General features: G+C 34.7%; 3 protein-coding genes and 1 pseudogene across 3 annotated transcripts; 2 read left to right on the forward strand and 2 right to left on the reverse strand.

Annotated features, from left to right (window-relative positions):
- Positions 1-5615: 5615 nt before the first annotated feature.
- LOC143531987 (secreted RxLR effector protein 161 pseudogene) lies at positions 5616-6445 on the forward strand (annotated as a pseudogene).
- Positions 6446-7853: 1408 nt separating this feature from the next.
- On the reverse strand, positions 7854-14602 carry LOC143532027 (uncharacterized). Its single transcript, XM_077027184.1, has 17 exons — positions 14345-14602; positions 13822-14175; positions 13603-13743; positions 12796-12928; positions 12608-12721; positions 12360-12433; positions 11991-12065; positions 11739-11831; positions 11587-11647; positions 11100-11432; positions 10896-11022; positions 10696-10795; positions 10177-10246; positions 9921-10073; positions 9747-9842; positions 8927-9246; positions 7854-8160 (listed from the first exon to the last, which is right to left on the reverse strand). The coding sequence occupies exons 1-17, from the start codon at positions 14423-14425 to the stop codon at positions 7990-7992; spliced, it is 2496 nt and encodes an 831-aa protein (XP_076883299.1). The 5' UTR covers positions 14426-14602; the 3' UTR covers positions 7854-7989.
- A 5659-nt stretch (positions 14603-20261) lies between these two features.
- On the forward strand, positions 20262-20827 carry LOC143531988 (uncharacterized). The gene is made up of 2 exons (XM_077027154.1): positions 20262-20363; positions 20450-20827. Exons 1-2 carry the CDS (start codon positions 20262-20264, stop codon positions 20825-20827), a joined length of 480 nt encoding a protein of 159 aa, XP_076883269.1.
- A 9888-nt stretch (positions 20828-30715) lies between these two features.
- LOC143532016 (calcium uniporter protein 5, mitochondrial-like) lies at positions 30716-32514 on the reverse strand. Its single transcript, XM_077027176.1, has 2 exons — positions 31745-32514; positions 30716-31433 (listed from the first exon to the last, which is right to left on the reverse strand). The coding sequence occupies exons 1-2, from the start codon at positions 32297-32299 to the stop codon at positions 30945-30947; spliced, it is 1044 nt and encodes a 347-aa protein (XP_076883291.1). The 5' UTR covers positions 32300-32514; the 3' UTR covers positions 30716-30944.
- Positions 32515-72089: the final 39575 nt, after the last annotated feature.

The raw sequence follows: 72089 nt of genomic DNA on the forward strand, positions 1-72089 counted from the left end.
TTTGTCTTAAATTGAACGATATTATGATATTATATGACGCAATTGCTTATTAAAATAATTTATTGTTTCTTGTTAAGAAAAGAAATTATCCACCGTCTAGTATATTTTTTATCGATTATAGATTTATTGATTTTTGTGTGTAATAGCAAACAACCCGTTTAATAAATAAACTCGCACAATTGGGTAACTGGACATGAATTGGGTTGGTATCGTTTACCTATACCAGGACATAGCGAATGTTTTTTAATTTTCACTCGGTCCTTACTTTTTGATAAATGGAAAAAGAGACATAACTCACGCATTCGAACAATAGCCATTGCCTTTCTTCGCGCCCAGCGCGATAGGTCGCCTTTTAATTCAGTAGATAGAAGCAACTTATAATTAAAGTGACACAAATTTGGCTATCATCAGTTTGGTTTGTGCTAGTAATGGATTAAATCCAAAGATAAATTAGTAGACACCCAAAATAATAATGAAACTCGTATAGCCGATGATAAAAAAAAAATAACATATTTAAAGCGATGTTTATTCTGTTGGTAAAACACAGACGTTGCAGTGGCGAGTCAACTCGAATTCGGACGGTATCGACTACGTTTGTTACAGTACCAAAACTAAACCGAAAAATAATTTTGTAAAGTTAGCATATTTAAAGCAAAAACATATTTAAAGCCAAAAAAATATAAAAACACGGGCATTGCGGGTACGAGTTTATGCAGAATTGGTCAATATCAGCTTACGGGAACTAAACCTAAATAATGATTTTGTTAAATTATTGTATTAAAAAAACATACTTTAAAAAAAATAATCAAACAACACACAGAGAAGAATAACTAAATAAACCGGTTGTCAAGGGACTCGATTAAAGAAAACACTAATATATTATGATTTAGATATTTTCTTCAAAAACGATTATAAAGAAGTGACAGGTAAACGAACAATTAATTGTTGCCAACGGTTTTGAACTTGGGCAGATATGTACTACAAGAGCTAGCAAAGAGACCTCCAGGAGCTCCTGCCATTAGTATGTTTAATGAGTTTGTCCCTTAGTAACTATGAACTATTTCAAAGGTGTAGTATCTGAAGTGTGATATTTTTATTTGTAGTTTTTCCGTCACTATCAATTACCAGAAGTGAAATTAATTTTATTTATTGTGCTTCTCACCAACTTTTCATTTTCAGCGACTATATTCATTACTTCAACTACTTAATTCTTCAATAGTTTTCATCTATTAAAAAAAAGATATTGGTTTTTAATACTCTTAACTTTCACCAATTGGTTGATATCACTCCCAACTTCCGATTTGTTGCCCACCACTCCCAACTTTCACTCTATTTGTTTCTAACACTCCCGAACTTAACGAACCCTAACTCCGTTAGTTTTTTTGCTGACATGGTATTGTTCTTAGTGACATGGCACTTTTCTTGCTGATGTGGCAAATTATAATAAAATAATAATAAAAACTAACAATAATAATAATAAGAATAATAATCTCATCTTCACCTTCATTTTCTCTTTCTCCCCATCGTCTCCCTCGCCCCAACCACCACCCTCAATACACACTGTGTGCCACCACCGTCTGGCCGACAAGTTACCCCACATACCGCCACTGTCGTATAACTCCTCACTGACACCGCACCACCGTACACCTCACGTTTTTGCTTGTTGAATCAGTGCTCAATCGATGTTCAAGGAGACAAGATTTGAAACTTGAAGGCCGATTATGCAGTCCCCATCTCCCATCGGACTTCAAAACTCAAACAGAAGCTTAATACTTGTTCAACCAGTGCTTCGTGCCTAATTGTCTCCTGGTTGAACTCCAGCTTCAATAACTGCTTGATTAGGCTTTTGTTGTATAATTCTGGTGGGGTTTATTTGGATACTGATGTTATGGTGCTGAGAAGCTTCTCAAAGTTGAAGAATTCAATTGGAACATTAACATTAGATTTGGATACCAAGAATTTGATGAAGAATGATTCAAGTATGTTATAAGGAACTCATCATGCAACGTGGGTCTTCATGCAACATGGGTTGTTGGTCACATGCACGTGGTTATTGACCATGTGGGTGCTTAGTCAATTTCTGTTTCTTATTCAAATAAATGTAAACGGCTAGATTGTTAGCTTTACCTAGTCTTTAGCTTTGTTTCCTGTTTTATCGTACCTGCTCTTATTATTTAAATAAGTTGCATCTGACGTTGTAATCATCACAAAAAAAACAATTTCTTCAATCAAAGAAGAGTTCCTTTTTTCTTATTCAGTTCATTTGCTTGATTTAGTTGCTTTGATCTTTCTCTAATACTAACATTTGTGGTATCAGAGCTAGGTTAAGCTCCTTCTCTCCCATTCATAATCAATTTCTTAGCCTCTTGCCATAACACTACTTTCACCATGACTGAAAACAACATTGCTGTTAACCAGTCTGCTCCGATCATTCAAGCGTTCAAAGGAGAAGGCTACGAACACTGGAGCTTTCGTATGAAGACCATCCTCCGAGCACGAGAACTATGGGATGTTGTGTACCTAGGAATCACCGCTGTTTGAGATGGTGCCGAAAACAACCGTGAAGCCATAAAAAGGGATGCACAGGCAATGACTATCATTCAACAAGGTGTTCATGATAGTCTTTTCTCTCGCATTGTTGTGGCTGCTTCAGCCAAGCAAACTTGGGAAATTCTACAAGTTGAATTCCAAGGGGATTCTCAAGTGCAATCCGTCAAACTCCAGGGGCTTCGTCGTGCCTTCGAGAACCTAACCATGAAGGATGAAGAGTCAGTCGGTGACTACTTTTCACGAGTAATGAATAATGTCGGGCAGGAAAGGTCGTATGGAGAAGAACTGAGTGACCAGAAGATCGTCAAAAAAAATACTTATGAGTCTATCTCCTAAGTTCGATTATGTCATACCTTCAATCGAAGTGGTGTACGATCTATCTGAGGTTACTCCGGTAAAATTGATGGGGTTGCTTCAGTCCCAGGAAGAAAGAATCGACAGCAGGTCCAAGCCAGAAAAACCAGACAAGACAATTGAACGTTTAGATGAACAAGCCTTGCAAGTAATGCAAGAAATGACCAAACCCTTTTTGGTATCACCACGTGGGGGAGGTCGTGGTCGTGGTGGATTTCGAGGTAGAGTCCGAGGAAGGAACATGGTTGATAGAAGCAAAGTCCCCCAGTGCCATGTGTGTAAAAAAACTGGTCACTTTAAAAAAGATTGCTGGTACAACAACGAGCCACAAGTAAATGTTGTTGAACATGGAGGCGAGATGATCAACATCTGCTGGTTGTCAATATCGGTGAATTGGGTAACACCAATAATGTATGGTTTATAGATTCCGGATGCTCTAACCATATGATAGGTTCTAAAGAAAACTTCATTGAATTGAACGAAGCATTCAAGCTAAGCGTCCGGTTGGGTGATAATAAACCTCTCGCGGTTGAAGGAAAAGGGACCTTGAAGTGGGATATTAGTGATGATGAGTTTAAAATCCTGGAAAATGTGTACTATGCACCAAAGCTTGAGTACAACTTACTTAGCGTTGGTCAACTTATGAAGTCCGGCTACTCCTTATCTTTTGACAACGACATGTGCACCATTCGAAGTAAAACAACCAAAAGAAAACTTATTGAAGCTCCTGTTGCCCCCAACAACATGTTTGCAGTAGATACAAGATGCATGCTTACTGTTCAAAGCACACCTCGTAACCAAAATGATGAAGAAGTATACAAATGGCACTGCAGGCTGGGCCATCTTCATTTTGGTGGACTTAAGCAGTTGCATACTCATAGTATGGTTCGCGGTTTGCCCAAGATTAACAATCCAGTGACGTGTGAAGCATGGATAGCTAGCAAACAAACGAGGTACTCATTTAGGTCAACAGGAACTCGTGCCAAAGGAAAGCTTGACCTCATCCATACCGATCTATGCGGTCCCATGCAGGTTCCAAGTCTTGGTAAAAGTCTCTACTACTTGTTATTTATTGATGACCTAACACGTATGTGTTGGGTTACTTTGTGACTAACAAAAATGAAGCCTTTGTGAAGTTCAAATTGTTTGAAGCAATGGTTGAGAAAGAAAGTAACAGGACCATCAAGGCTTTACGATCTGACAGGGGGGGGGGCGAGTTTTGTTCATAAGAATTTAATTCATTTTGTGAACAAGCTGGAATCAAGAGAGAACTTACTGTTGCATACACCCCTCAACACAATGGCGTGGTCGAACGTAAAAATCGAACGGTTATGAACCTGGCTCGAAGTATGTTGAAAGACATAAGCTTGCCCAATTTTCTGTGGGCCGAGGCAGTAGCTACAGCAGTTTACACGTTGAATCGGTCTCCTACAAAGGCTCTTTTAAATCAAACTCCATATAAAGCTTGGTATGGTAAGATTCGTGATGTATCTAATATGAAAATTTTTGGTTGTATTGTGTATGGGCTGGTGCCTGCCCAACTAAGAAGAAAGTTGGATAGTAAATCAGAGAAGGCAATTTTTATTGAGTACTCTAGTCAAACTAGGGGGTACCGGATGTATAATCCTGAAACAAAAAGATTTTGTGTAAAAAAGGATGTAGTGTTTCTTGAAAACACTAGTTGGTCATGGGAAAATGACAAAAAGCATGCAAGTACCACTACTATTGACCTATTTCCTATAAATGATCCTTCACCATTACCCACTGAACATAATACTTCTCATAACACTACACCTACAACTGTTAACCATAGTACCTTACCTGCCACCACTTCTCCCTTGTCACCTAGTGAAAATGACAATACTTTAAACACACCAACCTCACCACACCTAAACACTCGACCTACAGAATTTGAACCTGGCCCATCTAAAAGAAGATCTAAAGCTCCATCATGGCTCAAAGATTATACCAGTGGTGAAGGTTTATCAGATGGAGAAGGAGATTTTTCCTTATGCCAATTTGCCTTAAATGTCACTGACCCAATCACGTTCAAAGAAGCCGCAAAATCTGATGATTGGCTTGAGGCAATGCAAACAGAGTTGGAGGCTATTGAACGGAATCACACTTGGGAACTCATGCATCTACCCCTGGCAAAAACTTAGTCGGTGTAAAGTGGCTTTTCAAAACAAAGCTAGGGGCTGATGGTAAAGTCGCGAAGTATAAGGCACGACTGGTGGCAAAGGGATACTCTCAACAACATGGTGTCGATTACCAAGAGACCTTTACCCCGGTTGCTCGTTTTGAGACCATCAGAATGATACTTGTAGTTGCAGCTCATATGGGTTGGAACATTCATCAAATGGATGTTAAATCGGCGTTTCTTAATGGTGATTTATCTGAAGAAATATACGTCCAACAGCCCGAAGGATTTGAAATTCCCGGGGAGGAAGATAAGGTGTATAAACTTAGCCAAAGCATTGTATGGTTTGAAGCAGGACCCAAGAGCCTGATATGCTAAGATTGATGGGTATTTCTTCGAACATGGGTATATTCGAAGCCTCAATGAGCCTACACTTTATGTTAAAAAACATAACACAGGTGATGTTATTTATGTATGTCTCAGCGTTGATGACATCATTTGTACATCCTCCTGTGATAACCTCATTGAAGTATTTAAGCAAGGTATGAAGATAGCCTTTGAGATGACAGACATGGGATTGCTTAAATACTTCCTGGGTCTTGAGATTGAACAAACCAAGGAAGGGATTTTTTTAGCTCAAACAAGGTATGCCTCTACCTTGTTAGCTCAGTTTGGGTTGACTAAATGCAAGGATGAAAATACTCCTATGAATGTAAGTGAGAAGTTGATGCTTGATGATGGAGCTGCTAAAGTCAATGAGGAACTATATAGAAGCTTGGTTGGAGGGCTCATATACTTGACACATTCAAGGCCCGATTTATCATACCCGGTGAGCTTAGTTTCAAGATTCATGCAAAGTCCTTCAAAAATACATCTTGGAGCTGCAAGAAGAATTTTAAGGTATGTAGCTTCAACCTTAAACTATGGGATCTGGTACAACGGGGGAGGAGAAATCAAACTGGTGGACCACAGTGATAGTGACTGGGCAGGATGTGTTGATGATCGAAAAAGTGTGTCTGCATACACTTTTAGCTTGAGTAGTGGGGTCATTGCTTGGAGTTCAAAGAAACAAAGTACTGTAGCCTTGTCTAGTACTGAAGCAGAATACATTGCAGCCACTGGTGCTACTTGTCAAGCCATTTGGCTAAGGAGGATCCCTGAAGACCTAAGTTTTCCTCAAAAAGAACCTACCGTAATCCTGTGCGACAACAAATCAGCTATCAATCTGTCAAAAAAATCCTGTTCTTCACAGCCGATCCAAGCATATTGAGTTAAAATATCATTTCATTAGGGAGATGGTTTTGCAGAAACAAGTTAGTTTGGACTACTGTAGCACTCAGTCTTCATGCAACATGGGTTGTTGGTCACATGCACGTGGTTATTGACCATGTGGGTGCTTAGTCAATTTCTGTTTCTTATTCAAATAAATGTAAACGGCTAGGTTGTTAGCTTTACCTAATCTTTAGCTTTGTTTCCTGTTTTATCGTACCTGCTCTTATTATTTAAATAAGTTGCATCTGACGTTGTAATCATCACAAAAAAACAATTTCTTCAATCAAAGAAGAGTTCCTTTTTTCTTATTCAGTTCATTTGCTTGATTTAATTACTTTGATCTTTCTCTAACACCAACAGAATTGGAATATCTTGAATAATGCAGCCATGGTGTTTGATAAAATACATCCTTTCGTTTACAAGTTTCAAACAGGAAAAGAACGTTCTTTGTTTTGCTAATAATCTCACATTCTGTTTCTCAGGTGAATAAGTTTCAAATCTTGTCTTCTTGAACATCAATTAAGCATCGATTGAACAAACAAAAACGTGAGGAGTTGTACGGTGGTGCCGGAGTCGGTGAGGAGTTATACGACGGTGGCGGTATGTGGGGTAGGTAGTGGCAGAGGGTGGTGGTTGGGGTGAGGGAGACGAATGAGAGAAAGTGAGGGAGGAGATGAGATTATTATTATTATTATTATTATTATTATTATTATTATTATTATTATTATTATAAACTGCCACATCAGCAAGAAAAATGCCATGTCACTAAGAACAATGCCATGTCAGCAAAAAAAACTAACGGAGTTAGGGTTCGTTAAGTTCGGGAGTGCCAGAAACAAATAGAGTGAAAGTTGGGACAGAAACAAATAGAGTGAAAGTTGGGACTGGTGGGTAACAAATCGGAAGTTCGGAGTGATATCAACCAACGGGTGAAAGTTGAGAGTATTAAAAACCAATATCCCTTAAAAAATATATATATACAAACTTGTTCGATTCCTCTAGTCTCAACTCTCAGGCAAAACATATAAACTCAAACATGTTAATTTAAAATGAGAGACAAAGAAACGACAACATTAAAAATGACACCAAGTTTAGAAAACAATAATAAGTTGGTAAATATTATTACTTATATGGGGTCACAAATGAATATTAAACAGGTACACAATACAATTTTTTTAAAAGACAAACTAACTTGCTCCTATAAACCATCTATATTTTGCATTCTATAGGATTTAAACCTCTAACTTTCTATAGGATTTAAACCTATAACTTTAAAATAGAGGGGATACATCTTACCACCATACCAGGTCCCTTAACGAAACAACACCTCATGTCCCTGACAAGAATAATATTCATCTTTAACAAATTTTAACAAAGTTAATTTTTGTCTTTAGCTTTATCATTGATTTTGAATCAAATATTTAGCAAATTGCGCTAGCCCTATACTATTAAGTTTTTCAAGACCAAACATAAAGAGACTACAACACAATCTTGACATCATTACTTGTGTACAACTAAGCAAACCCCACTAACTTTCTTTCTTTCCTTTTTGGGTTATTTTCATTAAAATCTTCTCTACATCCTTGAAAATTTCTTGGTTTATCCTTTACAATAAACCTTAGCCATGACAAACTCAACTGTGGGCTGTTCTATAATTTACAAATGTTAAACCTTCAAAACCAAGACTCCATCTCACCCGAACCCGTGCATGGATCCTTGTCACTGAAAAGCGTTTGGTCCGAGCAATCTAGTGATGCACCGCAAGCAATATTATACGCCTGGCATGCTAACTTACATACTCTTAATCTGTTGTTACCGTCTTTCTCACACTTTTGTATTGATATCTGTTTCATTCCACAATATTAACACGAGTTACAAATTGCAAAAATGAAAAATGTCCCATTTGTACTTTAAGATCAAACAATGACCATCTTACCCTTAGCTTGTGTATCCATATCATGTGTGGTCATTCTAACCCTAGATCCTAAGGGTAAAATGGTCATTGAATATAAATTTTAGTTTTCAAAACAATTTCTAAGTTCATAAGCAGGAAAAGGTTCTGACCACCAAGAAATTAGATTACAAACGGCCAATGCTGCCGTAAACATACCCAAAAATGATGATCTTAACCTTTGTGCTAAAAAATCCATGTCTAGCCGTTGATATTTGCAAGGGATAAATTGGTCATTTTTTGTTTTCCCCGAGACACCCGAATGGAAATAACTCATCTTACCCAGCAAAAATGACCATCTTACCCTTTGTGTTCGATAATCCACTTCTTACTGTTAATATTTCTAAGGGGTAAAATGCTCATCTTTTATTTTGCCCGAGACACCCAAATGGAAGATGTCATCTTAACCAGCAAAGATGACCATTTTACCCTTTTGGGATAAAAACCCATGCCTTACTGTTAATATATGCAAGGTGTAAAATAGTCAGTTTTGAGTTTTCCAGTGACACCCGAATGGAAATAACGCATCTCACCCAGCAAAAAATGACCATTTTACCCTTTGTGTTCGATAATCCACTTCTTACCGCTGAAATAAATCAAGGGGTAAAATGACCATTTTTTGTTTTCCATGACACCCAAATGGAAATAAAGCATCTTACCCAACATGCAAGTCGTTTGGCAGCTTTATCACAGTTTCTGCCTACGAACATGTTGAAAATCTTTCTAGCACCACTCGGGTACAAGCGGTTATAATTAGGCATCACCACAACATCCTCCAACTGCCTCAAGATGCTTGACTCACTAGGTGCACAATGCTGACCACCAACATCACTTCCTAAAACGCCCTTGCAAATTGAAAGATTATCAAGAACCAATGAACTGTTTCTACACGTGTAGCCAGCATAATCAGAACACCGAAATTCACACACCCCATTATCACACACTCCACCATGAAGGCTGCATTGTTCATCACAAACCGCTGCAAAACCATTCATCCAATTAAATTAATGGGTGTGCACGAAACCAGAATAACCAAACCCAATAAAAACCGACGGTTTGGTTTTAGGTTAAAAAATGATTTTTGGTTGGGTTTCGATTTTGCATCAACCAAAAACTGAGAAAACCGGACCCAAAAAAAACCAATACAGGTAATTCATAAGAAATTAATATGCGTGTAGCCCAAAAATTTAGATCCTATTGTGTAACAAACAACTATCTATTAATTAAAAAAAAGAAAATTTAGGCATAAAGTTTCAGGCCCAAATTCATTATTTTGGACAAAACTGAAACTGAATCAAGCCCATTGTGAAACCCATAAAAACCGAACCCGAATTCTTGGTTTCTGGCTTGGTTCAAGCCCAAATAGTAAATTGTGAAAACTGACATCGAACGATTTTTAAAAACCGAAAAAACCGCACACCACTACAGTTAATCAAGTGTTTTGAAAAAAAAAAGTACAACTTGCAACCTTAATCTCACCAGTTGAGCAGTCAATCCCGGTGAATCCATTATTACATGCACAAATACCATACTTAAGGCACTTTCCATGTCCATTACAATTGCTAGGGCAAGACCCTGAAAATAATACACCAATCAAGAATCTTTAAAGATACTATCTTAAACATTTTAGTGTACAAAAAAAAAGAACCTTACTTTTGCTACAATCTCGACCGTCAAACCCAAGAAAGCATACACATTTTCCATCAACACAATCACCATTTAAATTGCATGAATTAGGGCAATGTTGGCTCGTAAGAGGAGGCTTCACACCACAAAGTTCATGATATGCTGGACAGATCAGCTCACCTGTGGTTGCAGACAATATATACACAAAAGCAAAAGTTTGAGAACCGAAAAGAGAATATTGTAAAATTTATTGATGTTTTCTTCAATTTGCTAACAAAATCACCATGAAATCCAGGAAACTGAACGGGCCCACCAGCTTCCGGGCACGACTTCCAAATGCCATCAACAGCCACCTGTATAAACAAGATTCAGTTTTTGGAAAATAAGAATCTACCTAAGTGCGGTTTAATTTCTAAGCTCAAATTTTCAAAAAGTTTTCATTTTGTGTAATCTTCAAAATCAAACCAATTTTGAAGAAAGTCAACATGGTCAAGGTTGCCGTCACGCTATATTTTTGACCCATAACCGAGTTTACCTAAATTAAATAAAAGACATTTAGCTTTATGGTTGAAAATAGAGATGGTTATCCGTTTTCATTTACAAATCTTATAGGTCAACCCGTTTTCAAGGAAGTCAATATGGTCAAGGTTACCGCCACGTTATCTTTTTTGACCTGGTAACCATGGTTTACCTAAACTAAAATTTTGAAAGCCGTTTACCTTTTTACGGATGAAAACAAGTTAATTTTTATGCAATTTCTCCTTTATAAGAACAAAGAATTACATGAACTTTAAGAACACACCTCCAAAGTCATATTGATGCACCTATGTTGGTAACAACCATTTCCTTGTGTCATGGAACCCCTAACAAACCCGCTACGTACTAAGGAAGAGGCCATACACCTATATAAACAAAATTAAATTAACAATCATTATCATTAAGAAAAAGGTTTTATAATATAAATGCCCTTAAAAAGATTTGTATATAAAAATCAACTTTCACCTCGAGTTACTTCCACGAACCTCCCCTAACATTCGGTCAGGCGTCCGAGCACTATTAGTGTCTATACAAGAACCATCAGAATAAGCTACAAAGTATGTGCAATAATCAGCCAGTGTTGACTGTCCACCTGCATTGAACAAGAATCAAAAAGTCAACTTTTAGGGTCAACATGACATCTAGACTATAAAGATGAAAAGATTTGACCTTTATTAGCCTGAGGAAAATAACGGGCCCAATGAGGAAGGTCCCCACTATAATTTACAATGGGACAATAACCCTCAGCCTCTCGGTTATATGTACACCCTGAAACCTGTGTTGTGTTGCAATGATACGCGCCTTTCCATAAATTACAACGGTTAGTGACGAATTCGGTTCCTTGATTTAGACCCCAATCGAGACGGTCTGCCATGCTGTAGTTAGCTTCATACCAACCACTATCTTCTAATAAAGCTAATGTCATTTTTGAAATTACCGATCTTGTATCGACCGAACCGGTCATTATTTCATTCATCAGAAGTCTCTTCTCCCAGTGAGATCCTGATGCATGTTTATAATACCTTTTTAATCATTAAAGACTGACATTTATGGAATTATCTTATGACCGAACGTCTATTAGTATAAATTTCTTCTAAAATGAAATGGGTATGGTTTAAAGTTAATAAAGTTGAAATCTTGAATGAAATTCACGAACCTGATGTTCCACGCCCTCCACCATCTTCTAACTCTAGACCCGTTAAATTATCAGAAAATGCCTAACAAAAAAGAACTTTGAAAAGTTAGGTTGTTTTTAGGTAACTTTACATAAGGAAATCTTGTTAAAAGGGTAAGGAAGGTAATATGCACCCCGTAATGATAGCGAGAATGCATGATAACACGTGGAAGAACTACACGAGTTACCATCCTCCCAAGCTTTTCATCCATAGTTTGTTTAGTGACCTGAATAAACACGAATATCAAGGTTAAAACTTAAAATAATAATAATAATAATAAAGATCAAAAATAATAATAATAATAATAACAATAATAATACAAACAATTTTATTTTAATTATAATTTTTATAAACATAATTACAACTGGAAACAATTTATAGTTACCTGACTACGTCGTCTTTTTCTCTCATCTCTAAAATGTGTAAAGGCGTGCGGGTCGAATCCAAGAACATGAATCACCTGGTGACTCCAAATTATCATACAACCATTTATAAAGACACACAGATTTCAACTAGAGGTGTGCATGAAACCGCAAAAACCGATCCATAACTGAAAAGTCCGAACCAAAACAAAACCAACTGTTTAATTTTGTGTTTTCATAAAAACCGAACTTTCAATTCAGTTTTGGTTTTGCATGTAACAAAGCCAAAACCCAACAGTTTTGAAAACTTAAAAACCGAATTTGTGGTTTTTGGTCCGGTTTAACCCCAAAAACGCACATGCACACCCCTAATTTCAACCAATCACACTCACTTCATGTATAAGGGTAGCCGATAGTAATGTTTCTGCCTCTGCTGTCAAGTGACGTGGCGCAACATTCACATGTCCTACAAACAGAAAAACAATATATTAAGAAACAAAAATAATAACTGATATGGTTAGTATATTTAAAATATTACAATACTATATATATGCATATCTTCTAATATATTAAACATATTAACCATAACGGCTATTAAAAACCAATAAACAATTAGAAACTTAGAAATGAGCATGTTTACCAACAATTGCACGACCCCATTGGTCACGTTCACATGCTACAGCCCATGCCAACGTATTACCCGTTGTAGGTCTTGTTGTCACCAAAAGAACAAGATCTGCATCAGCAACACCCTCTAGAAAGACACAAAGATATAAATAAAGTCAACCACTAGATTGAAGAAAGTCAAAGAGTTGAGTAACAAGCTACCTTCTACATATTCATGTGGAAGCGGGACACCACCGTCTTGTCCACAAGCTGAGTAACCACTTAATCTCAAGTTTCCTCTAACACGTTCAACCGCCAAAGCTCGTTTAAACCATTCAGCTGTTTCCCCTAACGCCTGTTTTTCCAAAATATGTGAAAAAAGATTATCACCTTTCAGATTAAAAGATAAATAAACAATCACCTAGAGGCTTGCACATGCGCCAAACGAACACGAACAAGGCATGCTCGTGTTCGTTCGTTTAAAATTTTAAATTTAACCTAACAAACGAACGGGGTCTTCTTGTTCGTGTTTGTTAATAAAATGAGAGTGTCCGTGTCCGTTTATGTTTGTTTGTTAATAGTATAAACAAACGGAACACCAATTATAAGTAAACGTGAACATCAATCGGTCAGGCCTAAAAAATAACAAAACTAAACTATAATGAATGAAATTTTATTGTCATATATACAACATAAAGATGAATATATATACAACATAAACAAACGAATAAACGAACGAACGAGGCATGTATTCATGTTCGTTCCTTTATCAAATAAACGAACATAAAAAAAACTTCCCACCAAACGATTACTGAATGTTCGGTTCGTTTACATGCCTAATCACCTACCTAGCAAGCTAAAGTTAGGATCTTTACTCATGTACATGCCTAATCACCTACCTAACAATCTAAAGTTAGGATCTTTACTCGCCTAAATAAGATTTGATGGCAAAATAGTAGGGAACATATAAACTTGGATATAACTTAAACAACATGATTTATCACAAACCAAAGCTAAAATAGGAAAAACCTTTCGAAGGCGACGTCTTTTGTCTTCACCAGTTATATCATCAAACGTGCAGTTATACCAGCAATCCCCAAAAACTGGAGGATCATTATGAGGGTTACACGAAATCCGGCCCGAATCGGAACCTGAAGGAGGCTCACCTAGCTAAAAAAAATTAAAAAATAAAATCTTTATGAAAGCAATCAAAAAGATTTGGATTATTACTGTAATCTGTAAACTTACCTTAATTATATCTCCAACATTCCTACAATCTCTATCGTGCGAGTGGCCCACCGCATCATAGTTCAAATAAATTCTAATAGGCAGCTTTGAATTCTTCAAAAAGTTTAAAGATTTTGACGTTTCTAACAACACTCTTCCTTTGTGATGAAGATGATCATCTCCATGATAAACTTGCGGTGTAACCGAAAACACCTTATTTCCAGGCCTCTTCTTTCTTTGCTCAATTATTTGATCATGAATACAAGAATGTGACTGAACATGTTCACCAATGCTTTCCAGTCTTCGCGGCGGTAACGGTTCATTATTCCCAAATCTTGCTTGACTGATGTTGAAAAATACCAAAATTAAAAGCACCTGTACAGCAAGAGCAAAACTGTAAACTACCATAATTATTATTATGTAATTACATAACATACCCATGATAAAGATTACATTTTTAACCTTATTTAACCCAAAAAGGAGATTAATTTAGCATATTCATGACATTCAAACCCTAATTGTAAAATTGTAATAATAATATTACCTGGAGAATTAAGAGCTCAGTACACCATTTGCTTGTGCATCTGGTGAAACCAATATTAAAAAAACAAATCTTGAAGTCCATGACATGAATTGAAAGCAATCAAATTGGGCATTATTTAGAACAAGATACACATAAAGAGTGAAGTTGTTATTATTTAATAATAATAATAATAATGTGGGTTTGAATTGAGAGAGTGATTTGCAGAACGTGGGTGATTTGGGTTACAGGAGAATGATGGAGACGCTTAACAGGAACACGATATCAATATATATTGTTAATAATAATATAATCGTCATGGTTCTTTTTATTGACATGTTTATTTTGGAGTGTTAAGTGCTACTTTATTTTTCTTCTGTTTCTCAATTGGGTATAAGAAATTTAATGAAGGTTGTACTTCGCTTTTATCTTGTTTTGGTATTTTGGTTGTAAAAGAGCAATATATTATAAAGCCTTTTTTTTGTATTTTGTTGTTTCATGTGTTGTATATTTTTATATAAATTTATTATTTAATATTCGGATACACATGAAGTCGTGTATGCACGTAGATACGCTAAGATAAGCATATTTGACAATCTAAATAGTTTCTTCTCATGTCTATGGTTAACATGTGTGATTGTGTACGATTGTGTAAGTATTTTAGATTTTTATGTATTTTTTATGTGTGTTAAATAAGTGTTTATGGCTATGCTAACTAATTGTTTTATGCTACTAATCTAGGTGATTTAGGTTTTCATAATTTAGGGTTTTGATTTGTGTTTGTGAATCTAATTTATGCTTTTATGGGTGTGTTAATATTGCTTATGCTTTTTATTACATGTATGATTTCCGCGGTGGCCATGGGTGGTGGGATAGGTGATGGTGTGTAATGGTGGCAACATAAAAAGAATGTTAAATCTTGTAAGCTGGTTTTCATATACAAGTACGGGTGATGGGCTGACATTATAAAAAGAATACTAAGACCATATGTAGTCATAATGTCTCACATGTAGGTATTTTGCGTCATGTGGTGTACAGTCAGCTTTTCCAAATTTTACAAAAAAAATAGTGTAGTCATAATGCCCCACCCTTAGGCATTTTGCATCACGTGATGTCAGTCACTTTTACATTTATTTGTTTTTGATTTTAATTTTTATTAAAAGTAAACAAATAATAATAATATTTTATTAAATAAATATTACATTAAAATAAAAACAAAAGTTACTCGTCTCCATCGCCACCCTTGTCGTCGTCGTCGTCTTCGTCATCGTATTCATCCTTGCCCTCGTTTTGGTTTTCATTTTCACCCGGCAAACGCTGATTCATCCAAAGATGTTGGACCAAATCCCCCTTAAGTGCGTTATGTATTTCTCTTGACCGCACAAAATACGCATTTTCAAGTCTTTGCTCCATACTTGCTGGAGTTCGTGGTGGATCCGAGTCCGGTATGAAAGTTGGACATACTGTTCTTCCCTCGTCTTCGAAGATCATGTTATGCATTATGATACACGCATACATAACACTTTCCTTCTTTATAAAGACCATAGACGACAATGATTTTTAACAAAATGTCAGCGTTGTTAACGAACCCCAAAACACATCTCGATATCTTTTCTCGCAAACTCTTGTACTTTTTTAGAATACTGTCTTTTTTTATCCAACGGGTCTCCAAATGTTTTCACGATAATCACATACTCTGGATATATTCCATCATCCAAATAGTATTATTGATGGTAGAAGTTATCGTTAGCCCGAAACGAAGTGACGAGAACATTCCCAGATATATAACTCTACAACACAAGCGATTGTTCTAAGACGTTTATGTCATTGTTGGAACCAGGAACACCAAAGAATGCCAACCAAATCCAAAGGTCGTATGAAGCAATCGCTTGAAGGTTGTCCGTTGGTCCCTTTTGGTCACCTCGTGTGTATTGACCTCGCCATGCAGTTGGACAATTAACTCATTCCCAATGCATACAGTCTACACTCCCGATCATGCAGGGTAAACCATGCACCATTGCATGTGCCTCATAAAGACGTTGTACATCGTTCTAGTTGGGCTCTTTTAGATTATGTGGTTCATATAGTTTTAATAATATCATATATTTTACACAAATTATAAAATAATTAATTAAAGTAAACAAGTGATATAATTATTTTAAAAAAATGAAATGTACCGTAACAAAAATACTCTAAGGTGTCCCGAGTTGTTTTATCAGCCATCTTTAAATACTCGTCGTTGATGTCGGCCGTGTTTTCGTAGGCAAGCACGCGTATGGCTGACGTAATCTTCTGAATAGCTGTGAATCCTAGCGTCCCTTGACCGTCCGGTTTTTGCTTAAAGTAATCAAGCCCACGCTCCAGATCATTGGTGATGCGCATAAATAAATTTCTAGACACCCGAAAGCGACGCCTAAAAGTCTTCGGGTTCTTGAATCTCGGTGAGTCGTTAAAGTAATCCGTCATCAACCGGTCGTTGGCTTCGATACGGCCTCTTTCAATATATGTTCTTTTTGAAACGGGGGGTGGAGGAGAGCTAATAGAATTCATATAAGTTGTCGCGAACACAATCGCACTCGTAACCACCTCTTCCTCCGCGTCGTCTTCGACTTGTCAGTCGGGCCCGAAAAATTGGTTATATATAGAAGTGGGAGAATCCATTTAGGGTTAATAAGGAATTTGGTGTGAGGAAATATAGTGTTAAGAAATAAAGGTTTATAAATTTGGTAAGTTTTAATTGGGGATGAAGATGATTATATATAAAACAATTTTTTAAACGGTATTGTGACCGTTGAACGGTCAAAAGGGGATGTGCTCTTGGCGTTTTCGTCCAAAACGCCGCCACTACGAGTCGTCTAACCATGTAAGGTATTTTTCAGATGCTTATATTATGAGAGATTTAAATCTAGATTAATTATACAATGATCTTAAAGGTGAATAAAAGTTGGCAATGTGAGATCACTATCAAACATCCACATCAACATTATTATATTAGCAAAAGTGTTACGTAATTAGGTATAGTCATGATAGTTCACATTTTACTTACCAAAGTAGTTTATAGGTTACCAAATGATTAAAAAAAGATTATAAAACCTATCCTCAATAACTTGATAACACAAAGATAATATATTATTTCATTTAAGATAATATATGTTTTGATATGATATTTTGAAGAATATGCCAATAAGACTGTAATATATGTTGTAGATTTGGGAAAGTTAGTTGTGGTTGTATTGCTTTGCACATGACTATTAAGTTGATGGACTTTCTATGCATTATTATTGACGTCAAAAAGCTACAAATAATTCGTTTAAAAACGGAAATGCCACAATAAAGCTTTGCTTTTAAGAAAATAGCATTTTCATGGACTTATGGGTTGCATGTCACTTTCGTTTTACGGTCCATAATAATGGCAATAAAGTTACAAAAATATAAACCAATAAATTTTCTTTAGATTTTAATATTGATTAATTATTCAATTCAAATCAATGTAACTCGTGAATAAATATACAAGGAAGAAAATTGAATGACTTTGAACATGGTCTATTCTGTTATTTCTATAACAAAAGTAGTTCAAAGAAACTAACATATATCAGTTTACCATGTTTACCTATTTACCTCGTTCTCTCATCCACTCTAAGCTATGAAAAAAGGTTCTTGAAGATGTTTTATTGGTTGCTGATATTTTTTGTTAAAATATTTTTGAATAATAATATTATAGTCTCTTCAACGAATATGGACTACGAAATTTATTTCCAAACGTGGTTCCATCTTTCTCTATTTGGGTTTATGGGATGACACTGCCTTCTCTGAATAATTGATATATCATTTTTGGTTGAACATCTCATGTTGTAAGATTTTGATTGTGAGAAAAGTAGCATAGACTGTTATCCCACTTTAAGGTTGTTTTGTTTACATGTAGTATGTAGTTCTCGTTTTTTTTTTCTCTCTCTCTATGATTTCTTTTGAGTACTAACACTAAAAACCAAACTCAAAGGATTGAAAAAAATAGGCATTAATTCAGTGCATATATAAAAATGTACAGTTTGTTAACGAGTTTTAATGGGTTTTGATTCGTTGTTAAAATATATGTATCAAAACTTATTATAGAGGCACGGCAAAATTTCGCAAGCTAATGCACCATTGTAATACGTCTAACACATTATATTCGTATTCGGCATCAAAACTCATTATATTCACAACTTTAAAAACTATGAATCAAAACATATTATACTTGTGCATCGAACTTGTAAAGTTGGATGCGCCATTGCAATAGGCTTGACACCCTATTAGAAACTCATGCATTACTATTATATTTAAGGCTTTGGCACACGCTATAAACTCCACACAAGTTACAAAGATAAAGATCGTAGTTCACTTTCAAACATGATTTCTACAAGGATTAAAAAGAATAAAATTTAATTAAAAGTTTTAGGTTGTTTGAAAAAACATAGTAACTTAAATCTAAAAGCTTTAAATGTGAATTACATAGCTCATTACAGTCTGAACATTAAGGCCACATAACATGTCTCGTTTTTTCAAAAAATCACAAAAAATAACAAAAGTAAATTACCAATAGTTGCATTTTTTTAGGTTGATCGATAATAATCTTAGTTCCCACTTTAGAAAATTGCTAACACCGGTTTCACCATTCATACTATTTGTTTTCATTGGACACCTATTAAAAAAAGCTTACCCCGTTAATTAAGGTTTTTTTTTTCAATTTTCAAACTGATGTTTTAGGCCTTTTGATCGGAAGAATGATAAGATTATACGAGTAGATTGTTTTAAAACTTATTTTTTTAACATGGCTCAAACGACGAAGCGGTGCTTCAATTTGGGTGTTTAAACTTCCAGTTAACAAAAATCAAATCGTTTGAAACACCATTTCGAAATAAAGTTTACATCAATCGACTTTTATCCTCATTCCGATCAAAAGCTATAAAAAATCAATTTGAAATTCAGAAAAAAAAACTTAACGAAAGTTGAGAATATGATCCAACAAAAACAGATAGTGTAAAAGTTGGGACGATGACAACACTTTTCTGAAGTGGGATTATTATTATGAGCCAACCTAAAAACAGTGTGATTAATAAAATCCGATTATCCTAAATTTAAAAACTGGTTTTAGTTTTCTAAAATTACTAATATTATATTTACTCTTTACTTTTATGTTTGAAAAATATTTTAAGTACAAAAACAGAAAAATATCATCAAAATACAACTTTCCTTGTTCGGTCGATAGCATTATTTGGTGTGTGGGGTGGTGGTGGGGAGATACGTATATATCTAGCTATATTCTATACCTTAGAAAATGACTTTATCTAACGTAACCAAGTCATTGTTTTTAATATTAGAAAGGGAAAATAATGTGGGGGTTCAAATTCAGTAAATGGAAGTCTACGTTTAGGTGGCCTTTCAAAATCAATCAACAAATATTTGGGTAACCAGGTAAACCAGATTAAACCAATATCTTATGCGGTATGTCACTAGGATAAAACTACTTGAAATCTTTAAAGTTTGAATAACCCGACTCATACAAAGCAAAACTCGATTAAATCCATGATTGTTTTTTATTGGCAATACCACAAGTTAGTATAAACATAGAGTGGATATATTTTGAACTAGTAATTTGAAAAGAACTCAATATATGTCGATAACTAATACCTTTAATTTTAAATTTCTTATTTCATTTGAGTCACATAGAATTTGAAGCTCTTGGAATTGACTTGAAAAAAATGATCAGAAATAAGGTAAAGGATTGAACACTTTGTTTTGGCACGACAATTGGCAAGAAAATACTCCTTTTTTTGAAAGGTGCCCTCTGCTATTTGCGTTGGAGACAAGAAAGGGCTGCCTTGTTTCGGATCGGTTGCGAATGTATGATGATGAAGTGTGTGGCCATTGGGCATGGAGTTGACAACCAGCAGGGTCAGATGAGATGGATGAATTTAGATGCCTTTTGTTAGCTTGCCAACAAGTTGTTTTGAGTGAGGGGCCGGATCGCCTAATGCGGGGTCTTGATGAAGGAGACGGGTTCTCGGTTAGAAGTATGAAGTCCGAGATCGAGGATCTTAAAAATACGGGCGGTAACTTTGTTTTGGAATGGAATAATTGGGTCCCAAACAGGTTGTCATTCACGCATGGAGAGTGGAAATGAAACGTATCCCGGTTATGATTGAGTTGGTTAAAAGAGGGTTTATGGTGTCGTCGGGCATTTGCCCGATTTGTGAAGAGAATTTGGAGTCGGCGGAACATTTGGTGGTCTCGTGTCAATTTGCCCAATCAGTGTGGTGTATCATATCGTTTTGGTGTAAGATAAGTCCATTTTTTGCTTTTTCGGTTAAGGATTTGTTGGAGTTGCATCGGTTTTATCAACTACCAAAATGGAAAGCAAAAGCTCTTAACGCGGTGTGTTTGACAACGACTTGGTGTCTTTGGCGAGCAAGGAATGCACTCGTGCATGAGGGGAAACCAATATACATTGGAGCGTGGTCGGTGAGATAAAAACGTTAAGCTTCTTATGGGTAAAGAACCGGGGAAAGAATGTGGGCCTTGTTGGAAATATGGACCGGTTCGCTTAAGTCAACGTGACCGACCGGGTTGTGACCCGTGAGAGTTACATCTTGGGCAACGAACTAAAATCCGCTTAAATTGTTTAACCGGTATATGACGAATATAACTATGACAGAATTATTATTTATAATAGTTATAAATAATGTAGTAAGTAAATTAACTTGTTCGGGCTTTAAACGAGTTGGACTTTGAAGGCCCGGTTAGAAGTTAATACTTATTATGATTGTTATTATATATAGTGATATATAATAATAATAACCTAATAATAATAAGCTAATCGGTGGGAACAGCACAGTAAGAGCCGCCACCAAACTCCAAGATAAAGGGAGCATTAGCTCCATTACATTGGTTTTGATTTTTTTACGAAAAATAAAACCACCGTCGCATTAAGCCACCGGCCACCATCGTACGACGCCGCACTACCCGCGCCGTCCTCCGCTTCTGCCCGCTTACAGCCGACACTGCTACCTCTCACACCACCGTCACACTCCGTTTATTCGGTTCGTCAACTAGCAACGTTCGTTGAACCTCGGTGTCTCAACCGGTTATTCATTAACCGAGGTAAAATTAAATATTGTCGGTTTTGGTTTATGTTTAATTTGATTGTTCGTATCGTATGTAACCGGATCCTGTACGGTTCCGTTAAATGGTGATTACTCGTTTTGTATTCCGCTGCGTATTCATTATTAATATGATTAATAATTATGAAACCTATTTATTAAAACCGGGTTTAAAAGTTAAACCGTTGACTGATCACCACTGGAACCCAACAGTGGTATCAGAGCCTTGGTTACAACATACGAGTCGAATCCGGTCTTTTCACCGGATCTACATCATAAACTTCAAACTAGTTGAAGTTTTTGATCTACACAAGTTTTCTGAGCAATCTTGGTTTGGTCAATTTTTATTTATTTTATTTGACCAAAATATTGCTCAATTTTATTTTTATCGAATATGTAAATCTGGCCCGACCTTATTTGTTTGGTTGAATGTTTTTGGTTTTTGGCCATATGAATGGTTCAAAAGTTGTATTTATTTTTCGGTTTTATTTTATGGTTTTTGGCCACTTTTGTTGGTTCAAAATTGTAATAGATAGGGTTTAGTTTTTCATTACTTGTATTAGTGAATATTGTAATGGAGAAGACCCGAAGGAAAACCGAGGACGAGCTCGTGGAGTTCTTGAAGTCAGTGGGAGTTAGCAAAGATGACCGGATGCACCATGAGTCCATCCTTGTGGTTGTTTGTGTTGTGACCCCTTGACCCGATTGGTCTTGCTAATAGGCTCTAGCAAGACCAATCACCTTTTTGGCCATTTATGATTTACATATTCTTGTTTGCTATTGTGGTTGCTTGCTTGATTATAATAGGTTATAATACCACCAACCTAATACCAAATATATTAAAATAAATTTTTAATCAACCAATTGATTTTTTGCAAAATTAAACTAAATTTGATTTCCTAAAACCTTATAACTTAATAGTTTTCTATTAACTTAAAATTGGTTAGACGTATCGCGACAAATTTAGTTTTAATAGGTTATTTAAAACTAAGTGTCCTGAGAGATAAAAGGGTTCATCATTTTTGTCCCGATAATAAATACAGTAAAATTTGACCTTTTACTCTATTTGGTAATTATAAAATTAATCCCAATATAAAACCAATAGTTTATGCCAATCCTACTACAAGTTACACTTGAGGCATACTGCGAAATTTCGAGTGTTTGGAGCTACAACACTGCACTTGTTTTCTAGCCTATCCCATCAAGGTGAAAGCGTTTCGTTGACACATCCGACTCTTTCACACGTCACTATACTAGGACAACTATTACTTTACTCTCTTGTTACGTGCTAAAGCTGTCTGGAGACTTAAAGTGGGCAAAGATGAGGCTAAACGTATCTATACAGACAATCGTTGTCTCTATAGGCCTCATAACCGAGAATTGTGCTCTATTCACAATTGGCAATCGTTGTCAGTCTGCCTAACCACTTATTAATGTTGTGTGCTACAGCTGCCTTTAATAACTGGAAGCCGGATTCTCATGCTCCTATTCATTAATGTTATTGGGTCATTAATAATAGGACTACTACTTCGAAAATACTAATTAAATTTACTGTTGCTTTTAATCAGATGTCATCAAACGAAAATTCACCCTACGCCCTTAAGTCTATCCTTGAGAAAGAGAAACTGAACGGTACCAACTTCATCGAATGGCACCGCAACTTAAGACTAGTTCTTACAATGGCAAAGCGCCTGTATGTTCTCGATGGACCTGTTCCAAATGAGCCTGAAAACAACACTGCCGCAGCTCGAAAAGCTCTTGACAAGCATAGGGATGACTCGGCTGAGGTCTCCTGTATTATGCTAGCCACCATGACTTCTGAGCTTGCTAAAGGCTTAGAAGACTTTGGTGCCTATGAGATGCTGGAACAACTCAAGGGCATGTTCCAGAAACAAACCCGTCAGGAACGATTCGATACCATGAAACAACTCATAAGTTGCAAGATGGCAGAAGGGTCTCCCGTCAGTGTGCATGTTCTTAAGATGAAGGAGCACATCGATCAGCTCAAGAAACTTGATTATCCCATGCTTGATGAGATGGCATCAGATTTCATCCTCAAATTTCTCCCCGGCTCTTACGACCAGTTCGTAATGAATTTCAACATGAATGGCTGGGTAAAGACAGTGCCGGAGCTGCACAACATGCTCAAAACGGCTGAGATGAACAATCCTTCTAGGACCAATCAAGTTTTGATGATCCGATCTGCTGGTGTAAAGAAGCCCAAAACCAAGAATCAGGGTTATAACGGTAAAGGCAAGAAGAAGGTTATTGTTGCTGCCAAGCTTGCCACCAACACTAACAGGAATGTTGCAAAGGCACCGTCGCCGCCTCCTGAGAAGCGCCAATGCTACAAGTGCAACAAGATGGGGCACTGGATGCGTAACTGCCCGAGCATCTAGCTGAGCTAGCAAAGAGGAGGGCCAATGGTGAAGGCTCCTCTAAAGGTATTTCCATATACGTTATTGAACTTTTCACTGTTTCTAGCAACACATGGGTATTTGATACCGGACGTGGTTACCACATCGTGAATGTCTTGCAGGAGCCTGAAAACTGGAAGAAACTGAAACAAGGCAGCATGGAACTCATCGTTGGTGATGGGAAGAGAGTCCCAGTTCTTGCAACTGGCACGTATCATTTTGCTTGTCCGTCTGGCCTTGTAGTTACTTTGAATAACTGTTTGTTTGCACCTGGTTTGACCAAGAACATTATTTCGGTTTCTTTACTTTTTGAACAAGGTTTTAAGTACGCTTTTAATGGTATTGCTATTTCTGCCTACTTGAATAATATCTTTTATTTTGAGGCTAAACCTCGAAATGGTATTTATGAGATTGATGTTCAAACTGATAATAACGTATATCATCTTTCAAAACGTATCAAGACTAGCATCAATGATACTTTTCTATGGCATTGACGACTTGGCCACATAAGCAAGGCAAGAGTAAAAAGACTCAAATTCGAAGGGATTCTTGAATCCACAGGACCGGACTATTTTGACGATTGTGAGTCTTCCTTAGCTGGCAAACTCGCCAAAGACTCAATCACTCATAAAAGTGAACGAGCAAGTGATCTGCTAGGACTCATGCACACTGATGTATGTGGACCTTTCAGAATCATGACTAGAAACCATGAAAGATACTTCGTTTCTTTTATCGACGATTATAGTCGATACGCTTATGTGTATCTTATGAAATACAAGCACGGAACTTTTGAAATGTTCAAAGAGTTTCAAAACGAAGTGGAAAAACAACTTGGTAAAACCATTAAAATGCTTCAATCAGATCGAGGTGGATAGTATCTCAGCTCAGAGTTCATCACTCATCTAAAAGAGCATGGAATTGTTTCACAGCTCACTCCACCTGGCACAACCCAACATAATGGCGTGAGCGAGAGGAGAAATCGAACTTTGCTAAACATGGTTCGATCGATGATGTGTAGAACTAACTTGCCTCACTCCTTTTGGGGTTATGCCCTTATGACCGCTGCCCGCATTGTCAATCTAGCTCCAAGTAAGAAGATAGAGAAAACCCCATACGAGATACGGCATAAGGGAAAGAAGCCCAAATTGTCTTACCTTAGAGTATGGGGATGTGATGCTTACATCTCAAGTGAGTCTGATGACAAACTTGATCCCCACGGCGTAAAAGTTATTTTCGTCGGATACTATAACCAAAGCGGTTATTACTTCTTTCATCCTGATACAAATACGATTTCTATCAAGAGGAAAGGCCACTTCTTTGAGAAGAAATTTCTCAATCAAGGAACTGGAGATAATATTGTCGATCTTGAAGAAATTCAAGAACCACAAACAATCGCTGAGGGAGTTGGAGCGTCTGATCAACAAGTTGTTGTTGCTGGTACATCAGACGTGAACACAAGCGTTTGCAGAAATAGTAGGACTCCCGTACCAAATTCTATATACTTATGGCATCTAGATGGTCCCGAAGTCTTATTAGTAGCCGAGTCTGGCGACGACCCTACTAACTACAAGTCTGCTATCTTGGATCCTGAATCCGAGAAATGGCAAGATGCCATGAACGCCGAGATGCAATCCATGCAGGATAACCAAGTTTAGAACTTGGTTGAGCTACCCCCCGATAGTCGGGCAGTAGGGAGCAAATGGATTTTCAAGAGAAAAACCGACATGCATGGAAATGTGCAAACCTATAAGGCACGGCTAGTCGCGAAAGGTTTTAATCAAACTCAAGGTGTTGACTATGATGAAACCTTCTCGCCCGTTGCTATGACTAAGTCAATAAGGATATTACTTGACGTAGCCGCGTACTATGACTACGAGATATGGCAAATGGATGTCAAAACCACTTTTCTTAATGGACATCTTTCTGAATATGTTTATATGGTTCAGCTTAAAGGTTTTGTCGATCCTAAATATCCTAATAGGGTTTGAAAATTGAATAAGTCCATTATGGACTTAAGCAAGCATCTCGAAGCTGGAATCTTCACTTTGATGAGAAAATTAAAGAGTTTGGTTTTGTCAAAAATGAAGATGAGCCTTGTGTTTACAGAAAGGCTAGTGGGAGCACTATATCATTCCTCATCTTGTATGTGGATGATATACTGATAATTGGAAACAACATTCCTATGTTTAAGGAAGTTAAGCACTGGTTGGAATCTTGTTTTGCAATGAAAGATCTCGGAGATGCCACATATATTCTGGGATTAAGATCTATAGAGATATATCTAAGCGGATTCTAGGGCTAAGTCAAAGTACATATATTGACAAGGTCATGGCACGCTTCTCAATGGACAACTCCAAGAAAGGAGCTGTTCCCATTGCTAAAGGAACCGTGTTAAGCAAATCGCAATCTCCGGCAACGGACATTAAAACAAAGCACATGCAAGCAATTCCATATGCTTCGGCGATTGGATCTATCATGTATGCTATGTTATACACTAGACCTGACGTCTCGTATGCTTTAAGCATGACTAGTCGTTTTCAGCAGAGTCCTAGCGTTGCCCATTGGACTGCAGTAAAGAACATCTTGAGGTACCTGAAAAGGACCAAAGACATGTTATTGGTGTTTGGAGGAGTGGAAGATGAGCTCACTGTAAGGTGTTACACTGATGCTAACTTCCAGAGTGACCGAGATGTTTCTCGCTCATAATATGCTTGGATGAAGAAATTCATAGCCAACCTCGATCTAGTTCCAAGTTTAGAAAAAGGATTGACGTAATATGTGATAACACAGGTGCTATTGCTTAAGCCAAAGAGCCCAATTATCATCACATGGCCAAGCACATTTTTAGTTTCACTATGTACGGGAGATACTGGAACGAGGTGACATCATAATAAGCAAAGTAGACACAGATCAAAACCTAGCAGATCCGTTCACTAAGCCGATGACTCAGGACAAGCATGACCAACACAGGGATGCTATCGGTATTAGATTATCTAGTAATTTGTTTTGATTTAGTATTTGGATGTATGAACATTTAAACAGTTATACTTTTAAGTTTACTTTTGATTTAATGGTTAAATTCAAATGTTGAATACTATAATTGTGTTCGTTTTAATACGTTTAATCCATGAATACTGTATTCTAAATTATCCGTTGTCGGTCAGACTCGTGGGAGTGATTCTGAATTAAGACTATTCTGACTTTGGACTCAAAGGGTTGACTTCCAAACTCACAGACCTCATTATGAATGACGTTGGATGTAACTCGCATCAAATCATCTTCATGGATCTTAGTCATAAGATGCATTTGATATTAGTATGCTCATTTAGTATCCTTAGACCTGAGATACATATTAGAACTTTCGTTTACTAAAGGTATTCTTTGATTAGTGTCAAACACTGTCGCGTAACTGCCAGTCATAAAGGCATTGGTTGGGAGTATTCTGAAGTTCAGTGGGAGTTGTATGTAATCAAGATGGAATTCTGTACTCTTACATGAAATGTAACAGTTAGACATCATGGCGCCTTCGTTGATTCAAACTGGTGAAGTGTGAGGACTCACCCAAACTTACTGTGTGTTTGATTGGACCACTTTGACTCGAGAACGAAAACGATAATGATTGAACGTCATATGAGATTGATCTGATCCATGTCTCATTGTTCAATTGGTGTCTTATACTGAAAGGATAGATGAAAACGATTACTGTAATTTCATTATCTTGCAATAGTGTATTCCAAGAGCTTTTGGTTAATGAATTTAAAATGTCATAACTTGTTGGGGGCAGCCATGTGTAGCTAGAGCACCGCTGGCTGTCAGCGTTGAGAAACTTAACCTGAATCCGTCCAAGTGGGAGACTGTTGGAAATATGGACCGGTTCGCTTAAGTCAACGTGACCGACCGGGTTGTGACCCGTGAGAGTTACACCTTGGGCAACGAACTAAAATCCGTTTAAATTGTTTAACCGGTATATGACGAATATAACTATGACGGAATTATTATTTATAATAGTTATAAATAATGTAGTAAGTAAATTAACTTGTTCGGGCTTTAAACGAGTTGGACTTTGAAGGCCCGGTTAGAAGTTAATACTTATTATGATTGTTATTATATATAGTGATATATAATAATAATAATAACCTAATAATAATAAGCTAATCGGTGGGAACAGCACAGTAAGAGCCGCCACCAAACTCCAAGATAAAGGGAGCATTAGCTCCATCACATTGGTTTTGATTTTTTTACGAAAAATAAAACCACCGTCGCATTAAGCCACCGGCCACCATAGTACGACGCCGCACTACCCGCGCCGTCCTCCGCCTCTGCCCGCTTACAGCCGACACTGCTGCCTCTCGCACCACCGTCACACTCCGTTTGTTCGGTTCGTCAACTAGCAACGTTCGTTGAACCTCGGTGTCTCAACCGGTTATTCATTAACCGAGGTAAAATTAAATATTGTCGGTTTTGGTTTATGTTTAATTTGATTGTTCGTATCGTACTCGTATTGTATGTAACCGGATCCTGTACGGTTCCGTTAAATGGTGATTACTCGTTTTGTATTCCGCTGCGTATTCATTATTAATGAAACCTATTTATTAAAACCGGGTTTAAAAGTTAAACCGTTGACTGATCACCACTGGAACCCAACAGGCCTAACTTGGGAGAAATGGAAAAAATTAAAATTTTACGTTGTAATGGATGGAAAGTGTTGTTTGTTTTTTTGGTGGAGACGTTCTTTGTGGTCATTACTGGTACCTTGCTTGTAACGTTTTGTTTTGTTTATATAATTTTTGCTTGGTTGGCCATTAAAAAAAAATAATATGAAGAAACCGAAAGGAAACAAATTTTATAACTTAAAAAGTTATTTATAAGCTAAAACTTAGAGGAGTTGCGTGTAATATTCTTAATATTTTTTCTTAATATAATATAACTACCGTGTTTTCTGATAAATAATAATATTTTGTATAAAATGTTGCGATAAAATAAACTAACGAATTGTAAAGGGCCTCGAAATTTTATTTCGCTTTAGGCGTCAATGGTTGAGTAGGAGGCCCTAAAACTAGGCGTGTACAAAATAACCAGTTAACCGGAAACCAAACCGGGCCATTAGTTCGTATAGCGGTTCAATCATTTCACAATCAATCTGGTTTTAAAACCGAACCTAATTGCCTCAAACCGGTTTTCAACCGCTTTAAACCAAATTTAAACTGGTTAAACCGGTTTCAAACCGAAGGAAACTGCTTTTGATTAGTTTGACTAGATCCACGCTTAAATCGGTCTCTAACCAAACTGCTTTGGGTCAAACTGGTTTGACCATGCAAAACCCTGGAAAAAAAACCGGTTTTGTGCACCGCTACCTACAACCAACACTTATCTTGGATTTAAGATGTTGGGCCAATGTTTTATAGGGTTGAGTATTATAGCTTTAGCAAAATCTTATTTTCGGCCCAATCTTGGATTGTGCCTATTGTTAAGGCCGTATGTCGTTATTGTCGCGTATTAAGTATGTAACTATGTAAGTACGATATATTGGATCCAGATCCATAAGGGCACCCTCTACTCCTCTAGGCCTAAAATAATGTAAGAGAGATTTATTTATTTTTCTCTGTCGTTCAAGAAAAAAAAACATATAAGTAATTTTCCTCTATTTTTACTTACTCTAATTCTGATTTAGATCAATTTTGTCTTTCCTCCAAGACACAATTTAGACGCTACAATAGATTTATTTTTTATTTTTTATTTTTACCTTTACCCATGTTTTCACACGGAAATTTTTCCAGTGAAATACAACACATTAACAAAAGATCACTCAATAAAAGCATATACTATACTTGTGCCTAAAAAAGAACGAGTGTTTCGGATTTGATTAGGGGTTAAAACTTAAAACATACCATTTTTAGAAAATATCACTTTGGCTTGGACTAGAACACATCCCAACAACGAGTCATTTAAAAAAAGTTAAAAAAAATAGGTTCACTCGTTACAATTTCCTTAGCGGTAAGTGGTGCCAGGTATGCTGGTGGAGGTGGCGGCATTGTATTGGCAAAAGAGGAAACAAGCAATGGTTGTGGTGGTGCTATTGTGCTAAGTCTTAACACATTTGGACCCTTAAAGTTAACCAACTTTATATGAGTAGTATGTTCTGACTCGTATAATGTGAGTAAATTCATATCGACTCGTTTTCTAATATGCGTTGGTGACAAACATATATATACCTTTAAAGAATAGTAATGATTGTTTAACTTAACATTTTACACCAACTCATAATAAAAATAACTTTATAAAACAAAAAACTGTTAACTGATATGCACATTGTACATTATACAGGGAAAAAAACCATATATGAAAAAATAATTTATGTCTATATAACAAATAAAGAATTTAGGTTTTTATCAAAGTATCAAACACATTTATAAAAAAGTTAATAACAGTTGAGACTTGAGAGGAATAAAAAAGGAAATTCGTCCTGTGTTAAATTATCTTCATTTTTTAATAAATTTTTTAACTCAAATAACTTTCGTATATTTGATAAAAAAAATTATATCATAAAATCAAATATTTTATTATATATAATATTGATATGACATTCCTATACCATTTAACCATCTCATTTTACAATGCCCGAATATATGCCCAAGTTTGAAATGGATTTTGATTACGGATCATATAGAGTGGTTAAAGAGAATATCTTCACCTGTAAAATATACACATGTCGCATGCTCATCGTCTACTATGCCTTTTAGGCTCGAGAGTTTTGTACCAGCAACACTCTCGGCCACACATTTGTGCAAGTAACAAAACACACAAAAAATATGGAACAAACAAATATTGGACCAACATATTCCATAAATAAGTACATCGAATAAAATCCACAAACACATGGTAGGAAACGCGACAAGCATCACGATAGTGGCAATGACATAGGGGAAACAAAGAAGATATTGTGTTTTACACTAACTCATGTCAAATGCTTAGGCTCGTTCCCATTACTCAAATATTCAATTTAGGAAGTACCTCTAATTAATTACACGCCAAGCTGAAACTGAATTGAAACTTGTCAAATTTTTACATAACTTAATTAAAAACAATATTTGAGCTCGCCCTGCGACTTAAATCTTGAAAACGTGAAGAGCCCAAGTCTCTACTTTCATGCGTAGCATAAAAGGCCTTGCAAAGATCATTATACTTTTGAAGATCAAAACCATGCATCTCCATAAGCTTCCTTTGCTTTGTCTTGAACCGACGCTGGAAGTAGCCTTCAAACGTGGGCTCTTTAGATGTCTTTATAAAAAACATATACGCAAGTGCAAAGTGAAAGGACGTGACAAAGAAGCATATCGGCTCCATCACATCCCAACTAAGTTCCCAAAACGTGAGCCTCATGAACCCAAGCGTTTGTAGTACTAGAAAACCGAGACCACCATAAAGCTCAGCCCGAACATGAGAAAGTGATTTTTTATCAATCAAAGCCTTTTGCATCTCTAGCTTTTCAAGCTCCTGCTTCCTTGGATCATTTGGAATGGCTATTGATTGTGATATTAATTTCTCCATTGATTTTGCTAACTGTTCCATCATTTAAGGAAAGTAGTAAATAACTTACCAGTTTCAAATCATAAGAAATTTATATAAGGTTTGACTCATTTATTATTTATTAATAAATAATTAATTTGAACAATGTTTTAGTTATTTTTATGCATCCTTTTAATTATAATATATAATATAACGTTATATCCATTATTTAGTTATTATAACGTAATATATATTATTTAGTTATTCTTATCACAATTTAATTATAATGAATATTAGTATTAAATAAAAAACCACAAGAAAGATTAAAAACATAAGCCTCACGAGTCAGCTCGAGCTAATTATACCTGATCGGGACGGAGGAACACGATGTTTCCTAACACAATAACGTCACCGGCTTCATCCAGCATTTTCGAAAACTCCACACCTTGTTCATGATTACCACAACAGTCAATGCAGACGGTTACAAACTCCGAGTAACTAATCGAGTTAGTCTGAATCTGTTTCAACGCCGATCTCACCTTCTGCAACTGCGAAAACCTCAGAATCTTCCTCGCATCATTCACCGATATCCCAACAGAATCTCCGGTAACTTCCGGCGAACTCACCGTCGCCGGACTTTTCAGTCCGTCAAGCCGGAGTCGTTCTCCGGCGGAAACATTCACATTCATCTTCTCCCGCAGCTTCTCACCGACCAGAAACGAAAACAACTCCGGCAAGCTCATCGCCGACGACTGGTTGATTTTCCGACGTTGGAGAACCCGCCGGAAAAACCCGGCGTCGGCTTCCGGAGTTGATTTCTGCGGCGACGTCAGAAATTTGGTGACGGTGAGTGGTTTATCTCCGGTCGCCGGAGATTGATTTTTAATAAGGCGTTTGGTGATGGCTCGCCGGAGTGCCATTGTGGCTGACGTGGACGATGAAGTTAAGGTGATGATGTGATACAGAATGAGTGTGTGGGTGGTGGGTTTTATAGTGTGTTAATGAAACGATAAGCGGATGGAATCGCGAGATGTTTTTGTTTTAATTTATCGTGGAGATTCTGTTCCAAGAGTATCATATATTCTCCCATTGTGTTGCATACTTTCCATGTAAGTACAAGATTCTAAATTAGTAAGAATAATATTTATGACTAGTAAATGGTGTAATTAAATCTTTGCTGAAAATATCAAAGTGAAACAGAAAAACTGAATTAATGAAATTGATGATTCGTTTAATGTTGTCTATTAGAAATGAGTTTTATGATTTAGCTGTAATCATGGTTGTAAAACCCGTTTTGTGCTAGTCGAACGTTGGAGTAAGAACTAACGATTAATCAAGATTAATAGGAAATAATCGGATTGAAATTTTATATGTAACTGATTTTTATTTCCTGTATTATGAGGTTGTTTTACATATTCGTTTCTAATATTTATATATTTGTTATAATTTTAATTTTATTTATTGTAAATAAATTAATAATATACTTAGGATTTGATGATGAAAGAATTTCACAAATAAATGAGATTAACTATGTTTAAAAGCTATCTAGGTTTGGTGAGACCATTGACCCGTTTTTTTTTACTATAAAATTGTTTTCTTAATTATAAATAATATCTTTTAAAAAAAATCGGATATTAAGTTTTATTATATCCCTATTTTATAAGATTTCCATATCAAATATTTGATGAGATTAATTTTTAATATAATAAGATGTTATAACCCGTTTAAGGGCTATATGGGTTTGGTAAGACCCATTTTCGTGAATTCGGATCAAACTCATGAGAAACCTTTATTTATAAATAAAGCAATCTGGTGGCTTGAGAGAATTTAAAGTGGTTTTGTATATATAAAATCACAAATATTCTTAAACGATAGAAAACACAAAATTCCAAATAAACTTCGAAAAGTCTAACAAAAAAAATCATACCCAATCAGAGCGCCCTTTCAACGCTGTTACGTGTTGTGTCATGTCATTCACGCCTTCCTTCAACGTTTCCATAACAACATCACCCATCCACAATACTAGTCCTTGTACGTTTCCATGTGACGCGTTGACACACCGCAATCGACATAATTATTTTAGCGACCACTAAGACATTTTCAGACGTGTCGGTTTACAAGTTCTAAGCCTTGACCATACACGACCATCACTGCGGAGTTTTTCCTACACACCATAAGCTTATGTTAATAAATTATACACACCGCAATCGACATAATTAGTTTAAGCAAATAAAATGGTTAATCATACTATCAATTTAAGTAATTAACCACTATACTAGGGCCTATGCACTTGGCCCGTTAGGGACAAACACTTTTTCATAACAATCCTCAAGCTTTACATATAAAATTTATGCTTTCAACAAACTAACAATTTACAAGCATGAATCATGTTACAGCTTAACATCATCATTAAGCAATGATTTCCTAGTACAAACAAGTATTATTGTTTATAAGACAGCTCAACTAACTTCATATTTTATTTACAACAACACGCTCTATGCCCGACAATAACAATATAGGCATAAACATGACAAACTAAACTCATATCTAGTTCATGTGTGCTATGACCCATATGGATAGCTAACTCAACATGTTTACCTCTATTTAGTCCTCTCATAAAAGCTTAAACATAAGATATAACTTTAGTATCATAAAACTCTAATTTCGGTGCTGCAATTTTTGTGCAGCCGGCGCTCAAGTTGTGTTTTGACCTTTTTTAAAACCTGAGTTAGTTCAACATGTTCAAATATAAAACGTAGAAAACTTAGAGAGCTTTCCGACCATATAAAATACACCTTTATTGGAGCTATGGTTGATTTTATACAATTTTATAAAAACATATTAGCAACATCCAATGTTGTCAAACAACCCATTTTCATAAAACCATAACAACATATAAAAAACCAACATAACGTTTCCACATCTGTTACTAAAACCAACACGTATACTCATAACAACACCACATATAGTATTAGCAGGCCCTTTTAAAAATCAGCTCGTTAGCACTTTATCTTTGTAATATTTATAACCCTTATATATTGAAGTTTTTATGCAAAAACTAGAGTTCGATTAAAAAAAATGCAGCAGGCTCATTTAAAATCAACAACAAAAAACGTGTTTATACTCGAAAATAATATAAACTTTTAGTATAAACCGTAAACCAAACCGTCCACCATGATTTGAAAACTTTGAAACCGACCGACCGAAAACTTCTATAAAACCGATCGCGAAACAAACCTACCCCTTAATATAAACACGAACACAATATACATGGTACCAATCCCACTTTATTTCACCCTTTTGAAAAAAAAAACAGAATTTAAGCCCTAATCTTCGACAATTACGAATCCTATCAATCTGATTAATCCATGTTACAAAACATAAACACACAAACAGTATACATGCGGAGCAGATGGAAGAACAAAGCAAATTCGATTTGGCCTTTTTTGTGTTACTGTAGAAAATGAAATCTGACAACCCAATTGAAACCAATGTACGAACCCTAAACCCCAAAATGGTAAAATACTAAACGGTATAACAAAATTGATTATGAACCATAAATCAAAACTGAAAGACATAGAAATTGAACCACATAAGCAAAATTACAATAAAATCACCTTAATCGATAGGTCAATTGACGAACGACGAACTCTTGGTGAGCATCTGTGGTCGGTGGTGGGATGATGGGAGGATGAAGCGTTGGTATCTGAAGACTGAGGGAAGAGGAAGGGTAATTAGGTCTGAATGTCATTCAGATTCATTTAATCGCTTACCGAATCAGAGGTTGAAGAAATCATTCAGATGTGTTGCCAAACGCTCTGAATGCTCTTTACATCTATGCGAGTCAGATATATGGGTCTGAATGCTCCCATTTAGTGAGAAACAAACAACCCCTAAGTCTGACTAACAATCAATGGGAATGATTTGCTAAAAATGTATTGGCCTATGGCACCTAACAATTAAGAGCATTATTATTATTTCTTCTATTTTTAAATCCAAAATTACATTAAAACACACGTTATATTTTCTCTCTTATTCTCAATTAAATAATATTCTTTATACTTTTATCATTACATTTTCTCTCTAATTCACTCACAATCAATTTCAAAATATATTAAAAAATTTATAAGATGCTACATAAACTTTTCAAATGAAGTATACAAAAAAATCACTACATTTTCTTTCTCATACACTCACAACACCCTAAACCACTCTCTATCATAAAAACCCCACTCACTAAATTTAATGGACAAATTGTGAATGCTCTAGGTCCCGCCTTGCCCCAATACAATATTGACTATAATTGTTTTTTAATTCATAATCGAGTTTAATGATTTAGTTATGGTTGTATATATACGTAAAAGAAATTTAGCTAAACTATTTTATCAGAAAGAAGTCAACACCTATATCTTTTATTAGAGTTTGCTATACAACTGGTCATGTGCTTTAATCTAACTTATGGATTTGGTGTACAATGTGTATTCTATGTTTCTTCTACGGCGTTAGTTGTGAATTTTCAGAGGTAGTTATGTCTTTTATTTTGTCGATATTTCTATTAATCTATCGTTTTATCCTGATTGTTGTATTAAAAAAAAGTTTACATTAATGTTATGGCATAACACTAGCGGCTTAATTTAAAAACACAACTTTATTAATTTCATTTTAAACCGTGAACGTTATTTTTGGTACAATTACTAATTAGCCTTCAACTTTCAAAGCCGGTGAATTTAGCTTGAAATTTTTAGGATATTACAATTTTTTTGTTTCAAGAAAGTCATGATATACTTTTCTTATCATGGTCACATAAAATTCATTTTAACATTGTTTCTACTCATATCACTTACAAAACACTTCTGTCTTTCATGATACTCATATATGTTTCTCTTCTTGTGTTTCATGATATATACTTCTCTTGTCGTTAATCATGTCAAAATTACTTTTTACATTGTTTAGGATCATATCATAGACAAACATCGTATCCCTCTTGGTACGAAAATTATAGCATACTTCCCTTGCATTGAGTCATGTGAAATCATTGTAAAATTGCTTCTATCCATATGAATGTAAAACATCATTCCACTCTTTGTCATGACACTTATGGCGTGCTACTTTTACAAATTACAATAAATCATGTGTGAAAATCAACCTGCTAATATAATTTCTTTTATGTAGAACTAGTAATTGTATTTATATTAACCACTGACCACTCGTGAACACAAATATATACATAGACATGGATAAATAACTTATGATCGTTATCTAACAAAAATATATATTATTTATTTAATAGGGGTGAGTCTTATTCACAAGTGATGTATTGTTATTCATTAATGATTATCATCTCTCTTGTACAGCGCACCCGTTCTTGTTTTAAATCGTTAACTCGGCATACCACGTCAGATTTTAAACAAACATACAAAAACCTTTATTTTAAACCGTCCTTGTTTCAAATCGTCACTTCATCGATCACCCACTTTTCCCTTTATTTAATCTATATCAATATGAGTGAGGTCTACTCTTAACTGTTTGCTCCAATTCTTGCTCACAAACTAATGGTATCACTTCAATGGAGGAAGTGGTTTGTAACTTTTGTTTAATCCAAGCGTTGCCATATGGGCACCGCTAGAAATGCTCTTAAAGCACCCACAACGCTAAACCTTCACAAACTGTCATATCACCGTCACATCATATTTTAGATTTTCTAAAAAAAAAACTTCACTTTCTTTCACAATAACAAACATCCACAACCCAGCCTCACATATATTTTAGATTTTGAAAATTATATATATATATATATATATATATATATATATATATATATATATATATAAATATAGGTAATGTGAGAAAGGGCCCCACCTCAAACGTCCGCTCCATAGTTAGCATAGACGAACCTCACAGTAAAAAATTCGGTTCCACAACACGAAAGCCCGCCTCCCTCCAATGCGTGCTTATCCACCTAAACCCAGACTCATGTGGTGTGTAACATCCTAAATATTCTAATATTAAATAAAGAAAGTGGTGTTAAGTTGTCGGGTGTTAAATTATTAATTAGTATTAAATAAAGAAAGGGTCATGGACTTGGATTAATTAATGTGGTTTAAATGGTAACGGGCCTTAGGTCCATGGGCTTTAAGGGATATAAATACCCCTTAAACCATCCTAAAACCCTAAATCCTCATGTCTTTCCATTTTAATCTTTACACCCTCAAAAACACACACATATCACTATACGTATATACGGCCGAGAGAGTAGAGCAAGGTTCGGGATCAAGTGGACGCTAGTTCGTGTAGATCCTTATTACGCAATCTCTATACAAGATCTAGAGATCATAAACAAGTTAAACGAGATCCAGACGAACACAAAAGGTATGTTCTTGACCCTTAAAGTTTACATTTTTATAAACGTTTAGCCTTGAAACTTTGAACGAGAATAGATCGAGTATAAACGAAACGTAAAGTTGTAAACTTGATGCTAAAACGAACCTAATAAACCCGTAAACCTGGTTGGAACGTTTTAGCTTAAAAGATCGAACTTTATGATTCGTTCGGGTCAAGTTTGGGCCGCAATCAATCTAGAAAATGGGTGGGGCTAAGGCCGAACCATAGTAATCGAGTTAGGGGCACGAAATGCGTGTTTTGGATGATAAGATGAACCCGGACAGCAGTAGCTCGAGCTTGCTGGGTAAGTTCGCCGTGGACTAAGTTCACTGGTGATTACGTTCGCCGCTGACTAAGTTCGCTGGTGATTAAGTTCGCCGCTTATAAGTTCGCCTACCGATAATTTCGCTCGAGTTAACTTCGCTATACAAGATCGCCGAATGTTAAGTTTGCTGAATGTTAAGTTCGCTTAACTTAGGTTCGCTTAAGTTAAGTTCGCCTAACATGTATGTTCGCTTACATTTAAGGTAACGAATCGGATAGCGAATCAGACTTAATTCGATACGAAGAATGAGTTAGCGAATTAGAAAATAAATTAAAATCCTAATGGGAAATGTGTTAAGACAGTTAATGTAAATAAAATTTTTCCAAGTTGACCTGGCAGCTCGACACCAGCTAGGGGCTCTGCCCCTTGGACCCTGGCTCTGCCCCTTGGACCCTGCTAGGGGCTGCCGCCCCTAGAACCCCACTGCCAGGGGCGCTGCCCCCGGACCCCCGTTCGTTGTGGGTTATATAAAGATAGAAATACGATGCGAGTAGTAATAGTTAATTGATACATGTAATTGTTATACAGTTAGTCGTGCACAGCTCAAGAAGGGAATAACTATTAACGGTGAACGTAACCGCATTCAGGTGAGTTTCTAGCCCAATTTCCTTGTTATGTTTTCAGGGCTGTGTGCATACTCGATGTGACAGTTAATACACTTAACTTAAATGGTAAGTGTATGCCATGTATGATATATGTGTTAGATACGATTTATTGCTTGTCGGTACGTGAACGATCTTCGGATATTGCATGTACCGTTAGGTTATAAATAAAGATATGGATATAGTGTGTGATGCAGGGATGATTACTTGACTATACGTGAACGATCTTTGAATATTGCATGTATTGCCAAGAATAGCGGTGATTGTCTCCTTATATGGATATTAAATGATAACTTACATATAGAGTTCCTTCTATGGATAATATATAGAGTGTTCCTTAAATGGAAAGCATAGTGTTTCTTTAATGGAAAGCCCAGTGTTCCTTTGATGGAAAGCATAGTGTTCCTATGATGGAAAGCATAGTGTTCCTTTAATGGAAAGCATAGTGTTCCTTCTATGGAAGTATATAGGATGTTCCTTCTATGAAGAATATATATATATATATATATATATATATAGAGTGTCCTTCTATGGAGAATATATATAGTAGGGTAATAGTAATAGTTCTTTTGATAGATATTATGTGACGTCCTCTTATGGATATTTATACAAGGTTAAGATATGTATGTATGTAAGATATGTGTATGTACTGTCTATCGCCTGATTAACTAGAACTCACTCAGCGTAGCTGACTTTTAGTATGCACGCAGGTGTATATGTTTATCGAGAAGGCATGAGGATGACACATGGCATGGATTGAACAGTTGGCATATGAAGATAGAAGAAATGATGTTTTAACTATGATGTCTTATGTTATGGTTTTAAAGAAAAGATTAAATGTTTTGTAACGAATGATTAATATTTTATATTCCGCGAAAGTTTTAATTAACTCTGATTTATAAGAACTGTGTTTATGAGTAAATCCGACGCTAAAGTAGGGCTACCGGGAACGGGGCCTTACAAGTTGGTATCAGAGCAAAGTTCGAGAGATTTAAGCATCCTATATGCTTAAACTCGGACAGAGAATGGGATTCAAGTAAGAAAAGAAAGAAGTTGCCAGTTCAAGATAGCCATGTATCACTCAAGCAAGCTTAGTAAAGGTAAAGTGTATGGTTAAGTATGTATGTTGATGTTAGCTTAATTGCTAAATAAAGAATATGAGTATGTAGGGATAGGATTAATTGACTGTTTGATTGATTAACTGTTTAAAAGTAGAAAATAGCACAAGTGAAGTCATAAAGGGAAGTATGTAGTACCTGAGGAGTAATGCAAATAGTTAATTACACTTGGCCACTGTCATTAACTACTTACCTTAGGAATCATGTGCTAAATAATTCCTAAAGTGATAACGTTTGTGTTTCCTTAGAGATAAGATAAATAACTTACAAAGGGACGAGCGCGAAGGGGTCGTACTGGACGCAGTGGTAAGACACATGCCAACCAGACACCTGTTGAAGAATGTGTGACAAGTAATATACGAAAGCAATAGGACTTCGACTTTAGGAAGTAAAGAAGAAGGATCACGCCTGGAGCTTGTAATCATATACGCCAAGGGAGTTGCTTAAATGTTTCACACTACAATGCCAACAATGTTCGCCGAAGCATCAAAGGTAGCCTGGACTGTGAAGTCCAAATGGAAGTAGCATGAAAGAAATAGAGATAAGTCAACTAGAATGGGTCAAGACATGTCGTATGTTTGCAATAGTTAACTCTATAAAGGAACTTGCTGGGATCGTGAGTAACGAAGCGAATAACGAGAAAGTAGAGATGATCGAGAAGGACGGGTGAAAGTCGAGGCATCCTAATTGAAAAGGAATGAAATATGAGACTACATAGTTTAGAAAATATGAAATAAGCCGTTAAGAAGAATGTGGTTGTGTACCTGATACTTTATGGAAGAGACCACTAGCAATACTTTCGTTAGAGTATGAGAATGGTTAAGAATTGTAAGGTATAACTAGAAGGACGTGAGTTCCTTTTCTACTATTTATGATTGACCTTAAGAGAATTCGATGTCGTTTGGAAATGGATTTGACGTCTGAGTTAAAGATCGTATAGCATGTAAGAATAAGTTGATAAGGTGTACGTCATTGGATGGCGGTACAGTGACAGTTTATGGTGAAAAGGAAAGTTCTGGGCTTAATGTCATTTCGATGATAAAAGCCGAGAGATTGTTAAGGTGAGGGTGCGGTGCCTACCTGGCGTATGTTGTCAACGCTACGGTCGAGACTAAAGAAATGAAAGATGTTCCTATAGTGCGCGACTACCCAGAAGTATTCTCTGAGGATCTTCCGGGGTTGCCACCGGAGCGAGAGATAGAATTCCAAATAGATTTAGTACCAGGATCCCAGCCCGTCGCAAAAACACCTTACCGCCTAGCACCATCCGAGATGAAAGAACTGATGTCCCAAATGCAAGAACTCCTCGACAAAGGTTTTATTAGACCAAGTGTTTCCCCGTGGGGCGCACCGGTGTTATTCGTGAAGAAGAAGGATGGAAGTATGAGAATGTGCATAGACTATCGTGAGTTGAATAAGCTTACGGTAAAGAACAGATATCCTTTGCCAAGGATTGATGATCTGTTTGACCAACTGCAAGGTTCAAGTTGGTTCTCACGAATAGATCTTAGATCAGGCTACCATCAATTGAAGGTGAAAGAGGCAGACATCGTTTCGGACGCGGTATGGACACTACGAGTTCCTCGTAATGTCATTCGGTCTAACAAATGCTCCTGCAGCATTTATGGACATGATGAATAGGGTGTGTCGGCCGATGTTGGATAAGTCAGTTATCGTCTTCATCGATGATATATTGATTTATTCAAAGAGCGAGTCCGACCATGCCGAGCATCTGAGAGAAGTATTGGAAACTCTAAAGAAAGAGAAGTTGTATGCTAAGTTTTCGAAATGCGTGTTCTGGTTCCGGGAAGTGCAATTTCTAGGTCACGTGATCAATCCTAAAGGGATTACCGTGGACCCAGCTAAGATTGAAGCGATAACAAATTGGAAGACTCCACAGAATCCGACTAATATACGAAGCTTCCTAGGGTTAGCTGGCTACTATAGGAGATTCATCGAAGGTTTCTCCAAGATAGCCGCACCGTTGACCGGTATGACCCGAAAGTCGATAGTATTCAGTTGGGGTAAGTTTTAAGAAGAGGCTTTTCAGGAGTTAAAGAAGAAACTCAAGCAAGCTCCAATCCTTGCCTTACCCGATGGTGACGAGGATTTGGTTGTTTGTACTGATGCTTTGCATATTGGGTTAGGTTGCGTGTTGATGCAACGAGGAAATGTGATAGCCTACGCGTCTAGACAGTTGAAAGTCCATGAGAGTACTTATCCGACGCATGATTTAGAGTTAGCAGCAGTAGTGCATGCTCTCAAGATATGGAGGCATTACCTGTATGGTACTAAGTGTACCATTTACACAGATCATAAGAGCTTAAATTACTTCTTCAAGCAGAAGGAATTGAACATGAGGCAGAGGAGATGGTTAGAATTGATAAAGGATTACGACTACGACATTAAGTACTATCATGGTAAAGCTAATGTGGTCGCCGACGCGCTAAGTCGTAAGAATGAGGAAGTCATTGCAACAGTGAAGTCGTACCAATTGATTATGAACACAAGTCTATTTGAAGAAATCATCAAAGTGCAATAAGAGGTGTTGGTAGATGTAGGGCTAGTGAAGAAAGAGAGGATTTTCGGTCAGCAAGACGAGTTGATAGAAAACACTCATGGGGTTAAGACTAGGTTTGACCGTATGTGGATCCCACGTCATGGAGATCTCAGGGGTCGAATCTTAGATGAAGCTCATAAGTCAAGGTATTCAATCCACCCAGGAACTACTAAGATGTACCAAGATTTGAAAAGAGATTACTGGTGGCCAGGAATGAAAAACGACATGGTGGATTATGTTGGTAAGTTCTTAACTTGTTTACAAGTCAAAGCTGAACATCAGAAGCCTTATGGGAAGATGCAACCTTTGGAGATACCTGAATGGAAATGGGAACGCATCACCATGGATTTCATAACTAAGCTACCTCGTACAGCTAAGCATCATGATACCATTTGGGTGATTGTAGACCGTTTGACCAAGAGTGCTCACTTTCTGCCTATACGAGAGGCTATCTCGTCAGAAACGTTAACAAGCTTGTTCATAAAAGAGGTTGTGTCTAAGCATGGTGTACTGTTATCGATCTTATCTGATATGGATACTCGATTTACTTTGAGGTTTTGGAAGAAGTTCCATGAAGTCATGGGAACGAGATTGAACATCAGTACGGCGTATCATCCTCAAACCGATGGATAGTCTGAAAGGACGACCCAGACCCTTGAGGATATGCTACGTGCTTGTGTTTTAGACTTCGGAGGAAGTTGGGACGATCATCTGCATCTAGCAGAGTTCTCCTGTAACAACAATTACCATTCAAGTATTGGTATGCCACCGTTTGAGATGCTTTACGGTAGACGATGTAGAACCCCGGTATGTTGGGGAGAGATTGATCAGAAGGAGATGGGAAGTTTAGAAGTGGTTCAAGAAACATCTTCAAAGTTCGATCAGATTAAGGCAAGAATGAAAGCCGCTTAAGACAGACAAAAGTCTTATGCTGATAAGCAGCGACGACCGATTGAGTTTAACGTTGGTGACAATGTGATGCTCAAGGTCTCGCCTTGGAAAGAAATTATTCGCTTCAGAAAGAGAGGAAAGTTGAGTCCGAGGTACATTGGACCGTTTAAGATTATAGATCGTGTGGGTGAAGTGGCTTATAAGCTGGATTTGCCCAAAGAGTTAGAAGGAATTCACTCAACCTTCCATGTTTCTCATCAAAGAAAATGTCTGGCTGATGACACGTCACAAGTGTCATTAATGGACATTGAGGTTCATGAACAACAGAACTACATTGAACACCCGGTAGAGATCGTTGATCGCAAAGATAAGCAGCTTCGTCATAAGGCCATACCTTTGGTAAAAGTGATATGGAAACATCGCAAGGGATCAGATGCTACTTGAGAAGCTGAGGATGAGATGCGCAAGTTTTACCCTAATCTGTTTAAGTAGATAGTTAGGTTTCGGGGACGAAACCTCTTTAAGGATGGAAGACTTGTAACATCCTAAATATTCTAATATTAAATAAAGAAAGTGGTGTTAAGTTGTCGGGTATTAAATTATTAATTAGTATTAAATAAAGAAAGGGTCATGGACTTGGATTAATTAATGTAGTTTAAAGGGTAACGTGCCTTAGGTCCATGGGCTTTAAGGGATATAAATACCCCTTAAACCATCCTAAAACTCTAAATCCTCATTTCTTTCCATCTTAATCTTTACACCCTCAAAAACACACACATATCACTATACGTATATACGGCCGAGAGAGTAGAGCAAGGTTCGGGATCAAGTGGACGCTAGTTCGTGTAGATCCTTATTACGCAAGCTCTATACAGGATCTAGAGATCATAAACAAGTTAAACGAGATCCAGACGAACACAAAAGGTATGTTCTTGACCCTTAAAGTTTACATTTTTATAAACGTTTAGCCTTGAAACTTAGAACGAGAATAGATCGAGTATAAACGAAACATAAAGTTGTAAACTTGATGCTAAAACGAACCTAATAAACCCGTAAACCTGGTTGGAACGTTTTAGCTTAAAAGATCGAACTTTATGATTCGTTCGGGTCAAGTTTAGGCCGCAATCAATCTAGGAAATGGGTGGGGCTAAGGCCGAACCATAGTAATCGAGTTAGGGGCACGAAATGCGTGTTTTGGATGATAAGATGAACCCGGACAGCAGTAGCTCGAGCTTGCTGGGTAAGTTCGCCGTGGACTAAGTTCACTGGTGATTACGTTCGCCGCTGACTAAGTTCGCTGGTGATTAAGTTCGCCGCTTATAAGTTCGCCTACCGATAATTTCGCTCGAGTTAACTTCGCTATACAAGATCGCCGAATGTTAAGTTTGCTGAATGTTAAGTTCGCTTAACTTAGGTTCGCTTAAGTTAAGTTCGCCTAACATGTATGTTCGCTTACATTTAAGGTAACGAATCGGATAGCGAATCAGACTTAATTCGTTACGAAGAATGAGTTAGCGAATTAGAAAATAAATTAAAATCCTAATGGGAAATGTGTTAAGACAGTTAATGTAAATAAAATTTTCCCAAGTTGACCTGGCAGCTCGACACCAGCCAGGGGCTCTGCCCCTTGGACCCTGCTAGGGGATGCCGCCCTTAGAACCCCGTTGTCAGGGGCGCTGCCCCCGGACCCCATTTTGTTGTGGGTTATATAAAGATAGAAATACGATGCGAGTAGTAATAGTTAATTGATACGTGTAATTATTATACAGTTAGTCGTGCACAGCTCAAGAAGGGAATAACTATTAACGGTGAACATAACCGCATTCAGGTGAGTTTCTAGCCCCATTTCCTTGTTATGTTTTCGGGGCTGTGTGCATACTCGATGTGACAGTTAATACACTTAACTTAAATGGTAAGTGTATGCCATGTATGATATATGTGTTAGATACGATTGATTTCTTGTCTGTACGTGAACGATCTTCGGATATTGCATGTACCGTTAGGTTATAAATAAAGATATGGATATTGTGTGTAATGCAGGGATGATTACTTGACTATACGTGAACGATCTTTGGATATTGCATGTATTGCCAAGAATAGCGGTGATTGTCTCCTTATATGGATATTAAATGATAACTTACATATAGAGTTCCTTCTATGGATAATATATAGAGTGTTCCTTAAATGGAAAGCATAGTGTTCCTATGATGGAAAGCATAGTGTTCCTTCTATGGAAGTATATAGGATGTTCCTTCTATAAAGAATATATATATATATATATATAGTGTCCTTCTATGGAGAATATATATAGTAGGGTAATAGTAATAGTTCTTTTGATAGATATTATGTGACGTCCTCTTATGGATATTTATACAAGGTTAAGATATGTATGTATATAAGATATGTGTATGTACTGTCTATCGCCTGATTAACTAGAACTCACTCAGCGTAGTTGACTTTTAGTATGCACGCAGGTGTATATGTTTATCGAGAAGGCATGAGGATGACACATGGCATGGATTGAACGGTTGGCATATGAAGATAGAAGAAACGATGTTTTAACTATGATGTCTTATGTTATGGTTTTAAAGAAAAGATTAAATGTTTTGTAACGAATGATTAATATTTTATATTCCGCGAAAGTTTTAATTAACTCTGATTTATAAGAACTATGTTTATGAGTAAATCCGACGCTAAAGTAGGGCTACCGGGAACGGGGCCTTACATGGTGGTGGAGCACGTTGTGCGTGCTCATATGGTGTGTGTGTGTGTGTATTGAACGACCCTAAAGAACTTTCATTGAAAACTAGCAAGAAGCTAGACATACCAAGACAACCACCAAAGAAAGAAAAAATAAACACCACCGAGATAGAAAACAAACCAAAGCGCACCCAACCCACCCACACACCCGTTACAATTGAAGTTACACCACTCCTCCCACATAAGCCCGCCTTTTCTCCCCCTATTTTTAATACAAAAAAAACCAAATACCTTTATGTCTTCCACTAAAGTTGCAAGATGAACCGGAGTTTTGGAGTGAACTAATGTATTCCTTTTCTTCCATCAGCACCAAGTTGCAATCAAACAAATAGCTTGAAACACCTTTGCTTTCTCCTTTGAAAACGTTGAGAACTTATGCAAGTCTAAGACATCTCAGAAACTAAAAAGTACAAAATTCGGTAATTTGCACCATTGAGCTATCACACTCCACATTGTGTGGACTAAACCACACGAAACACGTGTTCAATCGACTCTTCCATCTGACCACAGAACGGACAAGTCGACCTCATCGAGATGTTTCTTTTTGTCAACGCCTCAAACGTAAGTAAACGGTCTTGAAACACACGCTAAGCCACAAAACCAACCTTTTTCGAAACAAGGCGGTTCCAGCTAGTATGGTATATTAACTACTAAAATCATCAATAGTTAAATTATTATCATTTGTACTAAAAGAAATAAAGTTTTTTTTTATCATTATTTATTTGTTAATAGATATACAATATTTTCCGGTATATGTTATTTGAGAACGACATAGTGATATATAAATTATATTCGGATTTTCATATTTACGAGTTGTATATGTTTATATTTTTGATATTTTCAATTTTCAAATTTTCATATTATCACGATAACATGACGATGAGAAGAAGCATGTGTTGAGATTTTGGATTGTTCATCAATTAATGCTCATGACGTTTCATCTTCATACCACACTCATCTAAGATTCTGTTTTCATATACAAGTGCTGATGACATGTTTATTTACTTTAAACAGCAGCTTTCATAACCACAAAGGCTAAAACATAAATATCGATTTTTAGAACGACGACTTTCTTTTATTTAGGTTACCGCACTCTCGAAATTTGGAGAGCCCCGATACCCCACTCTGGCCAAACTATGTTGTCTTAACCCGGTCCACGCTAACTTCAGAGTTTTGCTTGGGCGTTCCCCCGGAAAACCATACCGCCGAGTGCCACTTGACAATCGTTGTGCCACCGCAAGAGCAGAACTCTGGCGTAACACACGGTGGGACAAAAACCCGGGTGGGCTCAGGGTTCGAACTAACAACCTTTGCACAAGGTCTAGCTCAAATCCTCCATTATCAATATCTACCAAAAAGTCACACGAATGAGATTCAAACTTGAGTCTCTACGGGAGAACCCAAACCTCCTACCACTAGACCACTTGTGGGATACATAGAACATGTTAATTCAGGTTCTATTTTTATTTTAATTTTTTATTTTGACAAATACTTTAAATAATCAATATACTTCTATTTTTCCTTGTAAAGTTTCTTAACAATTTTCCTCATAAAAAGCAACATATTTTTGTTTCTATAAATAAAAAGCTTCTTTAACATGCTATATTTAAAAGAAAAAAAAATCTCTTAACAAGATTATATAAATTACAATATAAGAGCAAACATCAATTACTTTTAACCTTTTAACTTTAAATCTATGCAAATCATTATATGGGTTATATTATTCTACAAAGGGTAACAAAAATAAGAAATGTGAGAAGACATAAATAATTGACATGTGTTAAGTGGGGACAGAAAGAAAAAAGGTATAGAGATAATTGTACACATTTTCTCTCTCCACATACAAGACACATGTTAATAACCCAATCATTTTAAAACGTTTATAACTTTTTCGTATGATATTTTTTTTTTTAAAAATCCATCATAATAACAAGCGTTTTTTATCTATAATATGAGTATGATTTTTGTTATATAAAATTTAAAACAAAAATCACGTCATTGTGTCTTTTCGCACACCATTGTGTCTTTTCGCTTATCATTGTGTCTTTTTTCGTCATTGTGTCTTTTCGCTTATCATTGTGTCTTTTTTCGTTATTGTGTTTTTCGCACACCATTGTGTCTTTTCGCACTTCATTGTGTCTTTTTTCGTCATTGTGTCTTTTCGCACACCATTGTGTCTTTTCGCTTATCATTGTGTTTTTTTTTGTCATTGTGTATTTTCGCACACCATTGTGTCTTATCAATTATCATTGTGTCTTTTCGCACACCATTGTGTCTTTTCGATTATCATTGTGTCTTTTTTCGTCATTGTGTCTTTTCGCTTATCATTGTGTCTTTTATCGTCATTGTGTTTTTTCGTCATTGTGTCTTTCAACTCATCATTATGTTTTTTAAAATACTAATAACACCGTTGTGTAATAATAATATATAAAAATAATGATAAAATAACAACAAATTATCTAATACATAAAACACAATGATTAATACATTGTTACACAATAACTTGAAATGTAAAACACAATGGTGAATATGTATAACACAATGACCTAAAACGTAAGACACAATGGTGAATACGTATAACACAATGACCTAAAACGTAAGACACAATGGTGAATACGTATAACACAATGACCTAAAACGTAAGGCACAATGGTGAATACGTATAACACAATGACCTAAAACGTAAGGCACAATGGTGAATATATATAACATAATGACTTGAAACGTAAAACACAATGGAAACAACATATTACACAATGACTTGAACGTAATATACAATGAACGCAATACTATTTTTCTCAAATTAAATGAATTTGTCATATGTCAATCCGAATAAAAGACAATGAACGTATTACACAATGACTAAAAGTTAATGACGAACAAAACGACACAATGACGTAATCTTTGTTTTAATTATGGTGAATTTGTTTTTAAAAAAATAATGTCGTATGAAAAAGTTATGGTCAATTTAAAATGATGGGGGAATTAATATGTGTCTTGCATGTGGAGAGAGAAAGCCAACAAAGGTGGGTTATTACCTTCATGCTCTTTGCATCAATATTTATTTATTAAATTAATCTCAGTCATTCAAATCTAAGATCAATGGACTGAATTCCTTCTCACTATTCTCATTTTTGTTGTCCTTTGTATTTTAACTTTACCCGTCATTATATATGTTTTACTTTTTTTTATTTTGCTTTAAGTTACATCATTCACCTCATGCATTTAAAAATATATCTCTAATACATTATTATATAAAAAACACGAGTGTGGACGACGCAACTCAAAATAAAATAAAAAACTAAAAACATATAAAATGGTTTGTATAAATTTAAATTAGTTAGAAAGTTATAAATAAATTATTTTTATTGCTATTATTTTTCAAATAGTGTTTTCATGATTTTTTTTTTCAATCATAATATTGATATGATAGTTATCTTTTATAATTTAACAGGTTGAGAAAATTTTATGTTAAAAATAGAAATTATGTTAGTTTTTTTAATGTATAGTATTGTTAGTGGACTTCATTGTGGAAAAAAAAATATGTCTTGTTTTTGTATGAAAAAAGTACTTTTTACAAGAAAATACATAACTTATAATGTTTTTCATAGTGTCTTTCCTACTTTTTAATATAGAGTATTATTTGTATTTTATACGTGATAATCATATTATTAGGACTATAATTATAAATACATATACAACCACTAGTTTGGTCAAGGGATAACAATTGTGTCGGGTAGGCGGGTTGATAGATTTTGGGTTAGCACGTTGAGAGATTCTTCAACCTTAACCCAACCCATATATTTATTCGTGTCGGGTCGTGTCAACCCAATTAAATTCGTGTCATGTATAAGGTCAACCTATTTTACGTTCATATACGAATAGGAGTAATACCTATTGACTTAGTAATAAATTAAATAATTAATTACTCTTATTCATATAAAACTTGTTAATAGTTTGTGATAGACATAGTTATTTTGTGTATTTATCTCTCATTCTCAATTAACAAACTTATGTCACATATTTAGTTGAAGATGTGAACAAACAAATGGAAATAATAAGAGAATGGACGGTTAAAAATAATAATAAAAAAATGTTGGAGGTAAAAAGTAATTAAGAGGGTGTTTGAGATTGCTTATTTTCATCAACTTATAACTTATTAACTTTTTAAAAAGTAATAAGGTGTTTGAAATTGTTTATACTGTGAGAGGAAAAGTTTCATAAATTACAATATTGTAACTTATTAGCTTAATAGAAAGTTAATAAAAAGTTATAAGGAGGTGAATAAGGAATCCCAAACACCCCCTAAAAGTGATTTAAAAACAAATTTATTTTACTTTTAAAAGTTAATTAATATATGAAAAATTACAAATTTAAGTATTTAACTTCAAATTTTAAAACTTCTTATCTCTAAAATCAAAATATTAACTTCTCCAAAATTCTTAAATGGGTTAACATGTCAAAAACTATATTTTTTCGTGTCGGGTTTCGGGTCGTGTCAGGAATTGACACCCCTAGTTTGGTCTGATGAAAAATATGTATGCCTAACAACTAAATGATTGTGGGTTCTAATCTCACTTAAAACATGTGATGAAATAAATGGAAAAAAACAAGGGATTGCTCTATAGAATAGTAACCAGGTTTTGAAATTGTTCCAATCAGGTCACTCATAAAATGTTTTGTTTCAATCAGGTCACCAAAGTGTTTAAAATTAATTTAAAATTAGGTATTTTACCTGGATAGCAGATTATGTAAGTTTATAATTTTTTTTCTAAATAGTTCGACATTTAAAAACATTTTTTTAAAAGTTGAGAAAAATAATTTTTTAATTGTGAAAAAAAATATGGAAAAAAAAGCTGAAAAATTGCAACAAAAAAAATCTGATTTCTTTTTCGCAACTTTTTCAGATTTTTTTTTTTTTTGCAATTAAAATTTTTTTTCTCAATTTTTACTAATTTTGTCAATTTTTAAAAACATATTTTGCAATGTAACATTATTTTTATAAAAAAAACTGCGTAACTTGCTATTAAAGTGAAATAACTAGGATTATAACACTTTTACACACTTTAGTGACTTGATTGGAATTAAACATTTTATGAGTAACCTGATTGAAACAATTTCAAAACTTGATTACTATTATATAGAGTAACTAGGATAGTACCCGTGTTATACACGGGTTGAAAATAGATAAATAACAAAATAAATATAAACAATCATAAAATTTTATAAATAGACAACCATATATTAACATTAGGATGGTCTAAACAAAATATTAGACAGTAACATTGTAAATAAAAAGTTAATAGTTACACAAACTTGTCTATATTAGCTAAGTTATGAAAATATGTATTATCCCAGTATGAACTTCAAAATTTTCCGTTAAAAACAAAAACATTTTGCTATAGAACCTGAAAAACAAAACAAACCATGCAACCTGATTAATTAAGTATTAAACTAAAATGTTAATGTATTTCATAATGAGTTTATGCTAACATTAATACCGGTGAGAAGATTATGTAAAACTAAAAAAAAAATGTGTGAATGTAATAATTACCATATAATATATAGACAATCATAAAATTTCACAAGAAAACATTTAGAAAATCATAAAATTTAACATAACTTTATAAACACAATCTTATAGTAACTGTAATATTTATTACTCCAAGATAGTACCCGTGTTTATTTGCCCATCAATTTAAAACATTTATTATAAACCATGTTTGATTAAATATTACCATATTGAAAAACATTTATCACTAACTTTATTTACCAAATTAAAATGTGTCATTTCTTTTATAACATTAGTAATCTTTAAGTGATCCAAATCTCGTAAAAGAAACAGATCATTGGATTCCAATATTGATTTATAATAGTACCCGTGTTACACACGGTGGAACATATTTAAAAACATGATATATATGTAACATCATATAAATTTAATGAAATGTAAATGTTGTAATTATAAAAAAATGATACTTTAACATGAATTATAAGACATCATAACTTATTTGAATCAAATACAAAACATACAAAGACTAACAAAGATAAACGAAAAGTTAAAATATTTTATAACTTTTATCATTAGTACAATAATAAGCAAACAAAGGAAATTAGTCTCCAAAACAATAAAACAATTCTACAATGTCGATTCAACAAAACTTTTATCTCAATGTTGATTTAAAAGATGAACTTTATCTAAAACATTTATTACGCATTAATAACTGTAATATTTATTACTCTAAGATGATACACGTGTTTATTTGCACATCAATTTAAATCATTTAATACAAACCATGTTTCAATTGAATATTAGACCATGTGTAGTCATAAAGCTTCACATCCAGGGGTTATGCGCCACGTGGTGCCCAGTCAGAGTTATGGTTTTGTATAAAAACAGGCTGTAGTCATAACTCTTCACATCCAGGGGTTATGCGCCACGTAGCGCCCAGTCATTATTAATTTTATTTGTTTTTTTTAAATAATAATTCATTTAAATAATTAAATATATAATTAAAACACTATATTAGTAATTAATCTTACTTATATTAGTTTCTTTTTTTAATAATTTTTAGTTTATAAAGTTTCAAATATTGTCGAGACGTGCTTAATTTTTCTACGTGTTGACATAAATAACCGAACTTGGTAAAATAAGGGTATATAGAGAACATTTATGAAACTTTTATTTATGGAGATAAAATATCTCTTTGTTAATAAGAGATTTTGAGAATATTTTCAATCTATATTACTTGAACCAAAAGTTGACTTATAAAATCATTCGAATTATATATATTTATTTTTTACAGAGTAGGTGAAAGGCATATACCAATTTAGAGTAATTGAGCAGCAGCAGCAGACAGATCAACCATCAACCAAATCTGAGTCATCATCAGCCACAGTAGTAAGTCACAAACACCCTCTTTCTCTCTTTCTTTTAGATCTTCTTTATTATTCAATCAAACTGAAATGAGTTTTTTCCGGCGATCCGCCACCATTTTTCCGGCCACCACCACCATTTTTCCGGCGATCCCGTTACCACCCACCACCACCACCATTTTTCTCCTTCTTCTCCGATCTGTAACTCACCCACCACCACCATAACAACAAGACCCACCCACCCAACGGCTATTTTTTTTGATTTGTGTGCCAACCCCCGCGTTTTGTATACAACGCAGCCAAAAATCAATTTCATATAACGCAGGGGGGGCGGTGTACCCCCCGCGTTTTCGTCCTCAACGTTGGTGGCAACGTTACCACTACGGGTGGTCTTACCATATTGAAAAACATTTATCACTAACTTCATTTTCCAAATTCAAATGTGTCATTTCTTTTTAACATTAGCAAGCTTTAAGTGATCCAAATCTCTTAAAAGAAACAGATAATTGGATTCCAATATTGATTCAGGATAGTATCCGTGTTACACACGGTGCAACATAATTAAAAACATGATATATAAGTAACATCATATAAATTTAATGAAATGCAAATGCTTTACTTATTACATGAATTATAAGACATCATAACTTATTTGAATCAAATACAAAAACATACAAAGACTAACAAAGATAAATGAAAAGTTAAAATATTTATAACTTATAGCATTAATACAATAATAAGCAAACAAAGGAAATTAGTCTCCAAATCAATAAAACAATTCTACAATGTGGATTCAACAAAACTTTTATCTCAGTGTTGATTTAAAAGATGAACTTTATCTAAGAAATTTATTACAAATCAATAACTGTAATATTTATTACTCTAAGATAATACCCGGGTTTATTTGCCCATCAATTTAAAACATTTATTGTAAACCATGTTTGAATTAAATATTATCATATAGAAAAAATTATAGTTAGTAACCTACCATCTTGATAAAAAAAATTAACAAACCATGTTTGAATTAAAAGGTCCAACTTTTAATTTTCAAATGTTATATTTTGACTTCAAAATGTCAACATAATATATATGCATTTTTTAAAATCCAAAATGTGTCCACTGTTTTTTCTTTTGCTTGAAGCAAATTTAATACAATTAATACAAATTAATTATTTGATTTCGGTCAAAACATAATTAAATTCCAAATTATTATTATTGATAAATACACAATTATATGTATAAACATGCATAAATTATGCTTCACTTAAAGAACATTACAAAATTTACGGTTACTATTTTCATCATTATTAGTAACTCTTAATAACATAATAATGGATTTTAAGAGAATATTTAATTAAAATGTTACAATAGTCAAAATAAATGTATGTTAATTTTTATATGGACATAATTTGTGAGTGCAAATCTTAAATTTAAAAGTACTTAAATCATGTTGATATATTTCAAGAAAGTTATATTTAGTATGTAAATGTTATTTAAAATTTAAAATGATTTAATATGAATGGTCAAAAATGATTTAATGTGAATGATCAAATACTTAAATCGGTCGAAAATTTATTTAATTTATAACTTCTTCATTCGGTTTTTTTAACAAATAAAGAAAGTCAAACAATATAAATTGTAATAATGAGATAATTATGTTATTATTTCGGTCAAACCATATTAAGGAATGAGTTTATAAAAATGGAAAAAAATTAAAAACTATATACAATTAGGGTAAACAAAAATAAAGAATTGAAGTTCTGAGTTGTTTTAACATTGATTACAAATTTTGAATTTGTAATAGTATGAACGGTAACTTGTAATTTTATAACAAAAATAAAAATAATAGTCTGAATGGTAACTTTCTAAGGTAGTACTTTTTGAAATATTTAGAACAAAAAATAGTAAAAATAATAACATACTTGTAAAATATAATTTTAATAATTTAACATAATCTGAATTATAATTTTTGGTAATTATTAAGATGTGGTTATAGTCAATATAATAATGGAAAACATATATAGAAACAATTATGTTTGACAAACAATTATTATGGACATTAAATAGGAATTCAAATTTAAATTATATACAAAAAATGTAGAGAAATACTACAAAGAAAATCAAGACCTTCATTTAATTGTTTACGTAAATTAGTAAACTTATTATTATCTACCCATAATTAAATTCCAATTTATTATTATTGATAAATACACAATTATATGTATAAACATGCATAAATTATGCTTGACTTAAAGATCATTAAAAATTTACGGTTACTATTTTCAACATTATTAGTAACTCTTAATAACATAATAATGGATTGTAAGAAAATATTAACTTGTACCAAAAATATACAAGATTAACTTATTTACTTTTAAAAAATATTCAAATCAACTTTAATATTAACTTAAATATTTTTGAATACCAAATTAACTTAAATATTTTTGAATTGCTTATCATAATATAAGTCGAAACATTTAGAACTATATTTGAATTTGTTACGTTTGTTGTATTAAAAAATTATACTTGCCTGATATTATTTTTATAACAAAAAGAATATGGTCAAAATAGTAAATGAGGAAAGTTTTGGGACCCGTTTAAAAATTTAGAAACAAAATTGAAATTGTAAAGTATATTTTTAATAATTTCTAAATTTAACATAATCTGTGAAAATAAATTTAATATTGATAAATAAAAGGGAAAGTCAAAATAAGCATAAACATTATTTATAAATTCAAATTTAAATTAGTCAAATACTTAGTATGGACATTAATTAGGAAGTCAAATTCATTGATATGGTCAAAATTGTTCTATGTATGTGTAAATTTTATTGTATAATTAACATTGATATGGTCAAAATAGTAAATGAGGAAACAAATGAACTTAATTTGTAAAATCGGTCTATTAATTTAATAATTAACGAAACAAATTGTGTATGAAATTTGAATGGAATAAGTTGTATTAAGCAACAAAATTAAGAAATAGTTACTTGAGAAAGTCAATGTATATAAAATGGGAATTCTGTTATGACAATAAAGTGTATTTTAATTTGTTACGTTTGTTGTATTTAAAAAATTATATTTGCCTTAACTATTGATATTATTTTTTTAACAAAAATAATATAGTCAAACAATTGAAAAATAAAAGGCAAAGTCAAAATAAGTTTAAACATTAATTATAAATTCAAATTTAAATTAGTCAAACAATTAGTATTGACATTAATTAGGAAGACAAATTGAAATTTAAATTATAAAGTAGGAAAGTCAATGTATATAATCATGGGAATTCCGTTATGACCATAAAGTAGGAAAGTCAAAGAAAATAATTGGAATTAATGGAATAGTTAATTGTGTAATCTATTAAGGAGCCGAAAAACAGAATATACATCCAGGTTATGAAGTCTTGATCAATCGGGAAAGAATAATCTATACATGATTATTGACATAGGACATATAATGTACCTATTATATTGAAATATTGAAATACACGATTATTAAAAAAAATAATCTATACCTGATAAAATAATAAAAAAAATGTTATGAAGTCTTGATCAATCGTGAAAGCCTGCATCTATGAGTCGGACAATAACCTGAAATAATAAAATCGAAAATTAATATTTGATATTATTTTTTTTGAATTATAGTTAATAACCGGTAAAATGATATTGTGATAATGACAATCGGATGTAGAATTTTTGTGTAGAATTGAAGAAGTGAAGATCTGTTACTCTTGGCATTGACCTGAAATCAGAAAGTATAATATTAATTTTTATATTATTGAATATTTGATTTTTAATTTGTAACCGGAAAAATTGTTTGTCTTACCGGAAAAAAAACAAATATGGTTTTTAACCATGCAATCTCAGATTTTGATACCGTCGATGGATGAATATAATTTTGATATAGAACACAACAACATGTCAAACAAAAAAAACAGGAAAAATTAAAAAATACAAAAAAATATAAAACAATCATTGTTATAAGTATAACATATAACCGGAAAAAACTACCATCAATACTCACCGGAAAAAACGTAAACACGCCGAAAAATTGTAGACTTCGCCTTTCTTTAGTTAAAACCTAAACTGATATTATTAGAAGAAACATAAAAAGATATGAGGAAACAATAACCGGAAGAAAATATATTATTGCCGGAAATACATAGATCAACAATCGGAATTTAATATATAATAGAAACTTACCGGAAAACGATTAATAAAGATATAGATATGGAGTGGCCGGAATATGGGAGAGGATGAAAGATGGTATGGTTATTATTAGAGAAAGATAGAAAAACATGATTATGATGAAAAATTAAGAAATGTTATTGTTTAAATATATGTTAGATGATGAGTTGGCATAATTATGAAAGGAATGGGTTAATGGATATCCAAGACCCGCGAGAAAATAAGCTTAAATGGGTTAATGGGTTAGATATAGGTTAGTTACTGAGTTGACAAGCTTAAGAATGAAAATGGGTGACATGGAGTTGAGGTGGCATCCTATGTGAACACCCTAGAATGGTGACATGTGAAAATTGTTCATTGCTTTAATAGTATGTATAGATCTCAAAAAACAATTACCTATTAAAAAAATATTCATCATTATTATTATTATTGTTATTATTATTATTATTATCAAAACTGTGGCGTTGAGTACATGCTAAAAAAATTATAAATTGTACCTCTAAAGTTTCACTAATTATAGAATTAACCCTAAACATCTATTTACATATTGATTCCCTCGAGTTTCATTTAGTTGCATAATTAGCCCGACAACTTTTTATTTGGTAACTTTCAAGTTTCATTAATTACACAATTGATCTCACACGCCTTTTTACATATAGTATACCACACTTTTAATTAATTACAAAATTAACTCAACAACTTTTTAATATGATTATCTCATGTTGCATTCGTCACATATTAACCAATAGCATTTTAATATGATAAGCCTCAAGTTTCATTAAATTACGCAAACAATACAATAAGTTTTTTATATGGTCAACTAAATTTGTAATATGATTTTGAAGCCATACCGATTGAAGTCTCGCATCATTGTCGCTGCTACACACGTCCTTTCACTCTACATATACAGGTTAAGTGCTTGGCAGCAATGCCCATAAACAATCAACTAGTTAAACATTAATAATACGAGAGAGTAGTTCTCATAAATAAAAAAAATTACAAGAATAAAATAAAGTTTGAAAAGGCGAACGCCTAATTTGTAATAGCGATTTCCAATTGGGTATTACATCATTAATGAGACCAATGACAATTGAAAACAGATTCTAGAAACTTGAATTTAGGGGGTGTTTGGGATTCCTTATTTTGCCTACTTATAACTTTTCATTAAGTTCATAAGTTATAAAAGTGTAACTTATGAAACTTTTCCTCTCACAATATAAACAATCTCACATATCTTATTACTTTTCAAAAAGTTTATAAGTTATAAGTTGGTAAAAATAATCAATCCCACACACCCCCTTACTATATTACAAATGGTATTACATCATTTTTATAATATCATTTTTAAAAGAAAAAAAAACTTTGTTTTTATCCTATAAAGATTATGAGATGTTTATGAATATATGCTCTTAACTTAGTACTAAAAGTTGGATTACGGTTAGCACTTACCGGATCATGTAAATACTTTTAATAGGCAAATAGCTATTTGAAATAGTAGAAAAAGGTAGTTATAGTTATATTTCATTACAAGATTAACCACCAGTATTTATAGATAGTTACACGATCAAATTAGGAAAATAAAGAAACATCTTACAATAATATTAAAACAATACAATATTTTACATGACATTCAACTAGAGTGTCCTCATCAATACCACATCATCACTAGGTCACTCATTTCCTTCCTTGTTATTGCCAAATCATTTCAAATCTTTTTTTATTAAATCAAAAATACTTGATGAAGATGGGATTCGAACACGGTGTGAAACCAAGATAAATGTTTTAAGAAAATCCCTCTAGCCACTCCACCAAGCTCTAATGATGTATTTCTCTAGAAAAATAAACATATATATTTAGACATACAGTGTGGTGTACATGTGCTATAAATGGAACACTGGAAATTAATCATAAAAAGGAAATGAATCCTATATATCCAATGCTTCAAAATCAATAAAATAAATACAAAATCTTGAGAAAATAATAAAAAAATAGATATTAACCCAAAAAAGGAAAAACGCATATTATATATAAAAATTTGTTATATATATATATATATATATAGATAAAGGATCCAATACAATAATCCCTAATCGTACATTACGTACGCGACTCGTATCCCCGTCGATTTCAAATAACACGCGGTGGCATTACTGTAATTTTCATTAAATCTGATTCGCTGCTCCCATCGATTCCGTCCATCTTCACCATGACCGTTCAGCAATCCGTCACCATCCAACGATTCTGTCCATCGTCCAGCATCCAACGATTCTGTCCACCGTACACCATCTTCCTCCGTCACGACTTGTTCACGGGTCAGTTGATAAAATTGACCAGTTTAAATTGAAATTGTTGAACTAATTGATCAATTAAACTTTGAAATTGATCCAATTAATCGTCAATTTGAAGTTTCAATTGATCAATTTTGAGTTTTGAGTGATGGATTTTAACTGAACGTTTAAAGTTTTAAGCGCCATTTGCAGAAACCCAGTTGCAGACGTTCCATATTTTGTTCATATGATCAAATCGACAATCAAATTGACGGTCGATTGATAATTGTTTGATGATTACTATATTATATGAAGTGATTTCAGTGTTCAATTTCATGTAACAGGTGTTTAATTTTTTTGTTAATTTAGAAGTTCTGTTTAGAAGTTATGAACTTCCAAACCTTTTTGAACACCCAAAACTTCTTTGAACGTATTAGAACGTTTAAAGATGCTCATTTTTTTTGAACACCCAGAACTTCTTTGAACGTATTAGAACGTTTAAAGATGTTCTTTTTTAGTCAGAACGTTTAAAGGTCTTCACTTTTGTTTCAGAACGTGTAAACATAATATTTTGAACTCTAATCGGAGCTCGATTTAGTGCATTATTTCTGCAATTCCATAATCGATTGATGTTTTTGTTAGCACTTCGAAACCTTTTTGTTAGAACTTCTAAAGTTTTGGTACAGAACTTTTAAATTTGAACGTTTAAAGGTGTTCGTTTTTGTCAGAACGTTTAAATGTACAGTGTCTTCAGTTTTGTTTAACATCCAAAATAAGTTGCAACTGTAAATTGAAGGCTCAAATTTGTATGATTAGGCGAAAAATTGAAGAACAAACAACAACTATTTGTTTAATTGTAAAAAAAATTGACCGATTGTGTTTGAAGTTTATTCGCAGATAACAAATATTTTTAGGTTTAGATAACTCAATTTAGTTTGATGTCAATCTGTAGATTAGTTTGATATGGATCAACGATTGAATTATATTGATATGGATGGACGTCCGATGAATTAATTGATGAATTAGATTGTAGAATTAGATTTAGGTTATTTACAATTATGTCACCGCGTAAAAATTAAATCGACGTTTATAAAGCTCGTGTACCTAATGTACGATAACTGATTATTGTACAATAATCCACCCCTACACACACACACTATTATTTATTACGTCATCCGAGGCAATGTCCGGTCCGCCCTCCCGGGTCGGTCCGACATGTGACTCGTTAAGGAGTCCGGGTTGATATCCTGTCCGGGTCTAAAAACATTACATACGCCATATTTAAACCTTAAGATTTTCCAACCCTAATAATTTTAATAACTCTTTCTCTCTCTCTCTCTCTCCCTCTCTCTCTCTCTCTCTCTCTCTCTCTCTCTCTCTCTCTCGGCTTATTACCTCCACCATCTCCTATATTCCGGTAATGTAGATGGGGATTAATCGTTTTCCGGTAAGGTTATATTTTATATTCTAATGGCCAACAATGTTACATAATTTTCCGGTAAGGTTATATCTTTTTCCGGTAATGTTTTATATTTATTTTAATTGCTATATGATTTTATTATAATCTCTTTAGGTTGTTTATCAAAATCCAAGATTGAATTGATATTTTGAAGTTATTATGATTTTCCAGTAAAGTTTTATTTGCTACTCTAATGTCCGATTATCATATTATTCAAATCGTGACCAAAGACACGCTTGAACTACCTTCTTTTTTCAACCATTAAGTTGTTTATTTTCCTATTAGGGTCATAGTATCATATCATGTAAAAACTCAGGCACATAAAAAAAAGTATTGCTAACTTTATATTAAAAGAAAGAAAAATTAAAATATGGCAAAACAACTTGCAAATATAAAAATACAAATATTTTAAAAGAGAACATTATCATTCTATGCTAAAGCCAATAAGATGTATATTTGGAGAGGGGGAGAATGAACTTAATTGATTTAGCAAATATCCTAAAAGAATTAGATCCCATGGCCCATTCTCTTGATAATGATTTAGAATTTGTACCTAGATTTCTTCTAAAATAAAATATGTAGCACATTACTAACTTTATATATGGATTTACAATAAAATTCCATGTTTAGTGCCAAATCTTTTGTGCTTACAAGCGACATAAGGAGGTTAGTGACTTAGTGTGTAAAAAATGCATTCATGAGCCATACCAACAACTTTTTTGCTAGCACATAATTCAAAAAGAGTGGATGTAACATTTTTAGCTCGTACTACCCTTTCATTTTTCTTTTAGATCCATCACAACCATAAACTAAACTATGACCAGAAGAAACATAACCATTAAACAATTAAAAGTAGAACTAAATGTCACTCAAGTCATCAAAAAATTAAGTTTCATCAAAGTTTAATAGCTGAATAACAAAAAAAAAACAAACAAAACAAAAATAAGTTGCTCTGCCAAAGTTGACGTGAAATAATTTTGAAGGAGTAAAACAACTTCAGGAATTTTAAAAATAATAAATTGGATTTTAATAATCTCAATTAAATGTTATTGGTCAACAATAATTTAAACTTAGTTTATTGTTTATAGTGGTCCAAATTTTAAAAATTTGACTCTCAATGGTCTCCGTTAAAAAAAAACTTGCCGAAGTTAAGTTTTTTTTTTGAATGTCAAACTGATTTTTAGAACTTTTGATCAGAAGAATGATACAAGTCGATTGATGTAAAACTTAGCTCGAAACGATGCTCCAAGGGGCTTGTTTAACGCTTCAAATCGAGTGTTTGAACTTCAAATTAACAAAAAATAAGTTGTTTGGAGTATCGTTTCGAGCTAAGTTTTACATCAATCGACTTGTATCTTCCTTCCAATTAAAAGCCCTAAAAATCATTTTAACATTCAGAAAAAATTTTAACATCATTAATTTTTTTAACAGGGGACCACTGAGAGCCAATTTTTTTAAATTTGGGACCACCGGTAACAATAAACGAAGCTGAAATTATTATCGAACAATAACAGTTAGTTGGAATTGTTAAAATCCAATTTGCCTTTTTTATAATCACTTTTAAGTAATTATTTAAGGATTAAGACATTATAACTTTAAACAAAATTTAAAGGGTAAATTACTAATTAGGAAAATGTAATATTACATGAATAAAATTTTCACCGTGTAGAAAAAATAGAGATCATTTAACAAAAAACAAGGGAAAAAAAAAAGAATCCGTCGACATGGAATGAAGAATCCCAACCAATTTGGAGGGGAAATCTTATATGGATATCGGATCCATTTGGGAGAGTGAAGTATGGAAGTCTACTAACCCCATTTGCAATCATGTACCCCACACAATACACATTGCTCCTAATGTTTTGGCTTTTTTTTATATTAACAAAAATATATTCGTAGAACTATGGTATATTGGTTTAATTAATCATAACTATCATCTTTTGATTGTTGTCGGTTTTAATTAATTAATTGGCTGATAGCAAACCTACATTTTATCACATATGTTCACAACAGTCTGCGACTAACTGTATGCTAACATCATTAGTTGTAGGTCGTCAGAGAAACATTTTTTTTGTTGGAAAACTCATGTTTTTTTTTCGAAAAACTCGGCACATTTATCCCAAATATCTTTGTAACCATGGATCGAACCTTTGAAACCCTTTTATAGTAAAAGCCTTCATTTTTAGGTCGACAGAACCCTAAAACCATCGGCGAAATCGTTTGGTGGTACTCAAGTAGTGGTGGGTGAGTCAGTTGGTGGTGTTGAGGTTGAGTTTCCCCGCAAAAATGTGACGTTTCCAGTCAAAAGCTTTTTTCTTGTGACATGCAACTAACGACGTTAGCATTTTGTTAGTCGCAAACCGTTGGAAACAAATATAATAAAAGGTGAGATCGTTATCATTAAATTCGTTAGTTGGGACCGACAGTGATTAGTGACCAAAAGATAATAGTTGAGATTAATAAAAACCAATACACCTAAAATTATTTGTTATACACTTCTAACAATACGGAGAAGATTAACCGTCCAATTGTAAGAGCATCTCCAATGTGATATTTAGTTCTGATGTGACATTGTTCAGAATTCAGAATTGGATAAATGCACATTGGATGTGATGTTCAGTTTAGAGCATATTTACAAAACTGGATGGAAGTAAACATGATAAGTGAACACAATGTAATTAATTTTTCATTTAAATTTTCGAAACAATTTCAACCCCCATTTTAATTATCTTTCTTTTGAATGAAAAAATGATTTCTTTTTGTTTGTTTTTACATTTAACGGTAAAAAATTTTAATACAAATATTATTGTTTATGTAATTTAAAAAAAAAATTATTTTTGTTGTGTGTGTTTGCATGTGGTTGGTTTATTTATTGTTTATGTAATTTTAAACTTGTATTTATATGTCTTTTATTATTTGAAATCTATTTACTGGCGGGGCTTGCCCCAATGGCCAGGAACATGATGGATGACCCGGGTGTCCCGGGTTCGAATCTTGATTCCGACCGGATTTTTCCAGAGCATTAAAAACCTATCGTGCATTCGGGCGGGGTGAGCAAACTGGATTTTACCGGGAACGTCAAGCCAAACTTGGACGCCAGCGTGGATCCCGATCATTTCAACATAGCTGGCCTGAGTGGGGTGGTGGGGCGCAACTTGGTCGCGCAGTGCTAGCTTCACTGTGAAAGTCACCGCTCGAAATAAAAAAAAAAGGAACTTATTTTATTTTTAAATAATATGAAAAAAATAAGATACCTATAAAAGTATTTTAGTTTATATAATTAAAATATAGAAGTAGGTGGTTATGTGGAATATCGGGGTGTTTAAAAGCGGATGTAGTGTTCGAGGAAAAATGAGATTTTTTGGTGTTTGAAAGTAGATGAGTGAAAATCTGACGTGACGGCTGATGTGGCGCGTTTAGTTGTTTATTTTATCCACTATTGTGGATGCTCTAATATCCTAGGCAAATCCTAAATCTATCGTGAACAGGAGAGATTCTTAATTCATAAAGAGTTCCATGCTTCTTAAATCATAAATGTGTTTTGGGCATAGTCGGGTGGGAGTCCTACTATGATGGCTGACCATCTGGGAAGTCTCCGCTGGGACAACTAAACACAAATCAACGAGTTTTTTGCATGACCATCCATCGAAAGAAAAGCAGACAATATGGTGGTATGTGATGCCAGATTTTACAAATGGCATCAGAACCACTAATGATCCGTTTTTGATGGTGAAGAAAACCTCATCGAGGACAATGATTCCCTAAGAAAGGGGGCGGGGTGATTGTAACGATGCCGAGAATATTAACTTACCAGCTGTAGCACCCTATGCAAATCCCACATCAGCTGTGAACATGAAAAAATTCTTGATTCATAAGAAATGTCATGATTATTATATCATCAACACGTCTTGAGCTTAATTGGCTAAAAGACACCTTTTCTGTAACTAAACCTAATATTAATGTAAATACAATATTATTATGTATATAATAAATGAGAACTTTGGTGACAAAACCATGTGATTGTTTTTTGTTTTTTAAATTTGCGTTCTCCGCCAAAAACCAGTTTTTTTTACCGTTCACCCCGTCTAATAGAACGACGTGATTGGTTCACGTGGCATCATGTGATTAGTCGGTTTTTTATTTTCTTTGTTTTTTTTCAATTCTCGTCGGTTCGCCACCAAAAAACCCGGTGGGTTTATTTACCAACCGTCAAATAATTCCGGCCGAATTTGCGTTAGCTCGCTGCCATAACCCCGTGTATTTTTGGTTTTTGTCGCGGTTTTTTTATTTAAATATGTTAACGTGTTGTATTTTGGGCTTGGGAGAATTAACTTATTGCTTTAATTTCGGTATCATAGTCGGATACCGTCGAACTCGTGTCTCGCCACCACAATGCATGGCTTTCTTTGTACTATTTAGTGTCGACAACATTGATTCTGATCGAATCCGCGTCAGTTCAAGAACGCAACATGCGAGTTTTTTACCACGTTGTTTTGTTTGCTGATTCAGGAATCAACGAATTCGTGTCAGTTCGCAACTGCAACACACATGTTTTTTGTCCGTCACATTGTTTATGTTTTAAAGATGCTACATTAGGTGTGATCGAATTTAAGTTTTTCTTTACGTCTGTCGTCGTAACCAGATACCAATCTAAGTGTCGTCAGTTCGCCACCACAACACATGATTTTTGTTATGTTAACTTGTTGTATTTGGGTGTTAAGAAAGATATTGTGGGGTTTATTTCCGGTTTCGTAACCCGGCACCGATCGATTTCATCCTATCTCGCAACTGCACCACACAGTTTGATAATTTTACATTCAACTCAGAATATCTTTTTACTTTCTTTATAACTTTTACTTAATTGTTAAAAAATATAACTTATATATTATCGTGTGCAAAGAAGTTAACATGATATCACACTTAGGTGTCTTTTATAAATTCTCTCTCTAGATCAATAAATACTTATTCTTATATGAGTATGCGTATCTGAAAACCTGTTCATTGTCACTACTCACTAGTGCAATCCTAATATATACCTTACCTAAGCCGATAATGACACTCCAAGTGGAGCCATTGATGCAATCCTGGTGGCATAAGATTCATGTCAAACCTTCCATAAACATTCTTAAAAAATGTCAAATTTGTTGGGAAAAACGATCACCTAGCCACGAACGATAAACAAAAAGTGCGGAATTAATCTTCGTTTGGCTAAACTTTTTCCCGACCCGAATGAACCAATGAGGATGCAAAATAGGGTATTTAAAAGTAAATAATAACACAATAATTTTAGCGTGGAAAACCTCTCAAGGCGACAGTAAAAACCACGGAACTACTGGAGCCGCTTCAAATCCACTATCACCAATAATGAGCAATACAAAAGTTCTTCTCTAGATAAAACTAGAAGCATACACAAATCATCATTAACTTGGTACAAACAATCTTAAAGTATATGAAATCAAACTACAAAATAATACGAGTAAGATGTATCACCAACGAGAGAATGAGTCGATCTTTGGCACGTCTCTTATCTTCACAAAACATCAAAAAAACTTGGAGCAATAACAAATTCTTCTTTGCTTGCTGCCGTGTCGAAAAAAGAAAACCCCAACTTTTTGTGTGTATGTATTTCGGCATAATAATATCACCAAGGGATAAAAAAACCCTTTTAATTGTATTCTTGTTCCTCAAGAATTAAAACCGACACCAACCCACATGTAAGTGGACATGTGGGCCCCAAGCCTATCAAATCAAAAACTTCCTACGATGAAGTTAAAATATATTTTCTCTTTTTTTTTTCTTTTCTTATTATTACTAAAACATAATAATAGTAACACCCATGAAATTAGAGATGAGTTGGGCTTTCTCATGGGTAAAAATAACCCAACAAATCTCCCCCTTTTGTCTATGAGAAAGAACTCATCACCCCGGCGAGTGAGCAACATATCTTCAGCTTCTCCCTTGCCAAAGCTTTGGTCAACATATCGGAACAATTATCATCGGTGTGAACTTTATCAAGTTTAAACAACTTGTTTTCAATAGCATCTCTAATCCAATGATACCTCACATCAATATGTTTTGTTCTCTTATGAAACATAGCATTCTTAGCAAGGTGAATAGCACTTTGATTATCACAAAGAACCACGTAGCGTTTTTGCATAAATCCAAGCTCTTGCATAAATCTTTTCAACCACAATAATTCTTTGCATGCTTCTGTTGCTGCCATATACTCTGCCTCGGTAGTAGACAAAGCAACACACTTTTGCAGTCTTGACTGCCATGACACGGCTCCCCCTGCAAACAACATCAAATATCCAGAAGTGGATTTCATGTTGTCCTTATTTCCTGCCATATCAGAATCCGTGTAACCAACAAGCATTGGCTCCCCATTTCCAAATGTTATATCCAATTTGGAAGTACCTCGTAAATATCTAAGTATCCACTTAACTGCTTCCCAATGCTTTTTACCTGGATTTGACAAGAACCGACTAACAACACCAACTGCATGGGCAATATCAGGCCGTGTACATACCATTGCATACATCAAGCTTCCAACCGCTAATGCATATGGAACACCATCCATCTCTTTAATCTCTTTCTCAAAAGTAGGGCAATCTTTTTCAGTTAACTTAAAGTTAGGAGTAAGAGGCGTACTAAACACATTAACTTTAGACATCTTGAATCTGCTAAGCACCTTTTCAATGTATTGCTCTTGTGACATGTGCAACTTCTTTGAAGCTCTATCTCTAGTAATCTGAATGCCAAGAATATTCTTAGCTGGCCCCAAGTCTTTCATAGAAAACGACTTGCTTAACTCTTTCTTCAGCTGGACAATTCTTTCTGCATTCTTGCCAACAATCAACATATCATCAACATAAAGCAATAAAATGATGAAATCATCATCACTAAACTTCTTAAAAAAACACAGTGATCAGACGCAGTCTTTCGGTAGCCTTGCTTCCCCATAACTGACTCAAATTTCTTGTACCACTGTCTCGGTGCTTGCTTCAACCCATAAAGACTTTTATGAAGTTTACAAACATAATCTTCTTTGCCTTTAACATGAAAACCTTCAGGTTGCTCCATATAGATTTCTTTATCCAGATCACCATGAAGGAATGCTGTCTTGACATCCATTTGCTCAACCTCAAGAACAAGACTAGCAGCTAAACCAAGGATCACCCTGATGGAACTCATCTTCACAACTGGAGAAAAAATCTCATCAAAATCAATACCCTCTCTTTGACTGAACCATTTTACCACCAGTCTCGCCTTGTACCTAGGCCGTGAGGTATGTTCTTCAGTCTTCAATTTGTAGGCCCACTTGTTCTTCAAAGCTCTTTTGCCCTTAGGCAACTTCACCAACTCAAAGGTATTGTTCTCATACAAGGAATTCATCTCATCTTGCATGGCTTCAACCCACTCTCTTTTATGCTTATGTTCCATGGCCTCTTTATAATACTCGGGATCTCCCCCATCAGTGAGTAAGACATACTCACCAGCCGAATAACGAGTCGAAGGTTGACGGTCTCTGGTAGACCGCCTGAGTGGGACAAATGCAGGCATATCTACTGGTAACTCGGGATGAATATCCTCATCCAACTCTACCTGCTCTTTATTATGAACATTATCGGTACCTTGTTGTTAGTCATTTTGAATACCATGTTCGTGATGTGGCTCAGATTGCTGAGTAGGAATAGGATCCAAATCAATGAGATCATCATTATACTGAGGAACTACCTGTGTCTTTTCAATATCTTTCAAACTCTCGTCTTCCACAAACACAACATCAAGACTTCTAACAAGCTTCTTTGAAACCGGATCATATAGCCTGTATCCAACTCATCTTGCCCATAACCAAGGAATATACACTGTCTGGACTTCACATCAAGCTTTGATCTTTCATCTTTGGGGATATACACAAATTCTTTGCGTCCAAAGACCCGCAAATGATGATACGAAACATCTTTGCCACTCCAAACCCTGTCTGGAACATCATTATGCAAAGGAATACAAGGAGTGAGGTTAATAACATGTACCGCTGTATGTAAAGCTTCTCCCCAAAAGGAATTAGGAAACCCTGCATGTGAGAGCAAACACTTAAACCTTTCAACCAAGGTTCTGTTCATCTGTTCTGCTAAACCATTCAACTGTGGTGTCTTAGTAGGTGGCCTTTGGTGTCGAATACCCTTCTCTCTAAAATAAGCAGTAAAAGGACCAATGTATTCACCTCCATTATCTGTACGAACACACTTGAGCTTCTTCCCAGTCTGTCTCTCAACTAGGGCATGAAACTGCTTAAACACATCAAATACTTGATCTTTAGACTTTAAAGTATAAACCCATACCTTCTTCGAATGATCGTCTATAAATGTGACAAAATATAAGCAGCCCCCAAGTGTTCTAGTCTTCATAGGACCACACACGTCTGAATGCACCAAGTCAAGTATACTTTCTTTTCTATGTGGCGAATGACTATGAAAAGAAACTCTCTTTTGCTTACCATTCATACAATGATAACACTTCTTCAAATGAACATCTTTCACACCGGACAAGGCATCTTTCTTCAATAAAATAGACATCCCCTTTTCACTCATGTGAGCAAGTCTCTTATGCCACATATCAGTCGCATCAGAATTCGTCAATGAATTAACCGAGTCTCTGGAAATCTTTAGATGTGTCATGTACAACTTTGAAGTTCTTTCACCTCTTGCCACGATCAACGAACCACGAGTGAGTTTCCAAATTCCACCACCAAAGGTACTGTGAAACCATCATCATCTAATGTGCCTGCGGAGATCAAATTAAGTCTAATATCCGGAACATGTTTCACATTGTGTAAAACCAAATCCATCCTAGTATCAAACTTCAAACAAACATCCCCAACACCAACGATCTTTGATAGCCCATTATTACCCATCTTGACATTCCCAAAATCACCATGAGTATAAGACGAATAAAAATCCCTTTGTGATGTCACATGACAAGTAGAACCACTGTCAACAACCCAACTCGAATCATCACGTGCAATGTTCACCCTATCGTAATCACAACAAATATAAAACTCTTCGGTGGCAGTGTTAGTTTCAGAAGTACCTTCATCACCGTCATCTTTCTTGTAGTTGTTCTTTTTATTGTTGTAATTAGCCTTCTTGTTCTCCTTTTTCAGTTGCCTGCAATATTTTATTGTGTGCCGTTTTCTACCACAATGATGGCACTCATATTCTTCAAACTTCCCTTTGGACTTATGGCGGTGCTTTGCTCTATTACTCGGACCTCTACTATGGCTTCTCCCCCTACTTTGGGTAACCAAGGCATCTGACTGTGAAGAGGAACCTTGTGATTTTCTTCTCATCTCTTCATTTATAATATTACCTTTAGCCAATTCCAAAGTAATAATACCGTTAGTTGCGAAGTTGGACAACGATGTCCTAAAAGTCTCCCAAGAATCCAGTAACGTACCAAGAAGCCATAAACCTTGTATCTCGTCTTCAAACTTAATACCCATACCTGCAAGCTGATTATAGCACATTGAAAAACATTCAGATGATCAGTAACAGGAGTTCCATCACGGTTTTTCAAGTTTATCAACTGTTTAATCAAGAACAATTTATTGTTCCCGGTCTTCCGAGTATACAACTCTTCAAGCTTGGTCCATAGAGTACGAGCATGACTCTCCCCGCTAATATGGTTCAAAACATTATCATCAACCCATTGCCGAATATGCCCGCAAACCTTCCGATGCAAAATATTCCATTCTTCATCAATTTTATTTTCAAGTTTATCGGTACTAAAAACATGCAAATAATAATCCTTCACATAAAGAAGGTCTTCCATCTTGCCTTTCCAAACATGATAATTGGAACCATTCAAACTCACCATCCTACCTGTATTAGCTTCCATCGTTCAAACAAGTCTTAACCCAAGAACAAGAGCCGAAGCTCTGATACCACTCTGTTGGGAAAAACGATCACCTAGACACGAACGGTAAACAAAAAGTGTGGAATTAATCTTCGTTTGGCTAAACTTTTTCCCGACCCGAATGAACCAATGAGGATGCAAAATAGGGTATTTAAAAGTAAATAATGACACAATAATTTTAGCGTGGAAAACCTCTCAAGGCGACAGTAAAAACCACGGGACTACTAGAGCCGCTTCAAATCCACTATCACCAATAATGAGCAATACAAAAGTTCTTCTCTAGGTAAAACTAGAGGCATACACAAATCATCATATACTTGGTACAAACAATCTTCAAGTATATGGAATCAAACTACAAAATAATACGAGTAAGAGGTATCACCAACGAGAGAATGAGTCGATCTCTGGCACGTCCCTTATCTTCACAAAACAACAAAAAAAACTTGGAGCAATAAAAGATTCTTCTTTGCTTGCTGCTGTGTCGAAAAAAGAAAACCCCAACTTTTTGTGTGTATGTATTTCGGCAGAATAATAATAATATCACCAAGGGATAAAAACCCTTTTAATTGTATTCTTGATCCTCTAAGAATTAAAACCGACACCAACCCATTTGGGCCCCAAGCCCATCAAATCAAAAACTTCCTACGATGAAGTTAAAATATATTTTCTCCTTTTTTTTTCTTTTCTTATTATTACTAAAACATAATAATAGTAACACCCATGAAATTAGAGATGAGTTGGGCTTTCTCATGGGCAAAAATAACCCAACAAATCTCCCCCTTTTGTCTATGAGAAAGAACTCACCACCCCGGCGAGTGAGCAACATATCTTCAGCTTCTCCCTTGCCAAAGCTTTGGTCAACATATCGGAACAATTATCATCGGTGTGAACTTTATCAAGTTTAAACAACTTGTTTTCAATAGCATCTCTAATCCAATGATACCTCACATCAATATGTTTTGTTCTCTTATGAAACATAGCATTCTTAGCAAGGTGAATAGCACTTTGATTATCACAAAGAACCACGTAGCGTTTTTGCATAAATCCAAGCTCTTGCATAAATCTTTTCAACCACAATAATTCTTTGCATGCTTCTGTTGCTGCCATATACTCTGCCTCGGTAGTAGACAAAGCAACACACTTTTGCAGTCTTGACTGCCATGACACGGCTCCCCCTGCAAACAACATCAAATATCCAGAAGTGGATTTCATGTTGTCCTTATTTCCTGCCATATCAGAATCCGTGTAACCAACAAGCATTGGCTCCCCATTTCCAAATGTTATATCCAATTTGGAAGTACCTCGTAAATATCTAAGTATCCACTTAACTGCTTCCCAATGCTTTTTACCTGGATTTGACAAGAACC

The sequence above is a fragment of the Bidens hawaiensis genome, unplaced genomic scaffold, assembly GCF_021521415.1.
Source record: "Bidens hawaiensis isolate Kalapana, Puna unplaced genomic scaffold, B.hawaiensis_p1.1 tig00009327_1, whole genome shotgun sequence".
Classification (NCBI taxonomy): Eukaryota; Viridiplantae; Streptophyta; class Magnoliopsida; order Asterales; family Asteraceae; genus Bidens; species Bidens hawaiensis.

Excerpts from the sequence above, each read along its gene's own strand:
- LOC143532016 (XM_077027176.1), bottom strand. The coding sequence starts at position 32,299 with ATGGCACTCCGGCGAGCCATCACCAAACGCCTTATTAAAAATCAATCT. Across the intron at positions 31,434-31,744 it reads TGTTCCTCCGTCCCGATCAG|TTAGCAAAATCAATGGAGAA; the intron begins GTATAATTAGCT and ends ATGATGGAACAG.
- LOC143531988 (XM_077027154.1), top strand. The coding sequence starts at position 20,262 with ATGGATGAATTTAGATGCCTTTTGTTAGCTTGCCAACAAGTTGTTTTG. Across the intron at positions 20,364-20,449 it reads ATGAAGGAGACGGGTTCTCG|GTTGTCATTCACGCATGGAG; the intron begins GTTAGAAGTATG and ends GGTCCCAAACAG.
- LOC143532027 (XM_077027184.1), bottom strand. The coding sequence starts at position 14,425 with ATGGACTTCAAGATTTGTTTTTTTAATATTGGTTTCACCAGATGCACA. Across the intron at positions 11,832-11,990 it reads GAAAAAGACGACGTAGTCAG|GTCACTAAACAAACTATGGA; the intron begins GTAACTATAAAT and ends GTGTTTATTCAG. Across the intron at positions 11,648-11,738 it reads ATTCTCGCTATCATTACGGG|GCATTTTCTGATAATTTAAC; the intron begins GTGCATATTACC and ends CTTTTTTGTTAG.